The 70632-nt window shown below is 43.7% G+C and overlaps 4 protein-coding genes across 4 annotated transcripts; 2 read left to right on the forward strand and 2 right to left on the reverse strand.

The window, feature by feature from the left end:
- Nucleotides 1-15440: 15440 nt before the first annotated feature.
- Nucleotides 15441-22107, forward strand: TMEM221 (transmembrane protein 221). The gene is made up of 3 exons (XM_015810694.1): nucleotides 15441-15727; nucleotides 20403-20488; nucleotides 21551-22107. Exons 1-3 carry the CDS (start codon nucleotides 15441-15443, stop codon nucleotides 22105-22107), a joined length of 930 nt encoding a protein of 309 aa, XP_015666180.1.
- Nucleotides 22108-24929: 2822 nt separating this feature from the next.
- On the reverse strand, nucleotides 24930-29041 carry BORCS8 (BLOC-1 related complex subunit 8). Its single transcript, XM_015810728.1, has 4 exons — nucleotides 28871-29041; nucleotides 27567-27679; nucleotides 25774-25838; nucleotides 24930-25618 (listed from the first exon to the last, which is right to left on the reverse strand). The coding sequence occupies exons 1-4, from the start codon at nucleotides 28905-28907 to the stop codon at nucleotides 25513-25515; spliced, it is 321 nt and encodes a 106-aa protein (XP_015666214.1). The 5' UTR covers nucleotides 28908-29041; the 3' UTR covers nucleotides 24930-25512.
- Nucleotides 29042-31029: 1988 nt separating this feature from the next.
- Nucleotides 31030-43864, forward strand: RFXANK (regulatory factor X associated ankyrin containing protein). The gene is made up of 8 exons (XM_029283094.1): nucleotides 31030-31162; nucleotides 32675-32755; nucleotides 34297-34362; nucleotides 36366-36466; nucleotides 36562-36687; nucleotides 39196-39262; nucleotides 41634-41714; nucleotides 43769-43864. The coding sequence occupies exons 1-8, from the start codon at nucleotides 31030-31032 to the stop codon at nucleotides 43846-43848; spliced, it is 735 nt and encodes a 244-aa protein (XP_029138927.1). The 3' UTR covers nucleotides 43849-43864.
- A 2609-nt stretch (nucleotides 43865-46473) lies between these two features.
- On the reverse strand, nucleotides 46474-58323 carry NR2C2AP (nuclear receptor 2C2 associated protein). The gene is made up of 6 exons (XM_015810730.2): nucleotides 58167-58323; nucleotides 54507-54647; nucleotides 52140-52230; nucleotides 51396-51501; nucleotides 48320-48387; nucleotides 46474-46926 (listed from the first exon to the last, which is right to left on the reverse strand). The coding sequence occupies exons 2-6, from the start codon at nucleotides 54545-54547 to the stop codon at nucleotides 46810-46812; spliced, it is 423 nt and encodes a 140-aa protein (XP_015666216.1). The 5' UTR covers nucleotides 54548-54647; nucleotides 58167-58323; the 3' UTR covers nucleotides 46474-46809.
- Nucleotides 58324-70632: the final 12309 nt, after the last annotated feature.

Genomic DNA, 70632 nt, shown 5'->3' on the forward strand with positions numbered 1-70632 from the left:
TGTTTAACTAGGAATGATTTGGCCAAAATCTGGGAAACTAAGAACGATACTTATATAATTGAATAATAATAATAATTGGAGGTCATCTAGTCCAACCCCCACTCAGGCAGGAAACCCATTTCAGACAAATGGCTGTCTAGTCTCTTCTTAAAAACTTTCAGTGTTGGAGCATTCACTTAGATTTTTGTGAAAATAATGAATTATGTGGTTGATCAATAGGTATGTTATTAATACAAGACTCTTAAATATACAGTGTTACTTGCACTCAGGAAATCTCACTGAATTTGGCACGAGACTAAAAAGAACCAAGATTGTGCTGTCTATTGCTCAAAATCACTTCGTGTATATATATATATATAAATCATAAACTTTCTTTAATGAACAAGTAGTTAACTTGTATTATACCATTATTCCACACTGCAATTAGTGGAGCTGGGATCATTGTTTATTTGCTTATTTATTAAATATACGCACCTCCTCCACATTGAGCAAATACTGTCACGTTATTAGGGATACTGGGAAAGACTCTGGTCTAAAACTAAATTGTTGAGGCAATCATGCAACTTTTAACTGTGTTTAGCAAAACGCCGGCCTTTTATATTTCTGCTTTTGTTGTATTGTAAGCCACACAGAGTCATTTCGAATAGTGAGATGGGCAGCATATACATTTCATAAATAAATAAACATCAAACTTCTCTTCCACCATTCCCAATTCTTTTTTTCTCTCCTCATATTCCTTTCCTACTGGACCAATACATTTACCAAGCACCAATTATCTTTTTTTTTTTTTTTTTGGGTAAATCCTGTAGCAGCGCCTTGTGGTCAGAAGCTAGCCTTTTGCTAGTGAATAAAAATAAACTTTCCGGCACCATTTTAAAGATCCACTCCTCGAGATTTGCAAGGTCCTGTCCAACAATAACTTCCCTATTTGCATCAGATGCTAAACAAGATTGTATTTGTCAAGACGCTGCTGAAACATAATATAATATTTGACGGGCGTTATATGGGAATATTTTTATTTTTTGACAGCATTCTCTAAGCTTACACTGTTATCCTTCTTTCCTCTGCTGTGCTGATATTTTTCCCTTACGCTGGTCAAAGACCGTTATCCAATTTTTGGATCCCTTCTTTTTTTCCAATGTGACGAACTTGTCGCTGACCAAAAACAGAGCAATCGACTTCTTTTTTTTTCACCTCTGCCGCTATTTACGAAAATTAGGGCGGGGGGCAAGCAATGATAGCGAGGGGAACCTCAAGCTTTCAAACCCCTTTCCCCCCCCCTCCAAAGCAAATTCTTTACAGATTAGCCTCCAGGATGGTTTACCTTTTCCACACCTGCGCTCAGGTGAGTTGCTGCTCGTGTTTCAGCACGAAACTCCCACCTTCAGCAGCAAACGCTCTGCCCAAACCCCGTCGCCAGTGCCGGGTAAACGTCCCTTTTTGCAAACAGCATTGCGTTAATTGCAAAATACTAAGCGAAACGAAACAAAAGTATATTATATTTTGCAAAGCGCACGAAAGCTCCCGCCTGGGCAATTGAGCGACGGATTCGCGTGAAACACTTCGGCCCGGACTGGAAAGGATACTCTTTTGCATAGCGGCACCTCCTACTTCTTCCTCATTGGCTCTGCCGTGCTGGGTAATTTGCATTAATGGAGAAATTAAGTTATAACATTTACGGACCGCCCCCAACCGGATGGCTTCTAGCGCCGCCCACAAAATGCTGTGTGGTTTTTGTTTTTTTTTTAAAAAAGCCAAAGCCGGTTGTAGTCGGTTTGAAGCTTGGAGTTTCGTTCACACGTGCGCGTGTTGGAGATGAGGTGTTTCCAAAAGCTCTTCTATTAAAAACAGCTCAAGAACAGTGCAATCTAAAGGTTAATATTTTATCTTGCATCGAATGTTGCTGTAAGAAGAAAATTGTGGTTACTCTAATTAGAGTATCCTAATCCCTTGTGTGTTATGGTGCTTATTTCATTAAATGCATGCAGCTTTATTAAATCCGTAGCAATTGAATTCTAGCATTAGCCAGTGGTCGAATTAGGTGTCATGAGTGGTTGTATACATTTTATCTGTGCAACAGCCCTGTGAGGTTGGTTTGGTTCACTGAATTAATCCAGTTGTGAGTTTGTGCATGCAAGGAGCTATAAACTGTCAAATCCCACTTCTAGCAGGTTGTGTGAAATGGGCCACCCTGAACTATCCCAAGTGGAGGAGCAACTGAACCCAGTCTTCTCTAGTGGTCTTCTGAATCTCTGTCCCAGAGATAATCGGTGGCCGTTCAGAGCCAACAACTCCGCACCAACTTATTCCAACTTATTTTTTTCCAACTTATTCCAAGACATTTTTTTCTAAAGACTTTATTGGGATTTCCATTAGAGTATAGGTATTTATTTGTTAGATTTATATATCGCATTCAGGAGCTCAAAGTGGCAAACAGTGATTCCTTCACCTATTTATGTATTTATTTTTATAATTAAGTCAAGGCGACAAAAATATCTAATACCCCTTCCTCTTCCTATTTTCCCCACAAACCTGTGAGGTGGGTTGGGCTGAGACAGAGTGACTGACCTAAAGTCACCCCATCAGTTTTATGTCTAAGGTAGGACTAGAACTCCCAGTCTCCTGGTAATTGGCCCAAAATCACCCAGTTGGCTTTTTTGCCCAAGGCAGAATTAGAACTCACGGTCTACTGGTTTCTAGCCTAGTGTCTTAATTATCGCACTAAACTGGCTCTATTTTTCCTTGTAACAACCCTGTGAAGTAAGGCAGACTAGTAGTGGTTGGCCCAAAGCTATGTTGGGGCCTTTATGAGACAACAGTGACACAGTAGGTTTACATTTGCACAACATGCTTAGTTTTAAGTTATTTTTTGTGATCGATTATATTGTCTGAACCTGAACCACCAGACTAATTCTGCTTTAGCACACAATACAAATGCAGGAAATAAATTAATTCACTAATCTGTATGTTGCCCGGATGACATCCTATATACTGTACATAGGGGGATGGAAGTGTTAACAAGAGAAAGAGAATAGAATAGAGCTGGAAGGGACCTTGGAGGTCTTCTAGTCTAGCCCCCTGCTCAAGCAGGAGAAGCTATACCATCTCAGACAGGTGATTCTCTAGTCTCTTCTTAAAAATCTCCAGCAATGGAGCACCCACGATTTCTGGTGGCAAGCTGTTCCACTGGTTGATTGTCCTCACTGTCAGGAAGTTTCTCCTTAATTCCAGGTTGCTTCTCTCCTTGACCAGTTTCCAATCATTGTTTCTCGTCCTTCCCTCTGGTGCTCTGGTGAACAACCTGCCTTGTGGCAGCCCCTCAGATACTGGAACAAGACTGAGAAATGCTAAATATGCTTAGATCTTAGGGGGAAATTTTAAAAAACGTTTAAAAACACAGCCTTGAAAATACAGGTAGTCCTCAGTTTTACAACCATTAGTTTACCGACTCTTCAAGTTATGATGGCACTGAAAAAACTGACTTATGACTAGTTCTCACCATTGAACTGTGGTGGCACAGTGGTTAGAATGCAGTACTGCATTCAGGAGTTCGATCTTCATTGGCTCAAGGTTGACTCAGCCTTCCATCCTTCCGAGGTCGGTAAAATGAGGACTCAGATTATTGGGGGAAATAGGCTGACCCTGTAAACTGCTTAGAGAAGGCTGTAAAGCACTGTGAAGCGGTATATAAGTAAGTACTATTGCTACAACTACTGCAGCATCCTTGCAGTCACAAAATGTGGGCCCCTGGTAACCAGCGTGGATTTATGATGGTGACCTACAAGGTCCCTTCCATTATCATCATCATCATCATCATCATCATCATCATGCATCTGCAATCTTCCTAGCAAACTTCCAACAAACAAAGTCAATGCGGGAAGCCAGATTCGCTTAATGACTATGTTATGCACTTAACAATCACAGTGATTTGCTTAATGAAAATGGCAAAAAAAGGTTGTAAAATCGGGCACAATTTACTGAATAACTGACAAGAGAAGTTCCAGTCCCAACTGTGGTCATAAGTCGAGGATTACCTGTAATAATAATTTAAAAGAACACGAACATGTACCAATATCATAAAATGTTGGGTATTTGTACGGGATGGGAACAGAATATCCTTGAAAGGGGCATTTTTTGATGAATGGCATGCTGAAAAAAGAAAATCCAATTCTAATTAACATCACCAATTTTAAAAAACTTTGTTCAGAGCACAAATTTCTGAGTTCAGCAATCTTATTGTGGTGTTTCCTCCTCCAATTGCGCTATATTTTATCCCATTTTTAATGTGAACTTGCTAAAGTCTTTTACATTATTTTAATTTGCCATCAGTTGTTTTAGTTATTTATCTTTTAATTCTTTATTTGTGGTAACCTATAGCAGGGTATAAATTCAAGGATTGCACCATCTATATAGCCCTTTAAACAGCCATAAAGACAAAGTAAAGTTCAACATACAGACTGGAATTTACAGTCTAGGACATACAACTACAAGTATGTATTTAAACATCTCGAGGTAAAATCAATGGAAGTAAAAAATGCTTGATTATAGATAGTGTTTTAGAAATGCTGAGTTTTCTCTTGGTGTTGTGTTCTATTGTTAATGACTCCCTCTGATTAAAAAACAATACCGCCCTAAGTTGCCAAGTTGAAAACCTGGCAACTTAATAATAATAATAGTAAAGTTGGAAGGAACCTTGAAGGTCATCTAGTCCAACCCCCTGCTCAGGCAGGAAACCTATACCATTTTGGACAAATGTGGGCTCCTGGGAGTTGAATACTGGGGGTTGAAATCTATATGTCTTAAAGTTTGAGAAACACTGCCCTAATCCAACAATACCAGCTGTTCCATTTGCAATACGGATAGTCCTTGACTTACAACTATAATGGAACCCAGAAATTTGGCCGTAAGTCATGACAGTCGTAAATTGGAACACCATCTGTGACCAGACTTGATTTTATGACTTTTTTTGTGATGGTCAATCAATCAATCAGCAAATATGGCAATCCTTAAGTAAATCCATGTATCCCTATCGGTGTTTTTGCTGGCAATCAGCCAAAAGGCCTGAAATTGGCCTAGATGTGTAAATTTCAGTCACGTGATCAGAGAACACTGCAACCAGCTGTAAAGGTTGCCAAGCACCCAAAATGAAGTCATGTGATCATGGAGTATGTATAATCATCTGAAGTCTGGAACCAAGTCGTAAGTAGCTTTTGAAAGGTCCGTCATAATTTCGAACAGTCGCTGAATGATCAGTTGATAAACAAGAACTACAAGTCATACTTGATTTACAACCACAATTGAGCCCAACATTTCCATGATAAGCAAGATAATTAAGTGAGTTTTGCCCTATGTTATGACCTTTCTTGCCCCAGTTGTTAAGTGAATCATTGCAGTTGTAAAGTTAGTAACCTGGTTGTTAAGTGAATCTGGCTTCCCCATTGACTTTGCTTATCAGAAGGTCGCAAAAGGTGATCACGTGATCCTGGGTCACTTCAACCGTCATCAATATGAGTCACTTGCCAAACGTCCCGATTTTGATTATATGACCGTGGGAATGTTGCAATGGTTGTAAGTGTGAAAGACAGTCATATTTCACTTTTTAGTGGCATTATAACTACAAATGAATGGTTTTAAGTCAAGGACTACCTTTAGTTGTGATTTCAACAGTTTGTTCCATTTAAATTAATAATTTCTACAATCAGCACATTTCTCCCCAGTGGTGCAATGCTTATCAATTAAAAATAAAAGGATTTTACTTCTTTCCCATAAAACTAGGAAAACAGGATAAAGGAAAAACAGGCTTCTGTTCAGCTTCTATTGGAAGAGGATCCATTTAGCTATAGTAGCTAATAAATTCCATGGGGTCACGAAGAGTTGGACACAATTTAGTGACTGAACAACAAAAGTTAATAAATACTGACAACTTTAATAAAGAATGTAAGAAAGGGGTTTTATGCAATGTGCAAATATATACACTCACACCCAGTCAGGTTGGATGGCGACTGTTGGTGGACAGCCATTTTCAAGTCCCTCCAGAGATGGTCAATGGGGTTCCAGTCAGTGGCTGGGCCACTCTAGGACATTCACATAGTTGTCCCTAAGCCACTCCTATGTTGCCTTGGCTGTATGCTTAGGATTGTTGTCATGTTGGAAAATGAACCTTCAGCCCAGTCTGAGGCCCTGAGTGCTGTGGAACAGGTTTTCATTGAGGATATCCCTGTACTTTGCTCCACTCAGTCTTCCCTCAACCCTGACCAGTCTCCCTATCCCTGCTGCTGAAAAACACCCCCACAGCATGTTGCTAGCACCACGTTTCACTGTTGGGATGATATCGGGCAGGTGATGAATGGTGCCTGGTTTCTTCCAGACATAATATTTGGAATTGAGGCCAAACAGTTCAATCTTGGTTTCATTAGACTAGAGAATCTTGCTCCTCACAGTATGAGAATCCTTCAGGTGCATTTTTGCAAACTCCAAGGTGGCTTCCATGTGTTTTGCACTGAGGAGAGGCTTCCGTCTAGCCCAGGGGTCTTCAAACTTGGCCCTTTTATGGCTTGTGGACTTCAACTCCCAGAATTCCTCAGCCAGCGTGCCTGGCTGAGGAATTCTGGGAGTTGAAGTCCACAAGCCATAAAAGGGCCAAGTCTGAAGACCCCTGGGCTAGCCACTTGCTATAAAGCCCAGATCGGTGGAGGGGTGCAGTGATCTCTAGAGCTCAATCAGAGTAACCATCAGGTTCTTGGTCACCTCTCTTACTAAGGCTCTTCTCCCCCAATTGCTCAGTTTGACCAGGCGACCAGCTCTTGGAAGAGTCCTGGCTGAATACTTATGCCAATGTGATATTTCCGTTTTTTTTTCCTTTTTAATAAATTTACAGACATTTCTAAAATTCTGATTTCACTTTGTCATTATGGGGTACTGAGTGTAGATTAATGAGAGGGGAAAAAATGAATTCTAACAAGTATAGAATCAGGCTGCAACATAACAAAATTGACAAAAGTGAACATACTTTCTGAATGCACTGTACATGTGTAGGTTCCGCTTTTGATCCCAGATACGCACAGCCGCCTGCTCTCCCCAATAGATTCCTGAGTGGCTGACGGATCCACTATCCTTGGAGAACAAGACAGCCAGATTCCCTGGAGAAAAATGTGTGTTTACGAGAGCTGGAAAGGAAACTGATGCAACCACCAGCCTCAGGTTACATGTGAGCTGATGGCAAAGCACCAGAAGGGCTATATCAGAGTCTAGCAGAGGTCAGGCCCCTCCCCTCTCTTGACCCAGGTAGGCTAAGAGGTCCTAGGCCAGGGGTAGGCAACCTTGGCTCTTTTATGACTCGTGGACTTCAACTCCCAGAATTCCTGAGCCAGCATGGCTCAGCTTGGAAACTCTTCCTTTCCCCTCAGCATGGCTGGCTCAGGAATTCTGGGAGTTGAAATCCACGAGTCATAAAAGAGCCAAGGTTGCCTACCTCGGGCCTAGGCTGCTTCTCCTGTTCCTACATTCAGCAAAATCTAGAATAAGAGTTCCTGGTGTAGGATTAAAAACCTTAGTAATGCCAGGCATTTGTTCTGATTATGGAACCGAGTTGTTTTTATGGGTGACCTCGAATATAAAAATACAAATCTCATTTTCCAAATCTCTTGCTGGGGAAAACCAGGAGTTTAAATTTGGACTGGATCTGGAGAAACCCAAGTTTAAATCCTCGAAAAAGCTCACTGAGCCTTTAATCTAAATAGTCATTGGCTCTATGTATAAAAGCTTTGCATGATGTATGGAACCATAAACCATAAACTTTCACCAGGACTGTAGAATCGCTTTTTAAAGTTGTTAAATTTCTATTTGTGTTATCAGTGATAGCATCCACCCACTCTGCTTCTGTTGCCTTTATTAATTCATTAATCCATCCATCCAGACATCCATCCAGACATCCATTTTATATGGCCAGCCTTCTCAAACAAGTGACTTGGGGTGGTTATAAACAATAGGGCAATGATGGCGAACCTTTTAGAGACCAAGTGCCCAAACTGTAACCCAAAACCCACTTATTTATCACAAAGTGCCAGGGCTGCATCAGCATTGTGGTGCCCTCCGGGGGGGGCGGGACCCACTGGGTGGACATGGCTGCAGTGGTCACGGCAGACTGGGTGAGTGTGGCCGGGGCCAGGGCAGCGGGGGCCAGTTCCTTGCCAATGCCGCTTGCTCGCTCACTTCCTGCCCTGTCGCTTTCAAACACCACGTGCTCGCTACTCTGGCAAACTCTGGTGGGGCAACGGCGTGCATGCCCACAGAGAGAGCTTTGAGTGCCACCTCTGGAACGCGTGCCATAGGTTCGCCACCACTGCAATAGGGTGTGACATGATAGCAGTCTTCCAATATCTCAGGGGCTGCCCCAAAGAAGAGGGAGTCAAGCTATTCTCCAAAGCGCCTGAAGGCAGGACAAGAAGCAACGGATGGAAACCAATCAAGGAGAGAAGCAGCCTAGAACTAAGGAGAAACTTCCTGACAGTTAGAACAATTAACCAGTGGAACAACCTGCCTCCAGAAGTGGTGAATGCACCAACACTGGAAGTTTTTAAGAAGAGACTGGACAGCCATTTGTCTGAAATGGTATAGGGTTTCCTGCCTGAGCAGGAGGTTGGATTAGATGACCTACAAGGTCCCTTCCAACTGGATGACCTCAAAGGTCCCTCCTCCTCCTCCTCCTCCTCCTCCTCTTCCTCCTCCTCCTCCCCCTCATTATTATTATTAGTATTAGTATTATTATTATTATTAATAATAATAATAATTTAAAAGAATGATTTTTAAAAATCTAACAAAGAAAAATAATCCAACCCAAAATGCAAAATAAATAGTTATCCAGCAGCCGAGATAAAAATAGACACAAAAAGCACACTAGAAATATAATACAAATATTTCAATAAAACTAATTCACAGAGGGAAGACGATCAACAGGACGGGATGAGTGACAGGAAAGGCTTTCTTTCTGAGTCCCACAAGCTGACACTCTTTAATGGACAGATCCGGTAACATCCCTCTTCTGTTGGATCTGATGAGACGGGCAGACGTGATCCAAGAGAGATGGCTCTGGCTCCATGCTTTTTTCAAGTGTCTTCTCCTTTTCCAAGCATTAGAGTCTTCTCCAGCTACTGTGTGCTATCGCATTACAGCTCGACTTACAACGTTTCATCTAGTGACTGTTCGAAGTTACATCGGCACTGAACAAAATGACTTATGTCTGTTTTCACACTTATGACCGTTGTAGCATCTCCATGATCATGTGATCAAAAGGTCGCAGTGTCCCGGGGACATGTGATCACCTTTTGTGACCTTCTGACAAGCAGAGTCAATGGGGAAGCCAGATTCAATTCACTTACTAATTTAACAACTGCAGTGATTCACTTAACAACTATGGCAGGAAAGGTTGTACAAATGGGGCAAAACTCAACAACTGTCTTGCTTAACAATTTGTGGTCGTAAGTCTATATAGGTAGTCCTTGACTTACGACCATAACAGGGGCAGAATTTATGTTGCTGTTAAACGAGGCAATTATTGAGTCACACCCCATTTGATGAACTTTTTTACCTTGGATGTTAAGCAAATCATTGCAATTGGTAAGTGAATCGAGTGGTTGTTAAGTGAATCCAGCTCCCTTCTTGACTTTCCTTGTCAGAAGACAACTAGGAAAGTCGCAAATAGCATCATCACCTGACCCCATATGCTGGTTGGTAAGGGCCCAAATTTTGATCATGTGACTGTGGGGATCAAAAGTACAAGAACTGGTTTTAAGTCACTTTTTTCAGAGCTGTCTAACTTTGAACAGTCCCTTAAATCAGGGGTCCCCAACCCTCGGTCTGTGGACCAGTACCAGGCCGTGGCATGCCAGCAACTGGTCCGCACAAACAAGCAAAGCCCCATTCGTGGGATGCAAGCAGCACACAAAACTGTGCACCCTCCGGTCAGCGGAAAAACCTCTTTCTATGGAACCGGTCCCTGATGCCCAAAAGGTTGGGGACCTCTGCCTTAAGGAATGGTTGTAAACCAAGGACTACCTGTTTTTGTATATTTGTATATCCAAATGATCTAAGCCAGTAGTGGCGAACCTATGGCACGGGTGCCAGAGGCGGCACTCGGAGCCCTCTCTGTGGGCACACGCACCGTCTCCCCAGTCCCGCCTCCTCCCACGGCCCCCTCACCAGCAGCCCGCCGGAGGAGAGTCGCCCCTGGGCGCAGCCCACACGAAGCAGCGCAGCCAAGGACATGGTAGCTGGGCAGCGGAGACAAGACTCTGCCCTTGCACCCCGTCACGCGCAGATGATGCTACGGGGCACGGGCGGAGGGCGTAGCCGCCATGGTGCTACTGGGCTGCCTGGGTGATCTGTGGCGGGCCATGGAGGTGGTGGGTGGCCCAGTGGGTAGGGCGGAGCAGGGATGGGGGTGGGGGGCGGTTTTGGGGTACTCGGTCTCTAAAAGGTTCGCCATCACTGATCTAAGCAGTAGCTTTACGATTACCCAGTTCCAGCAAGCATCCTGAATTGGCTTCCTCTAGTGGTGAATGGCATGTGGCACAACATATTGTAAAAACCCTGCCAATTACTCCCCTGACTGGTACTGTAGATGTACAAATCCCAAGAGGCAGATTGGTATAAAGAGCCCAGACAGAATCATGTGCCAAAGACAACTGTATTTTTTCAGAATTAGCTTCTCAATTTCCCTGGGGCGGAAGAAACCCAGCATATACCACCAACGCAAGAGACGGAATGGGCATCCCTGGGCATTTTCATATTGACTGAAGGGTCTGGTTTCCTTCCTGTGCTGGAAGAGGGTGTTGGAAAGAGCGCAAAGCATGATCTGGGATCAACAAGATAGTGAAATACTCAAGCCCGAGGATATCCACATTCAAAAAGAGGACGCAGACTGGTGTATTTTGGCCTGGCCGGACTGTTGCAGATTTAGGAAAACGGTAATATAATTAAAGCAGAAATGCAGGACGGTAATCTCACCCCAGTGGGAAAAAGAATTTCTGAATCAACTTGGTGCCTACTCTCTGTTCCCTTCCCAGGGACCGAATATAGGAATTCCCAGTGCTTGATTTTTAAGCCAAATACTTCCCATTTCATCACTACCTGAGTGATCAGGAACTCCAACTATAAATACGGGATTAACTGTCCGTTTCTAAATTGAATGGATGTTTTCTTGCTAGTTATCTCTACGAAGTATTGAAGAAAAACATAAATGCTGATTACAAAACTGTCATGTGCAAAATTGTAAACTTCCTCTCCTATTGCACACCTATCCAGTTGTTAAGAACTGTAGCAGCGGGTGTCTTTTAAAAGATGCACCAGATGTCTATAGAGATTCTCAATCATCCAGGTCATCATTGTCCCAAAGGTGCTTTTCTGAAAGGCAAATGGATGTTCTTGGGTTTTTTTTCTCTTGAAAACATTTTGCTTCTCATCTAAGAAGCTTCTACAGCTCAGTTCAAGAAAAAAAAAAAAGCAAGAAAGTCCCGTGGCCTTTTGGAAAAGCCCCTTTGAGATGCACCCAAAAAAATTGGGGGGGAAAAATGGGACTTTGATGTTATATTTTGACAGCAGCAAGATTACTTTAGGCTCAAAAATGGAAGGACACTTTGATTCCCACAATGGACAAATGGCTGCAAAAGTTGATGGAGTTAGCAGAGATGGCTAAATTGATTCCTCTGATTAAAGAAAATAACACAATTTTGTTTCTACTTGGAAACTGTTTTTGGACTTTGTGCTTGAGGTGTAAACAAAATGAAACTTTGATTTTGAGTTTTCTGATGATTAGGAAGGTTTGTTGTTACAGATTTGACTAGTGTATATTATTATATAAAAGTAAAAAGTTGAGATGTTATGCTATTCTACTGCACCAAAAGGAGTTGGAAGTCAATTCTTTTTTTCTTTTTCCCTTCTGCCCTACACTTTCCCCTTGCCTTGTTTTCCCCTTTTCTTTTGTGTTGTTGCATTTTATATTACATTTTGATAAACTAGTAAAATCTTGAAAATAAAAAAAAAGAGTTGAACCAGATCCCCTGGTCTTTCTGGCGTGCAAGAAAGATTTGTGTCCTGCATCACTGTTAGATGAGAAAATGCAGGAATTGCATTTGATCCCAGCAGTCCCAGCATCTAGAAAACTGCTAAGGATCCATTACTTTCCCTCAATTTTTTTTGCCTCTTTTGATTGACTAATTAAGTGAAATTGTTTTTGACTCCTAGCAACCACATAGGTTTTCTCCCTGCCAATCTATCCTAATTCTGATCTTTCGGGACTTCTAATGTTGCACTCATCACCTCCATAACTTAATCCATCTCCCTTGCTTCTGGTCGTCCTTTTTTCCTCTTTCCATCCACCTTTCCTAGTCTCAAAACCCTCCCTAGAAACCTGGGCCTTCACATAACTTGTCCAAACTAGGATAATTTGAATTAGGTCATTTGCTCCATATCAGCTCTGGGTTGATATGCTCTATGTCAGTGATGGCGAACCTTTTAGAGACCGAGTGCCCAAACTGCAACCCAAAACCCACTTATGTATCGTCGGGTGCCGGGTGGGCATGGCCCATTGGGTGGGTGTGGCCCATTGGGTGGGCGTAACTGCGGTGATAACGGCAGACTGGGTGGGGCTAAAAAGTTCAATCAATCAATTCCAACTTTGCGAGATCTTTTTTTTTTCCCCACGAGAAGTTGAAATTGACTGATTGATTGAACCTTTTTTTTTTTTGCACATGGCGGCGGAGGCCTAAAGTAAAAACGTTTTATAAAACCCAGCTGAAGGCTTAGGACTGGGGCGACGGTGCGTGTGCCCACAGAGAGGGCTCTGAATGCCGCCTCCTGCACCCGTGCCATAGGTTCGCCACCACGGCTCTATGTTCTACTTGTTTGTTTCCTTGGCTGACGATGGTATTCTCAGGAGTCTTCTCCAACACTAAAGTTCAAAGGCATAAATAGTCTTAGTATTCATTTTAATCTGTTTGATTTATGGAAAGCCCTTCATTTACGACCCCCAACTGGGACCAAATTTCTAATGCAAAGCAAAGCAGTTGGCAAGTGAAGTGCACCTGATTTTAATCATCTTTTTGTGCCACAGCTGTTAAGTGAATCACTGCAGTTGTTAATCCTGCGGTCCTTAAGCAAATCCAACTTCCCTCACACACACACCCCCATTGATTTTGTTTGTCAGAAGCTGCTGAGAAGGTCGCAAATGATGATCAGGTGACCCCTGGGCACTGCAACCATCATAAGTACATGTTGGTTGCTAAATGCCTGAATTTTAATCATGTGATCATGATACTCTGGGGATGTCACAATAGTCATAAATGTGAGGACTGGTCGTAAGTCACTTTCTTCGGTGCTGTTGCAACTTTGAACGGTCTCTGAACAAACGGTTGTAGGTCAAGGACTACCTATAAACTTGTCAAATGAAGGGCTCAACATGACCGTCACAGAATGAGTGCGGTCTTCAGCTGCCGCTTTGGTTCTGAAAGCGCTGGGTTTCCGGTTCTCTAGGTCAGCAGTATCTATATTTATCCGTTTTTCTTTCTACTTTTCTGCTAGAAATTTGATAAAGAAAGCAAACATGGACAATGTAATTTTGTCTGCTTTGTTGCACAGAAATGAGGGCTGGGCCCATGGGGAGAAACGTGAAAATAACTTGATTTAAGTGTGTGTGTGTGATAAAATAAGAGGAGAAAGGCACCAGAATGAAGGCTGTGGCTTTGTGTACAAAGAAGCACTAGTAAAATGAAGTTCTTTGGGGTGGGGTGGGGGGGTTGGGTCATAAAGAGAGAATGAATAAGATTCATATTGCAGACTCGAAAGGAAGAATGAGTTGGTCGAGACCGAGAAAACTGTGGTCAGATGAATTTACCGAGTTCCTCAGAAGAAGAGAGGTGAGAAGAACAACAGGAAATGTATGGAAGCAAGGAGAAAAAGATCAGCAGAGAGTAAATTATGGTGGTATAAACTTAATTTAGCTAGATTTATCATTCCCCTGATTTGCTATTGCTGTACTTTGCGTAACTATGAAAGCGTTCTAAGAAAGAAATGAATAAAACACTAGCCAAAAAATGAGAATTGTGTTTGTGTGTGTGTGTGGTGTGTGCAGTATATCAGCAGGCCCTTTGAAGTAATTTATGACAATTATTTCTCATCCTCAGCAACATTAAGATGTATGGACATGCCTGGGGAATTCTGGGAGTTGAAGTCCACACATCAAGGAGTTGCTGTGCTTGAGGAAACACTGGCCAGGTTGTGCTTGACTTATGACAGGTCATGATGCACCTCCTGAGTTATTTATGACTTGGATTCAGAGTTATGATGGCTGCGGCCTCACTACTGTCACGTGATCTGTTTTGGGGCACCTGGAAACCAGCCCATGTTTACATCCATTTGCAGAGTCCCACTGGATGGGACCACAATATATAACTTTTTTTTTTTTTGCCAGCCACTGGCATTTACTTCTGATTTCCAGCAAAATATGCCCACTGATTTTGCTTACCAACCACATTTGCTTAATGACCACTGCAAGAGATTGTAAAACCAGGCAAGGTCACTTGGTGATCTGCTCTGTATAAACAGAGGCATAGAATCAAAATTACGTGAAGTACCACTTTATAAAGCCTTAGTAAGGCCACACCTGCAATACTGCATCCAGTTTTGGTCACATTACAAAAAAGATGTTGAGACTTTGGAAAAGGCCTGGAAACTAAAATGTAAAGGCCTGGAGACTAAAACATATGAAGAATGGTTGCAGGATTTGGGTATGGCTAGTCTAGAGAAAAGACAGACGGGGCAGAGACCTTATAGCAGTATTCCAGTATTTGAGAGGCTGCCCCAAAGAGAAGGGGGTCAATTTATTCTCCAAAGCACCAGAGGGCAAGACAAGAAACAATGGATGGAAACCAATCAAGGAGAGAAGCAACCTGGAATTAAGGAGAAACTTCCTAATAGTGGGAACAATTAACCAGTGGAACAGCTGGCCTCCAGACGTTTTGGGTGCTTCATCACTGGAGATTTTTAAGAAGAGACTGGACAGCCATCTGTCTGAAACGGTACAGGGTCTCCTGCTTGAGCAGGGGGTTGGACTAGATGACCTCCAAGCTCTAGTCTGATTCTAATTCTAATGTGTCTGCGCTGCATTTGAGCGCGGCAACGGAGTTTGGCCAAGCCGGGTTGAGCGCGGAGGATGAAGAAACCACGATAGGATCCAGACTCAATTGGAAGGGCGGCGGTCCGAGGCCTGGGCGGTCAGTGGCGAGAAGGACCCCCGCAGCCCTCTTCTCCCCGCGCAGCCGCTCACTTCGGCCGCGCCCCCTTCCCTCTCCAAAGCGACGCCTCGACACCAACTTTGGGGAAAGTTTTTCGGGCGACTTTCCGCCGCGGCCCCGTCGTTCCTCCTCGGCCCGTCCCGTCCCGCTCTCATGCTCTCCCAGTACGGGCACCGCGCCTTGGGCGCGCTGATGCTCTTGGGCACCGCCTCGGGCTTGGTGGCCGTGCTGGCCTCGATGCTGCTCTTCCAGATCCAAGGAGGCGCCGTCGGCAACCGCGACCTGACCGAGCGGCTCCGGGCGCTGCTGCGGCCCATCTCGGCCGGCCTGGCCTCGCTCGGCTTGGTGCTCAGCCTGAGCTGCCTGCTGCTCAGCCTCCTGCACGGCTACTGCGGCGCCGAGCGATGCGCGGCCTCCGGGGGCGGGCTGGGCAGCGAGAGGTGCGTATGCGGGGGAGTCTCTCTTCTCCGAAGGGCCCCGAAGCGACGCAAGGTCCCCTCGCCGCGATCGGGGGTGGCGGAGGCTTTTCCTGAGGGTGGCATGTTCAGAATTGGGTTTCAAGGGGGGTGGGAAGAGGGGGGAGGCACTTAGTTGGCGCAGAGCATGTAACTTGGGTTAACTTCTGCTAAGCCACGATGCGTTGACCTCTGCTTTGCTGAAGAAGCCACCCCCCCCCCCAAGCTGGGCTACCATATCACATCAAGCGTTAAACTACGATTTAACGCTCAGCTCCATCCAGTCAACCCGACCCAAGTCCAGAAATTAAGGCATTTCAGGGTCGTAAAAAGAAGAGTGTGGTTCAGCATCATACAGGTGGTCCTTGACTGACCACAACAGCCCCAAATTTCCATGGCTAAGCAAGAAAGACGGTTGTTAAGTGAGTTTTGTCCCAGTTTACGACCTTTCTTGACACAGTTGTTAAGGGACTCGCTGCAGTTGTTAAGTTAGCAACATGGTTGTTAAGTGAACCTGGCTTCTCCACTGACTTCGGTCGTCAGGTCACAAAAGGTGATCACACGACCCTGGGACACTACAGTCAATAATAATAATAATAATAATAATAATAATAATAATAATAATAATAATAATAATAATAATAATAATAATAATAATAATATAAAGTTGGAAGGGACCTTGGAGGTCATCTAGTCCAACCCCCTGCTCAGGCAGGAAACCCTATACCATTTCAGACAAATGGCTATCCAGTCTCTTCTTAAAAACTTCCAGTTGCCAAGCATCTGAATTTTGATCACATGACCACAGGGATGCTGCAACTATTATGTGAAAAATGGTTAAGTCACTTTTTTCAGTGCTTTTGTCACTTTGAATGGTCACTAAGTGAACGGTTGTAAGTCGAGGACTACCTATATCCTGCTTTTCAGTCATGCTGCTGGCTGGGGAATTCTGGGAATTGAAGTCCACATACCTTACGGTTGCTAAGCTTGAGAAACACTCTCTAAAGTCAGAAGTAGCCTATCCTTGAATACTGTGCAATATTATGGAGGCAGATAGAAAGGGCAGCCCTGCTTCTGAGCCTCTTAGAGGCTACTGCTACCAGAATAAATAAGATTTTCCAGGTTTCCGTGTGGAGCAGAAGGTGAGATTAGGTAGCCCACAAATCCTTTTTTATAAACCAGCTTAATTGTGTTCTTAATGCTTCTGGTAAGTGCTATTATTCATGATAGTAAGAAGAGAACCTCTGCATCCAGGTGTAATATACCTTTAGATACTATATGCTGTCAGTCAAGAGACACTAACTATCTTTGAATTCTACTTGATCAGATCTAACAAATGACTGGGAGTCACCCAGAGTTGGTTATAAGATGGGTGGCTATATAAATGTGTTAAATAAATAAATACATAACAAAGAGAAAGAACACAAGGGTGAAGTCAAGATTTGGGGGCATCAATTTGTCCAATAATAGAGAATATATGTAGTTTATGATTGGCCTGTGAGTTGACTTGGTCATTTTCTTGCAGATGTTTCTTTACCTGCCTAGATACTTCTCAATCTTAGCAGCTTTAAAATATGCAGACTCCAATTCCCAGAATTCTGCAGTGAACAAGCTGGTTGGGGAATTCTGGGAATTGAAGTCACCGCATCTTAAAATGGCTGAAGTTGAGAAACACCATTATAGGGCAGAGGTCTCCAGCCTTTTGGGCCCCAGGGACCGGTTATGTGGAAAGAGGTTTTTCCGTGGACCGGAGAGGGTGTGGTTTTGTGTGCTGCCTGCATCCCACGGATGGGGCTTTGCTTGTTTGTGTGGCCCGGTTGCGGGCATGCCACGGCCCCATACCGGTCTCCGGACCGGGGGTTGGAGACCCCTGCTATAGGGAATCAATCCAAAGGTGACCAAATTAAGCAGGTATCTGTTGCCTTTTGGGCTTGATATAATTTTAAGTCTTTCTTTTGGTTTTGATTTTGATTGAACTAAACCACACGATGGTTGGGTTCACATCATACATTGAACCAGGGTTAAAAAAAACAGAGCAGATGTATTCACATTAAATCCTGTACCTAAATAAAGAAACCTGAGTAGGGCTTATTATAATAGTCTGATTCACAAAACACGCTGAACTACAATCCAAGTTTGGCTTGTCCAACATGTGCAAACCCACGCAGGCTCTGGGATGCTTGTAGCTAATATTTACATATTTCCAAGGCCGACAAAAATTCATTAAAACTGCAACAGAATCATAGGGGGATAATTTTTGTATAAGTCTCCCATTCTAGAGTTTTGCTCCAGGATCACATCAGCCTTGAGGGATTGCTCACATTATTGTGCAAAGTGCAATACACACCAACCACATGCGTGTGCCAGCCTTTATAAAGTGAAATTCCATTTTAATGAGCAAGTTTGGAACCCAGCCTACTGGCACTTACTCTATTCATTATGCTTTCATCTCAGCTCCTCTATTTTTCCTGAGTTGCTGTGGTGATTCTGAATTAACGCTTCAAATGTTCTTTCTGGATTCCATCTCATACCTTATCTCCCTTCCCTTCCACTCTCTTCTCTCTCTGTCCCATAATCTACATTAAATTCCTTTCCTTTCCTTCTCCCTCCTTCCCGTTTTCCCTTTCCTTTCCCTCTTCCCTTCCCTTTCCCCTCCCCTTCTCTTTCTGTTTCCTTTCCCTCTCCTTCCTTCCCATTTTCCCTTTCCCTCTTCCCTTCTTCCTTTCTTTCCCTTCCCTTTCTCCATTTCCTTCCCCTTTCCTTTCCTTTCCTTCCCTTCCCTTCCCTTTCCCTTCTTTCCTTCTATGCCTGCCAAGGAGAGCAGTGGGGTGGAATTCCTTCTCCAATTGACAAAGCAAGACTCAATACTTGAAGACACCAAAAGGCAGGCTGTGATTCCATTCCCCCCTTCCCTCCCTCTTGGCCTAAGGCTCCCTGTGAAGATGAAGTTTCAACCCTGGTAACCAGCTGCTCCTTTCCCCCCCCCCCAAAAAAGCTTCACATTCTTACTCCCCGGTAACTGCTTGAATTCCTGCATGTTAAAGAGAACTGCAATAACTCCAACAGAACACCAGCTCCGGCCCAAGTAAGAATTTAAAAGAGCAGTTTCATTAAAAGAAATGGGTCAGATATTAATCAAAAGCCATCAGTCTTTCGGTTTGAGCTGACCCCCCCTTCCCAAAACAGAGGGGCTATTTCACCCATGGATACGGTGGATGGCTGGGTTCCTTTGGCAGCTTCAGCGCAAAGTTGCTTTTTGCACTGTTCACAATTTTTCCGAGGACAATCAAATCTACAGTACAAGGAGTCTTTGACTTATGACAATTGGGACCGGGACTTCTGTTGCTAAGAGAAGTGGCTGTTGAGTTGAGTTGCATCCAATTCGACAATTTGTTTTGCTATGGTCGTTAACCAAATCATGTTTGTTAAGTGAATCACGCGGTTGTGAAGCAAATCTGGCTTTCTCCTTTGACTCTGCTTGTCAGAAGCCGTCTAGGAAGGTCGTAAAGGGTGACCACATGACCCTGGGATGCTGCAACCATCGTAAATATACACCAGTGGCCAAGGGCTGAAAGTTTGATCACATGACCATAGGTTTCCTGCGACGGTTGTTAAATGTGAAAAATGGTTAAGTCACTTTTTTCACTGCTGTTGTTAACTTTGAACGGTCCCTAATGAAAGTAAGTATGTTGAGGACTCTCTGTATTTTAGGACAATATGTAAGTAATAATAATAATAATAATAATAATAATAATAATAATAATAATAATAATAATAATAATAATAATAATATAATAGGACAATATGTAAGTAATAATAGTAGTAGTAGTAGTAGTAGTAATAATAATAATAATAATAATAATAATAATAATAATAATAGCAGCGCCTTGGGTGCAATCCCAAAACAACTGGAGCACCACTTGAACACCATTGGCATTGACAAATTCGCCATTAGTCAATTGCAAAAGGCGGCCTTATTAGAAACTGCTTCCATCCTGCGATGATCTCTGAAATACCATCAAACATCCACATCTGCCTATCCCAGGTCCTGGGTAAGGACTCGATAGGTAGACAAAAATGCCAAATCCAGTCTGAACATCTGGCTGACTGTGCGACGAATAATAATAATAATAATAATAATAATAATAATAATAATAATAATAATAATAATAATGTTGGAAGGGACCTTGGAGGTCATCTAGTCCAACCCCCTGCTCAGGCAGGAAACCCTATACCATTTCAGACAAATGGCTGACAAGGCTCTTCTTAAAAACTTCCAGTATTGGAGCATTCACCGCTTCTGGAGGCAGGTTGTTCCACTGGTTAATTGTTCTCACTGTCAGGAAGTTTCTCCTTAGTTCTAGGTTGCTTCTCTCCTTAATCAGTTTCCATCCGTTGTTTCTTGTTCTGCCTTCAGGCGCTTTGGAAAATAGCTTGATTCCCTCTTCTTTGGGGCAGCCCCTGAGATATTGGAAGACTGCTATCATGTCCTCCCTCGTCCTTCTCTTTATTAAACTAGAGTCAACAGACATACCCAATTCCAGCAACCGTTCCTTATATTCATCAACATTATAATAGGTTTGCACGTGAGATGTTTGGAGCAGGGATCTGTCTACTTGGCAGACAAAAATAATAAAAATATATTGCTCTTATGTCACAGAGGTGACTGGTTCCTGCTGGAGAGCCGAAAAGTGAGACATGTAGCTGTGGGTGTGTTTTGCTGCGCTGTTTTAGCCTATCTAGCAGGTGAGTAGTTTCTCCCTTCCCTTTCTGGTTTCCCTTGCCTGTCCCTTCCTAGAAGAAATGTTCAAAAACTGGTTTGAAAGTTATGTTTGGTGTAAGGAAATAAAATTTCCCATCCATATAACTTCTGGAGTATCGAGAACCATGCTTTAAAAACAAGTTAGGCACAAAGGAAAGGCACGGAGAGAAGTTACAAAAGCATCCAATTCTATTTTATTTTCTATTTATCTGTGGTCTATGTTTTCATTCAAATTGTATTTTTTAGAGCTTATTTTATTATAAACGGCACAGAGACGTCTGGCTATTGGGTGGTTTAATTTAAAATACATAAATTGCAAGGAAGCATACAGGTAGTCCTTGACGTAGGACCACAGTTCAGTCCAAAATTGATGTTGCTAAGTGAAACCTTTGTTAAATGAGTTTTGCCCCATTTTATGAACTTTCTTGCCACAGCTGTTAAGAGAATTTGCTACAGTTGTTAAGTTAGTAACATGGTTGTTAAGTGAATTGTCTTCCCCATTTGTCAGGTCACAAAAGCTGATCACATGATCCTAGGACCCTGCAGCCCTCATAAATATGAACCAGTTGCCAAGTGTCCGAATTCTGATCATGTGACCATGGGGATGCTGCAATGGTAGTAAGTGTGAAAAACGGTCATAAGTCACTGTTTTCAATGCTGTTGTAACTTTGAATGGCACTAAATGAACCGTTGTAAGTTGAGGACTACCTATATAGGCCAAGCCTTCTTCAGTATGCCAATTGCTGGGAGAATTGTGAGTCAGTGTGTTGAGGGAATCCAATTCTTAGCATCTTGCATGAATACATGGGTTACAAACTTGGTTGATCGTTCTGGGACAGGGGTAGGCAACCTTGGCTCTTTTATGACTCGTGGACTTCAACTCCCAGAATTCCTGAGCCAGCATAGCTCAGCTTGGAAACCTCTCCCTTTCCCCTCAGCATGGCTGGCTCAGGAATTCTGGGAGTTGAAGTCCACGAGTCATAAAAGAGCCAAGGTTGCCTACCCCTGTTCTGGGAGAACCCAATTCTTTTGTAGGCTGTTTTAAGCTTTGGTCCTTGTTAAAAATTTCATTTTCCCTCTCTGCTGCTCTCCAGCCCTCTCGATCTACGTGATGACGGCATTTGAGAGAGAAACGGGAATTACCTGTGCTTGTATCTTCTCCTCTGGGATCATCGTCTTGATCATTACGGTGATCCACGTGCTCGTCCGGGCTTCCAAAGCCACGCAACATAGCCCAGGAGAATTGTCACACAATCTTTACGAGAACGGCTCGGCCCAGAGCAGCAAAACACCAGCCGTTCATCCTAGTGATGCTCCAAAGGTGGCCTCTTCACAGTCACATCTGGAAATCCACCCAGAGGTTTCATACTTATCCTACGTGGAGCAGAAGTCCCATCAGACCACCCCAGCGAGCAGCACCAATGTCACCTCCGTGGACAGTGTTGTACCAACTCTGGAGAAAGAGAGCTATAGCATCCCCAGAACGCACCGGACACTTTCGGCAGAATCCGGCCTTCTGCTGAGCCACGGGGTGAGGCAGGAAATGAGGAAAGTCCTGTCTCGCAAACCGAAGGGATCAGGCAAAGGTTCAACCTTGGTGTGAAATCTCAGAAAGCGTGACGATCCCGATCCCCACAGAGATCTTCAATCTCCAGACGACCCTTGCCTGGAAGGAACACTTACCATATTGCTTGATTGCTTCACACGCTCTCTCATTCACTCATAAGAAGTGGGGAACAACCGTATTTAGATTCCTTTAAAAGGAGATTAGGGTCAGCCCCATGGGTTTATGACAATTCGCCACGGCCAACTTGCCACAGCCAACTCACACTGCGGGACAATTCGCCATCGGCAACAACTTGCTGAAGGACGAGAGTTTTACACTAATATCAAAGAAATAGTGGAACAGAATAATTAAAGAACAGATGCAAAAAAGAGGTACCCAACAAAACGTGAATGGCAGAAATGAAAATATTTTTGTATTTATTTTAAATAATTAAATTGAATTGTTCAGTTGTCTTGCGGCGAGTTGTCCCGCAGCAAGTTGGCTATGGCGAATTGTCCCATTCCACAGCCCCACTAGATGGAACTCCACAGGAGGACCAGAACTCCACTTTATTGAGACAGGCTATAACAGGGGTAGTCAACCTTGGCTCTTTTATGACTCGTGGACTTCAACTCCCAGAATTCCTGAGCCAGCATGGCTCAGCTTGGAAACCTCTCCCTTTCCCCTCAGCATGGCTGGCTCAGGAATTCTGGGAGTTGAAGTCCACGAGTCATAAAAGAGCCAAGGTTGCCTATCCCTGGGCTATAATAACAAAATATTGCAAGCCCGATTTTGCTGTGCAAATAGTCCTCGACTTACAACAGTTCATTTAGTGACCATTCAAAGTTACAACTGCACTGGAAAAAGTGAGTCAGGACCATTTTTCACACTTACGACCGTTGCAGCATCCCCATGATCACTTGATCAAAATTCAGATGCTCGGCAATTGACTCTCATTTATGACGGTTGCAGTGTCCTGGGGTCATGCGATGACTTCGGTGACCAAAGTCAATGGGGAAGCCCGATTCACTTAACAACCCTATGACTCACTGATAAACTGCAGTGCTTCACTTAATAACCGTGGCAAGAAAGGTCGTAAAATGGGTCAAAGCTCACTTAACAAATGTCTCACTTAGCAACAGAAATTTTGAGCTCCGTTATGGTTGTAAGTTGAGGACTACCTGTATTTCCCCTCCTTGGATCAGGGAGGTGATTGTTTGAGCCATTTCCGAATATTATCTTGATACCCAGGACTTAAAGAAATATTTTTGACTTCTTTACCTAGATAATGATTCTTGCATATTTCTATCAGTCACCTCCCTTACTCTCAGCAATTAGAAAAATCCATATATTACAGATTGTGTGAGGATGTCTACATAGACAAGGGGTAGGCAACCTTGGCTTTTTTATGACTCGTGGACTTCAACTCCCAGAATTCCTGAGGCAGCATGGCTCAGCTTGGAAACCTCTCCCTTTCCCCTCAGCATGGCTGGCTCAGGAATTCTGGGAGTTGAAGTCCACAAGTCATAAAAGAGCCGAGGTTGCCTACCCCTGACATAGACCGTCCACGTTTGAAGGCCCAAAGCAGCATTTTTTACTAGGGAAGAATTGTGGTGAAAGGGCGATTGCTTTTAAACCCTGATGCAGCAGGCAGGAATCTAAAGGGCTGGTTAAGTGTAAGAAAGGATATTCTACTAACCAACCCCTTACCCTAATGCAGGGGTAGGCAACCTTGGCTCTTTTATGAGTCGTGGACTTCAACTCCCAGAATTCTTGAGCCAGCCATGCTGGCTCAGGAATTCTGGGAGTTGAAGTCCACGACTCATAAAAGAGCCAAGGTTGCCTACCCCTGCCCTAATGCATGTTGGCTGAGGAATTCTGGGAGTTGAAGTCCACAAGTCATAAAAGGGCCAAGTTTGAAGACCCCTGCCCTAATGCATGCTGCAAACCAGCATCAAGAAAGACTGCTACTAAATATGGAGGCTTCCTTTAATGATCCTATTACCTCCAATTTTGTTCTACTAATATTAGATGCCATCCATTATTAGATACTGTACTACATTTAAATTGTTCCTAGGTGCTACCATAAAGAGGGAATTTGTCTGGACTCACACTAGTAAAGGAAGGTTGGTTGTATAGGTCAGGGTTCCCCAACCCCTGTCCGCGACCTGGGGCTGGGCTACAGCCTGTTCAGAACCGGGCCACGGAAGTGATGGGTGAATGTGCATGCATGAAGCTGCATTTGTGAAAATGGCACACGTGAAATCATACTCTCTCTCCCCCCCCCCCCCGCTGCTTCCACCAGTCCATCGAGCTGTAAAGGTTGGAGACCACTGTTATATAGGTCATCTTTGACTTATGACTGTAATTGAGCCCAGAATTATGGTTATATATTGAGGCATCACATGGCCAGACCTGATTTTTCAACATTTTTGTAGTGGTGGTGTTAAGTGAATCCATTTTACCCAATGGGCTTTTTTTGGGGGGCCAAAAACTGGAAGTACTGGAAATCAGCAAAATTTGAAAAAAAAACAAAACATGGTCACATGACCATGGGATGCTGCAAAGGGCTGTAAAAGTGAGCGGGTTGTCAAGTGTACAGAATACGATCACATCACCGCAGGGGTCTATGGGTGTGAGGCGGCCATAATTTCAAAACTGGGTTACAAATAGTTTTGGGGAGCCCATTGTAGCTTTGAACTTGAGGACTATCTGTACTGAATTGAAGGCTAGGTAGACTTTCTGATTATAGTGAAGACCGGAACAGCAACATCAGATCAAGTTTGTGAATCCAACATCCACAGTTTGTGTGCCATTCAGAAAGTGACAGTGATTAAGGTTCGCAAGAGCCAAAATCCGTAACAAGACCTCACTTCAAGTCATGAATTACACGCCTTTTAGTGATTTAGTTAGAACCATTACCATACGTTCATATAAGCCAGAAATGAAATGTAGGCATGTCCAAGGAGAAACATGGGCCGGCATACGCAAATGACACTCGGAATTTCAACAGAATTTTCCACTTGTTCCAGTGCAACAAGACAGAAAATTCACATCTCTCCATCCTCATAAAGGTGTGATCAGCTTGCCATCAATCATGAGCTACATGGACCAACAGTTTGGCTTGATATAATGGGATTCTTAATGTATTCTCTTCCCTCTCCTCTTCCTGTCTCACCCCAGCACTTGTACAAGCACATGACACAGCAAGAAAAATCTTGCCTGCAGTGTTTCTTCCTTGGAAATGCTAAGTATTGCTAACATATGTTCTTTGCTTAGAGTAATTTTTTAAATTAACTGTAATTATTGATGTTAAAAAAAATGATTAAACCTGGAGACAGGTTAATATAAACGTGTCTTGGTCACATCGACGTGTAGAGTGGCTTCCCCTTGGCATCTGAAGCTTCTTTCCATAAATAGAGAGGATGACCATGAAGTTTTCCCAGACCCGGATCTCCAGAGCTACCTCCGTGCAGAATTCAACCGATCTTTTACGGCAATGGCGTGTCTAAGGAGCCCTTCAATGTTCTTGAAATACATGCTACTGTCCTTCATATTCTTGATGGCACTGGAGAGGAAGGAAAGCACCTGGTTAGAATTACAAGAGTTGGGGAAAGAGGGGATCAAGAGTGTCCCAGCCTCAGAAATCCAGGAACAGGGATAGAGAGAAGAGTATATCGCAGGGGTTAGAATGGTAAAAAACAAGTTTTTAAGGGCAGTCACCTGCAGGCATATTCTACGGTATAAATGGCTCCTTGACTCTGTTCTTCCCAGCTCTGCATGTCAGCCTGCAAAGAGAAAGGACAGCTGATCTTTTGCTCGGTAGAAGCACAAGAGACCTGGTGGTCAGAATGCAGTACTGCAGGCTAATTCTGCTCACTGCCAAAAGTTCAATCCTGACCAGCTCAAGGTTGACTCAGCCTTCCATCCTTCCGAGGTTGGTAAAATGAGGTCCCAGATTATTGGGGGAAATAGACTGACTCTGTAAACTTCTGTAAAGCACTATGGAGCAGTATATAAGTCTAAGTGCTATTGTTATTGCTATAAAACGTTCCTGCACTTTCTGCCACCCTTCTTGCAAAATGAAAAAAAAAGGGATTTACCTTTGTTTACTTTTCCCTTAAACTTTTGACTCCGGTTTTTACAGAATGCATATATATATTTTCACACTACAAGTAATCCTCGACTTACAATTATTTGTTTAGAGACCACTCAAAGTTTCAACAGCACCTAAAAAAATTATTTATGACCAGTTGTTGCACTTACAACCTTAACAACATTCCCAAGATCATGTGATCAGAATTCAGACGATTGGCAACCAGCATATATTTACAACGGTTGCAACACCTTGGGATAATGTGGTCACCATTTGCGACTTTTCCAGCCGGCTTCCAACAAGCAAAGTCAATGGGGGAAGCTGGACTGATTTGCTTAACAACTGTGGGGAAAAGGTGATAAAATCAGGTGTGACTCATTTAAAAACCACCTTGCTTAGCAACCGAAATTCTGATCCCAATTATGGTTGAGAACTACCTGTATATCTTTTAAGGTGAACCACATTATGGAAAGCATGGAAGAAGAGCAGATATGATGGCTTTGGTCAAGCAAGGGATTCACTTTTTTTTTTAGAGTCACTTTTTCTCATATCCTATCTAGATACTATCCATTTTCCACATTAGTTCACACAACCCCTTTCCCATTGCTTTGAAGGATGTGAGAATAATTTCTCCCATCACTGTTTAGTTAATGCTGAATAAGAGAATTAATAATGCAGTTAAGTAACAAGGACAGATTCAAAAGAGAGCAAAGGGAAACCAAGAGGTCAAGGAGAAGAAGTGAAGACAGAGCTTTCTCTAATATAATTATCCAGAAGGGAATTATCCCCTTCCAGTGGTGGGATTCAACCGGTTCGCACCACTTTGGTAGAAGCGGTAGCTAATTTTTTATTGCCCAGGCCCAGAATGGACTTCCGAAAGTGGCATCCACACAGAGAACTGGTTGTTCACATATTTGAATCCCATCACTCTCTCCTTCCCAATATGCAGCTTCTTAAGGTATTTTTGACTTTCTCCCAAACATGGCCTTGAAACTGGACAGAGTCGATATAGAAAACCAGTTGCACCCCAAACAATTCTGACGTGATCCACAACTACTTGACCAATAGGTTGTGAAAGGGTGATTTGTTACTTCTCAATCTGGCTTAATTTATATCCTCAGGCCTTAAAGACCAGTACTTCTTCATTACAAAAAATGCTCTGGAGACTTCAATTAGCAGATGTGCATTAACATACCCACCTCTCATAGCTGCCTCTACGTTAGTCTGATTCTTTGTACACTGAAAATTAACATATCATGAAAAAATGTCCATTATTTCTGCCTACGAGGAATTAAAAAATATGGAGGAATAGTTAAAAATCTGAGCCTTTAAGTCCTGTTTGTAACAGAATAGGTTTATTAGACTATTTTTAAGAATAACACTATATCCATTCTCATTTACAGTTCAGATCACAGCTTACTTTATGTTCAGCCAGTTCTGGGAGAGAGCGCCTGACATGCTCTTGAAGCCGATACAACGCAACAGAAGGTTCATTGGCCAGGACATACATGCTTTCTGTAAATTTGTCTGTCACTATAAGAAAAGAAAGCATATTTTTTTCTCACAGCTTTGCTTCCACAGCAGGAGGGAAAAAAGGGTTCATTCAGATAATACATGTCATGATTTCAGGCCACCAGTGCAAGAAAGGGATGTCTAGGCTTGGATAAAATTCGTAAGTATAAAAACTAACCAGAAGCAAGAAAAAAAGTCAGGGTGGGATGGCAGTCTAAAATCTGCAACTGCTTCAGAATGATAGATGAACATTGGGGCAAAAGGAGAGAAATGAAATTGGAAAACTGAATAAGAATCCAAGAGGGTGATGGTGGATGTGAATCTTTCATACTTCAGTTGTTGTTATGGTTCATCGCACAGCCAACCAGATGTGGACTGGATTTAGCATTTTTATTCATCTATTTAAGTCCTTCCCAAGGACCTGGGATAAGCAGATGTTGATTTTGATGGTGTTAGAGTTATCATTGCATCATGTAAGCTGTATTATTACATTTTTAATAAAGGGGAATATTTGTAGCTCAGGGTTGACATGAGGGGTCCTTGGTGCTCTCTGAGCTTGCTTGTTTTCTTGCAGACCTTTCATTACCCAAACTAGGTGATATCAAAAGTGCTAGACTGATGATGTTACCTAGTTTGGGTAATGAAACGTCTGCAAGAAAACAAGCAAGCTCAGAGAGCACCAAGGACCCCTTATTACATTTTTATCCTGACAACTTCTTGGCAACAATACAACATTAGCTTGCCATTGCCATTCTCCACTCTCAAGTCAGCCTACTTTTCTGGAATTATTTAGTGGTCTCCTATCCATACATTAACCAGCTGCAACTGCAGTTAGCTTGTTTGAGACCAGCCCAGGTTGGGTGAGAACGCCTGCAGTGTCAGACCAGAACAATAAAAATGAAATCTCTCATTCAATGCAACAGAACCGCCCTGTCCTATTTTTAGCTTGGGAGAAGATGCCTGGTCTATACTGAAACAGAGCTATTTTCTTCAATATTAAAATAAAAATGGTTGGAATTCCACCCGAAAGGTGGAAATTGTCCACGCATGGATCCCACAGGCCAACTCCAGATCTGTGACCAGTTTTATTTTTGCTACAATAACACCCAAATCTCAACCCAGAGGCGCGGGGAGAGAATAAGCTCCCCTTTCTCCATTCTTCCCCGGACTTATTTTAGTGTAACATAACCCGGAAGTAGCCGTCATTGTTACCCTTTTTCACTTTCAGCTGCATTTCAGCCTCCTCCATGATACCGAACCGAGCCCGACCCAGCGTGAGAAAAAGCGGACTGCAGAGCCGGGGCGGAACTCCAGCCGAACAGCAACTTCCGGAAAGCTGGGTGTATCGTCAGAAACGTACCTGTGTGGAAACACCGCCTGAGGAGAAAGGTTCTTGCTGTTTTTTCTTTTTTTAAATCAAAACGGTGCGGAATGTATACCGTTTCTTTCATCCGTCAGGATTTATTCATTTATTGATGCCCGGATTTCCCGTGCGGACGTTCAGGCCTAAAAGGATGACAAGGCTTATGAGGGAGCATTTCCCTTTCAAAATGAATGGATGTCATCAGTCCCTAAGTACTTAATGAAAATATTCTTTTTTTCTGTTGTGTTCCCTGAAGCTTTCTCACTAACATGGTCCGTGGATCCTGGAAATAAATCCCGCTGCGGTCGGTGGAATTGTGTGTTGTGATTGTGTAATTCACAAAACCAAGCACAAAAGCCCAGTGCGTTTTGTTTTGTCTTAATTAGGAAAACAGAAAAATATACAATCCCCTGAATGCAGAGCGATCTTCTTCCAGGAATCATGGAATATTCTTCTAAAGATTTAATTTTTTTAATGTTTGGTTTGTTTCTTGTGCTTTCAGTTTTTGTATTTATTGTTTTTATGCCACATTGGTTTTAGTGCTGTGGTTCTTATATGCTGGGTTTCTTATATGCTGCCTGGAGCATTTAGGCCGTTTGCTCATGATAAGCATGGAAAATTGAAGATTTGTTTAGGTTTCGTTCTGTCTTAGCATGACTTAGAAACCCAGCTTGTTTGGTAGTTTGACATTAGATTAGCCACATCCAGAAAATGATTAAAAGCAGCAGCCAAGTTAAACATGTTGTGTGAATGCAGCCTTTATAGAGACAGTAATTGAACTGTTTTGCAAGGCAAGGAATAGACCTTGAAAGAAGAACATGGGCCAGTACGATCACTTTTGTTTAAAATTTGTTAACTGTTTAAATAATTTTGAAAAAGGATTAAAGTGTGTCAGATGGTTTTAGGGTGTTAGTTTTAGTTGAGTTTCCTAAGTGAAGAGAAAGACACAGAGAAAGAGGAAGATGGAAGGAAGGAAGGAAGGAAGGAAGGAAGGAAGGGAAAAAAAAGAAAGGGCATGGAAAAGAAAGGAAGGAAAGGAGATGAACTATATAACTATATACACAGAGGAAAAAATGCAGTATATGTCCATCATTGTTTTGAGATCATTTTTACTTTCCTTAGCTATTCTTAGCCAAGGGAATCAAGCCAGCCCCGGATATCTTACATTTATTTTTAATAGCTGCATCGCAATCTGAAATCTAAGAATTAATTTTTGCTTGATGAATGAGAGTCGAGAGCACATTACTTTGGTCTGGGCTTAGAAAGAAAGGCGGGCCCTTTAAGGCTAAACAGTCAGGACGAAAGCAGCTCCGCCCCCTCCTGACACATGGTCGGATAGATGGTGCAAATTGGTCGCGTGGGTGGTGCAAATTCCGTCGGTTCATTCATAAAATTCCGTAAACTCTTAAAGGGCCCACCAGCCAGGTGCTTTTTGAAAATAACCAGCGCTTCAGATGCATTGTGGGAAGAGAAAGTTATTTTCATTTTGCATCAGAGGGACGAATGGGCTTAAAGGCTGTTTGTTAACGTTATTTCCCATCGAAGCTGGGACTGCGGAGATCATGCTTTGATTATTCGGTAATCCATCCTTCTAAACCGGGTTCAAGAAGTCCCCCCAAGAAAAGAAGGGTGAGTTGAGAATGGCGTCTGCAAACCAAGTTCTCCTGCTTAGGTAAATTGCTCCTGTTTGGAATTCCTTCACTGCTTTCTCTTTGGCAATTGCTAATCGGTAGCTGGTCTCTGTGTGATGCCTTCCTCCATCCATTAGGTCAGTGTTTCTCAACCTTGGCAACTTTAAGAGGGCTGGACTTCAGCTCCCAGAATTCCCCAGCCAGCCCTCTTAAAGTTGCCAAGATTGAGAAATATTGCATTAGCTAATTGCATTTCTATCCTGCTGGGCATGCTGCCCCCACCATGCGTCAGAGCCTTCCAATCTCATTCAGTGTATCACTTCACTTTCAGAGTGTCAACAACCCTGCAGACCCAATAACAATACTGCAATACTAAAATGATTCAAGCCACCATCCAGAGGGATCCTGAAGGTTCAGCTACTGACAGAAAAGATGATGACGATGATGACGATGACACAATAATAAACCTGCAATTGTTTCCATATTCAGAAGCTGGGGATGATTTAAATGGTACGTTCACAAGGCTCAAGTCTGAATGGGGGGAGTTCTGGGGGGGGAGATTATGGGGGGAGTTCTGGGGGGGATATTACATATGATGGGATATCTGCGGCAGAATTCAGCTTCTAAAAATCTCTGCTTTTTTCAGAAGAAAAATGGAAGTTTTTCATTCTTCTGATACAGGTAGTCCTCGACTTAAGGACCACAACTGAGCCCAAAATTCCTGTCGCTGAGTGAAACAGTTGTTAAGTGAATTTTGCCCCATTTTATAGTTGTTAAGTGAATCGCTGCAGTTAGTAACACGGTTGCTAAGAGAATCTGGCTTCCCAATTGACTTTGCTTGTCAGAATGTCGCAAAAGGGGATCACATGATTCTGAGACACTGCAACCATCATAAATATGAGCCAGTTGGCAAACAGCCAAATTTTGATCACGTGACGATGGTGTCAGGGTAATGATTTAAAAGCTAACCAGCTGATGTAAGATGTAATGATGGGAATGACTCAGCAGGGTCTGTGTCTATTTAAGAGCAAGCAGGGTCTGTGTCTATTTAAGAGCTTTGTATAAAAGGGAAGGCTCCGCAGATGTGTGCTCTCTCTTCCATTTTCTTGCTGTAACTGCTGTGTGTTTGATCCTGCTGTATACCACATGTATGTATATTGTTCCGGATATTGTAGATAGTGTAAGATAGCCACCATTTAATATAGACCACTGTTTACTGTGTTTATTCCTGAATTATCTCAGCGCAATAAGACTGTCCATGCTCTGACAGATGGGGATGCTGCAACGGTTATAAGTGTGAAAAACAGTCATAGGTCACTTTGTTCAGTGCTGTTGTAACATCAAACAGTCACTAAATGAATGGTTGTTAAGTCGAGGAGTATCTGTATCCAAGTTAAGTTAGGAATTATGAATATGCTGAGTAGTGCAATGTTGTGTCTTTAATTTAAACTGCAATCCTCTGCTCACTGAAAAATAAACCTCATTTAATTCAATAGGATACAGTTTATAATTCTTGAGAGTGGTTGAGTGCCTTGCATAAATGTAATGAGAAAAGATGCAGATTTCACCTGGATGGAAAGTTTCTGTGCTCTGCCTTCGGCCAAAAGATCACAGAACAGTTCATTTGTTGAATCTTCTCCGACCCATGGAATAAATGTGTCCAGTTTGAATTCTCCAAAAGATTGGTGGACATATCTGGATAAAAGCTAGTTCTTAACAAAAATGGCATTAATTTAATACCTTTTCTTTCTCCTACAGTTCGTTGCCTTAGAGCAGCAGTCCGGTCAAAAAAAGTCAAGATGGCTGCCACAATAGCATGACTGCCACATAAACAAAGCTTCAATTGCTCTGTGGTAGCCATTTTGACTTTTTTGACCTGTGGATACTCCTGCCTTAGAGTGTATCTTGGGTGAACTCAGCTGGGGTCCTAAAGCAAGGCTACAACATAGCAAGCCCCATGTGAATCTTGCTAATTGTGGACAAGTCAATAAACTGAAGATTCTCTTATTTCTCAAAATGCAGATGGGATCCTGAAGCGTTCCAGTACCCTGACAAACCGTCAACGTGGCAATGAAGTCTCTGCTTTGCCAGCTACTTTGGATAGTGAGTTTTTTTTGTGTCATAAAAGAAAAGCCTTTTAGGTCATGTGATTCCAGCTGTCAAAATTAAGCACAGAGAGAGGAAAACCTGTTGGAGTAGAAGACCAAAAGGCAAAAGGCATTCAAATATTATTTTAAATATTTTATCTGAGAAATTGTATTTATTTATTACAAACTTTATAGCTTCGTAGTTGTTCATAAACCTCAGGGCAGTTCACAGTTTGTGCAAGTACTTATATATAAAGCTACACAGCTCATTAACATGAAGCTCCAAAATCATAGAACGCAAGGGTTGGAAGGGATCTTGGAGATCATCTAGTCCAACCCCTTGTCAGTGCAGGATTCACTGCAGTTACTAACTCACAGGTGTCAAACTCGCTGCGTCATGTGACGTGTCATGACGTATCGTGACTTTTTTTGCATTACCGGATCAGGTGGGCGCAGCCTCTGTATCAGGGGTTCTCAACCTTGGCAACTTTAAGACTTGTGGACTTCAATTCCCAGAATTCCTCAGCCAGCAAAGCTGGCGGAGGAATTCTGGGAGTTGAAGTCCACAAGTCTTAAAGTTGCCAAGGTTGAGAACCCCTGCTCTATATGATGTAACAGGCCCATGAGCTGGCAGTTTGACACCCCTGCTCTAACTGAAGAAATTCAAAAATTAAAGAGTGACATTTAAAACATTTTTTTTTCATTTTAAGTTGCAGTTTTCATGCCGTTGTACACTACTATATTTGTTTCTATTAAAAAAATAGTTCCTTGGAAGAAAGAAAAAAAACTTTTTTTCCCTTGTTCTGAAAATCTGCTAGGCTTTTGCCAGCATCTGATTCATTGAATTGATTAACCAGTTCAAATATGGATGAATCAAGATGGGCCAACTCAGTTGTTTGTTTGTTTTTTTGAACATTCACTTTAATGGTTCAAATCAGGTCTGATTTAGAGATTAAGGTCACATCAATTTATGTGGATTGATTTGCATGTTGCAAAAGAAATGGAGCTAATTTGTACTCCTTTAATAAAATACATGCTGTACAAGGCACTGGATGAAAAATTCAGTTTCCTTATAATCTAGCTTTAATGTTCATTGTTCTTTAAGTCAAGTTTCTGTCCCATGGGTTTGATGAGATAATGTGTGTTTTGATAAAGGGATGAATAAGATTTCTACAAGTTTAAAAATATAACACTTAGCTCTTTCCTCACCACTGAAATCAGTATAAAATTGCACAATATGATTTTTTTTCAGATTAGCAACTCCATACCTCAATAAATCTGAAAAGGGCTAGATCAGGGGTCTTCAAACTTGGCCCTTTTATGACTTGTGGACTTCAACTCCCAGAATTCCTCAGCCAGCGTGCCTGGCTGAGGAATTCTGGGAGTTGAAGTCCACAAGTCATAAAAGGGCCAAGTTTGAAGACCCCTGTGCTAGATTGTTAAAAAGATATTCAAAGTCGCATTATATGGAACAGTTCACTCATATGTATTAATTTATTAACATTTTAAACCACCCTTAAGCTGTCTTGATCATTGTCTTCTCTTTTGATTTCCCAGCTCTGTCCATTCACCAGCTTGCAGCTCAGGGTGAACTGATTTTGTTAAAGGAAAGCCTCCGAAAAGGTGAGCCGTGAAATTTCTCTGTTTCTCACTCTTCTGCTAGACTCTAGAGAGTCTTAGTTTGAGCAACTTTAAGAATTGTGGACTTCAATTCCCAGAATTCCCCAGCCAGCCATGCTGGCTGAGGAATTCTGGGAGTTGAAGTCCACACCTCTTAACGTTGCTCTGTTTGCAAAAAGCTATGCTAGAGCAGTGTTTCTTAAACTTTCTATCAGGACCCCTTTTCACTTTTAAAAATTATGGAGTTTTTATTTGTCCAAATTACATTTGCCATATTCAAAATTAAAAACGCATTTGCCGCTGCTACAGTCTCATGCTTGATTGATGGGATTTTAATGTTTTATTATTTTTCAACATAGGCTGGCAAATAATTTTGACTTTGAGGACTTCTGAGAGAGTCTTGGGGGAACCTCCAGCAGTTCTAGGGCCATACTTTAAGAAGCACCGTTCTAGAGGAATACAGCCTGGAGATTGTTCACTCAGTAATAGTTTTATGTTCAAAATATTTCAGCAGTGATCAGAATGACAGATGTCTTCAAAACATCCTTCCACCTTTGACTCCTGTCTACTGGGTGACCTAATGTAACCTACCTCACAGGATTGTTGTTAGAGGCAGGTGGAATGGATCCATTGTCCTGATTTTTACTGAAGGAAGGATGGCAATGAGACCAGATTGGGGCTCTGTAGTTGTTTGGAGTTAGAGGTTTGACTGGAATTTTCAGAGTTCACAAAATGGTGACTCTTGAGAGGCTTGCCCATTTCTAAAATGGCTGTCATGGTGGACACAATCAGTCACAGTCTTGATCAGGATGTAAAAGTAGCCCAGTGGAATATTAGCTACCCTTTCAGTGGCATTTGTGTGTGGGTCACTGATTCATTCCTAGAAATAAAAGTGATGCTATGGCTGGTTCCTTGCTCTGCACTCTGCCAGCCTCTTCTGCAGGTAGTCCTTGACTTACAGCCATTCGTTTAGCGACCATTCAAAGTTACAATGACATTGAAAAAAGTGACAAACCACCGGTCCTCACATTTACAACCATTGCAGCATCTTCATGGTCACGTGATCAAAATGCCTCCAGAAGCGGTGAATGCTCCAACACTGGAAGTTTTTAAGAAGAGACTGGACAGCCATTTGTCTGAGATGGTATAGGCCAGGGGTAGGCAAACTTGGCTCTTTTATGACTCGTGGACTTCAACTCCCAGAATTCCTGAGCCAGCCATGCTGAGGGGACAGGGAGAGGTTTCCAAGCTGAGCCATGCTGGCTCAGGAATTCTGGGAGTTGAAGTCCATGAGTCATAAAAGAGCCAAGGTTGCCTACCCCTGGTATAGGGTTTCCTGCCTGAGCAGGGGGTTGGACTAGATGACCTCCAAGGACCCTTCCAATTTTTTCGTTATCATTAGTTGTTGTTGTTGTTGTTGTTGTTGTTGTTGTTGTTGTTGTTATTATTATTATTATTATTATTATTATTATTATTATTATTATTATTATTATTATTTTGGCACTTTGGCAACCGGCTTGTATTTAGAACAGTTACAGTGTCCCGGGGTCATGTGACCACCATTCGCAACCTTCCCAGCTGGCTTCAGACAAGCAAAGTCAATGGGGAAAGCTGGATTTGCCTCATGATCTTGTGGTTCACTTAACAACTGCAGTGATTTATTTAACCACCATGGCCAAATAAAGTTGTAAAATTGGGGGGTGACTCACTTACCAACCGCCTTGCGTAAACAACAGAAATTCCGGCCTCGGGTTTGGTCTAAGACTAGTCAAGGACTACCTGTATATTATTAATTTTTAATGAAAAGAATATTTAAAACCGGAGCGGAAGGAAGCGTGATGGGCACCAAGGGAGGATTAAAAAGGGGGCTGCTTCCCCCATTAAGGATCGCATGGGGCGGTCCAAGGGTCTTTAAACCCCGTCAAGTTGCTCCTCCAAAACCTTTATGGAGGGAGGTCCTTTTGATTTCAATCAAGCCCTACTGCCCTACTTCATCCTTCTTACAGGTGAGAACCTGCTGAACAAGCCCGACGAGCGAGGATTCACCCCTCTGATGTGGGCCTCGGCTTTCGGAGAGATTGAAACCGTCCGCAGCATGCTAGACTGGGTACGAAAGCTTGCCCGGAGACAACGGCTTTAGAAAGCCAACATTTCTGGCAGCAGTTGTGAGCGATCTCTAAACCTTTCTCTTACTCTCTGTAGGGCGCAGATCCCCATCTCCTTGCTAAGGAGCGAGAGAGTGCCTTGTCCCTCGCCAGCACAGGGGGATACACAGGCATTGTCACCTTGCTGTTGGAGAAGGCTGTGGACATCAACACCTATGATTGGGTAACTGTGACACTGAGGGAGGAGAGCTGAAGGGGTTCAGTAAGATAGAATGATTGACGGGGTCAAAAGCCACAGAGAGATCCTATAGCAGTGGTGGCGAACCTATGGCACGCGTGCCAGAGGCGGCACTCAGAGCCTTCTCTGTGGGCACGCGTGCCATGCCCCGGAGATGGAAACTGTCCCTCTTCAACCAGCTGCCTGCTAACTCGCCGAGGTCCCATGTGGCTGGATGCATCCCAGCATGACTGGTTTTCCTCCCCCCCATCCCATCCCTCCTGGCCTCGCATGCTCTCCTTTTCCTGGGCACGACCCACTGCATCGCCTCCTCAGCTGTCAGCCGGCCGTCCAGCTCAGAGGCGGCTTCTCTGAACTTCTGGCGGCGGGCTGCGTAGCCCCAGAGTGTGCCAGTCAAGGGGGCGACAGGCTGTGGCTGCTGATGGACACAGTCGGCCCCCATGCGCTCGCTGGCCTCTGTGTGCAGGGACCGATAGTGCCAGGCAGCAGCCGCCCCGGCCCCTGCCTCACCTTGCCCTGCGACAATGGCACCCGCGCCCTGCCTCGCCTCGCCTTGCCTCCCCTAACCCTGCAGGACGAGACTCCTGCCCACCGCCCCACCTGCCAGAGACCCCCTGGATCTCCCCCAACCCTGCCCGGCCCCCACAGGTGACCCCCACGAGCAACATCGAGGTGACCACGCCCACCACAGCCACGCCCACCCAGTCTGCCATGACCACTACAGCCACGCCCACCCAGTGGGCCACGCCCACCTGACCCAGTGATAAATAAGTGGGTTTTGGGTTGCAGTTTGGGCACTCGGTCTCTAAAAGGTTCACCATCACTGTCCTATAGGATCAGCTTTGCTTGATCCAACCATTTATGGTTTTGGTACTTTCTCCAGGTTTGAACCTGGATGGAAGAACATTGAGATGATCTGCTTCCTCTCTTTGGTTCTTTATAATTGCAAGCCCACCATCTTTTCAACAAGCTTCTCTAAAACGGGGAGATTGGAGACAGGATGGTGGTGATCTAAATAGCCACCTCTGTCTCTTTCTCTTGGGGGATTAAGTGGGCAACAGTTTGGACACCGTCCCAAAGTATGAATGCGTTTGGGGTCAACATAACGTAATTGATGGAGGTTTGGTAAATTAACTCAGAATTGCCGTGATGTGATTTTGGATTAAAACTGCCCTTTTCTAGCCCCAATCAAGACAGGTTCTTTAAATGGACCTGATCAGGTGTGTTCTATGAACCCAACCTGCTTTTTCCAACCCCTAAACTCCAAAAGGGCTGAACATTCAGTCTCTCCTATATACTTCTTTTGTTGATTATTTTGGTTATAGTTGACCTTTTCCCCAAAAGGCATAACATCATCACCATCACTACAATCCTGCAAGATAAAACTAAGAAGCTATAACTGAAGTCAGATTTGTGGCTGAAAGGGGTTATGAATACAACTCAACTTTAAAATTTGAATCTTGCCTTTTTCAGCCCTAATATTTTCTGTAGAGGCTGGACTCCAGGCCCCACTGTTCCATTAAGCCATGCTGGCTGGGGATTATGGGAGCTGTTCTAGAACCCCTGGTTAGAGAAGCTAAGGGCAGGTGCACTCTGCCCCCTTGATAAAAAGGCATTTAGAAAAGAGAGAGACCTGCGATTTACACCTTAGAGTTGTGTTGCTCAACCTTGGGAATTTTAAGAAGCACCAGAAAGCAAGACAAGAAGTAATGGATGGAAACTAAATCAAGGAGAGAAGCAGCCTAGAACTAAGGAGAAATTTCCTAATGGTGAGAACAATTAACCAGTGGAATCGCTTGTATTCAAAAGTTGTGAGTGCTGCATCACTGGAGGCTTCTAAGAAGAGATTAGACAGCCATTTCTCTGAAATGGTATAAGACAGGGGTCTTCAAACTTGGCCCTTTTATGGCCTGTGGACTTCAACTTCCAGAATTCCTCAGCCAGCATGCCTGGCTGAGGAATTCTGGGAGTTGAAGTCCACAAGTCATAAAAGGGCCAAGTTTGAAGACCCCTGGTATAAGATCTCCTGCTTGAGCAGGGAGGTGGACTAGAAGACCTCCAAGATCCTTTTCAACCCTGTTATTCTATGATTTTAAGATGTGTGGACTTCAGTTTCCAGAATGGCTGGCTGGAGAATTCTGGGAATTGAAGTCCACTCATCTTAAAATTCCCAAGGTTGAGAAACACTCCCCTTAGAGTTTTGGAGATGAGATGATGGACTGGGGGATGGGAGAACAACTACCTTGGCTGCAAGAGGGGAGTTCTCTTAACCCTAATAACTCCAGATCTCTTTCTTTTCCTAACCAGCATGATTAAAAGTTCCATTAGATGGTTTGAACGTTGACCTCACTGAAATGTGAGGTCAAGGGTGAGGACTGGTGAGCTAGAAACTTCCCTGAGGCAAAAGTTACACCAATCTTCTCACAACCACTCCCCCTCCAAATAAAAAAAATCAAGACAACGGTGGGTTAACTTTATCAACCATCTTTACAGAATGGTGGGACTCCGCTGCTTTACGCTGTACGGGGCAACCACGCGAAGTGCGTTGAGGCCTTGCTAGGTAAGTCAAACATACCTGTTACGCTTGATCTTCTAATGCTCCATGCCGGAATATATTTTTTTTCAATAGAGGGTTTAAAAAAAGGCAGACTTTGGGTGGCTTTTAAATTATTTTGAGGTTTAAGTGGTTTGCTTTTCATGTATGCTACAGATTATAAAACACTGACTGAATTCCATCCAAAATGGTAGGTCCCTGGCGTTTCGGTTTGGGGCAATCGCTCCATCAAAATTTTATGACCCGGTCAGGAGGAATTCTGGCAGATAATAATAGTAATAATAGGCGCCTTGGTGCAATCCCAAAAACATCTGGAGCACCACCTGAGCGCCACTGGCATTGACAAAATCACCACGAGTCGATTGCAAAAAGCAGCTTGACATGGAACAGCTTCCATCCGGTGATGATGCCTTTAGCACCATCAAAGAACATCTGCCTATCTCAGATTCTTAGGAAGGACTTGAGTGGAAATAAAATGTCAAATCCAGCCTAAACATCTGGCTGACTATGCAACCATCCATTATAATAATACAGGTAGTCCTTGACTTACAACAGTTCATTTAGTGACCGTTCGTAGTTACAAGATGGACAGTGATTAATATTTATACGTATTTATATGTAAGGGTGCAGGTATATACATATGTATATAGCATGTTTGTATGTGTGTTATGTACCTGTATGTGTACACTTTTGAGAGCAGGCAACAGAATTTCATTTTTAATGTGTGCCAGTGTGCCCACAGTAAAAAATGACAATAAAGGTTATCCTTGGAATACTGCATCCAGTTTTGGTCACCACGATGTAAAAAAGATGTTGAGACTCTAGAAAGAGGGCAGAGAAGAGCAACAAAGATGATTAGGGGACTGGAGGCTCAAACATATAAGGAACGGCTGCTGGAATTGGGTATGTCCAGTTTAATGAAGAGAAGGACGAGGGGGGACATGATAGCAGTGTTCCAATATCTCAGGGGCTGCCACAAAGAAGAGGGAGTCAAGCTATTCTCCAAAGCACCTGAAGGCAGGACAAGAAGCAACGGATGGAAACTAATCAAGGAGAGAAACAACCTAGAACTAAGGAGAAACTTCCTGACAGTGAGAACAATTAACCAGTGGAACAACGTGCCTCCAGAAGCGGTGAATGCTCCAACACTGGAAGTTTTTAAGAAGAGACTGGACAGCCATTTGTCCAAAATGGCATAGGGTTTCCTGCCTGAGCAGGGGGTTGGACTAGATGATCTCCAAGGTCCCTTCCAACTTTACTATTATTATCTTATCCTATCCTACAAGGGCACTGAAAAAAGTGAATTACGACTGTTTTTCACACTTATGACCGTTGCAGCATCCCCACGGTCATGTGATCAAAATTCAGACGCTCGGCGACTGACTCATATTTATGACAGTTGCAGTGTCCCGGGGTCATGTGATCCCCTTTTGTGACCTGACAAACAAAGTCAATGGGGGAAGCTTAACAACCGTGTTAACTAACTGAACAACTGTAGTTATTCGCTTAACAACTGCGACAAGAAAGGTTGTAAATGAGACCAAATTCACTTAACCAAATTCACTTCTTGCTGAGCAACAGAAATTTTGGGCTCAATTGTGGTCATAAGTCAAGGACTACCTGTATCTGGGATCCTGCAAGTCACCCTTCCCTGCCATAATGGAAGCGGATTTCGGTCCATTTAAGTCTCAGCTGCAATGTAAATTCTTCCCAGTTTGGCTGCCGTGAAATCCACCATCTATGACAGAATGTCAAACACAAGGCCCGGGGGCCGGATGTGGCCTGCGAGGTGGTTTCATGTGGCCCACGAAGCCATCCTGGAAACAGTGAGGGAACGGCCCCCGCTGCCTTGGCCCTAGCCCAGGCCGGCCGGGAGCCAATGTACAATTTTGTGGTGGCCATCTATGCTGAAATGCATTCAATCTTAGCTCCACAAGGCTGTCTAGAAACAGCGAGGAACCAGCCCCTGCTGCGTCAGCCCTGCCCACTGGGTGCATGCGGGGGAGGTATCACCCTTTGTGAGGAATGAAGAAATGGACCATCGCCTGGAAGAGGTCCTGGTCCCACCCTCTTCTGCCAGAGACCCTCAGATCTGTCCCACTCCTGCCCAGGCCCCCACAGGCACCCTTGACGCAAACGATGTAGAGCTGGCCATGCCTACCCAATAGGCCACACCCACTCCATCCATGCCCACCCAGTAGGCCACACCCACCCAGGCCACACCCCGCCCCCTCTGAGGGGCAACCGCAATGCTGATGCAGCCCTAAATGAAATTGAGTTTGACACCCCTGATCTATGATGTAGTTATTCATTGTAATTATTTGCTACGATGACATGGGGACTCGTAACCCACCCAGTTTTTGCTGTGTGTTTTCAGCCCGCGGTGCAGACCTTACCACTGAGGCTGATTCTGGCTATACTCCAATGGACCTTGCGGTGGCTTTGGGTCACAAAAAAGGCAAGTGGTGGCGGGGGGAAGAGGGAATTCTTTCATAGCAGCCCCACCTTCCCAGACAGAGGCAAAGCAAGCCAGAGTGTGTCAGCAGATTTATTGTATAGCACAGAGGTCTTCAAACTTGACCCTTTTATGACTTGTGGACTTCAACTCCCAGAATTCCTCAGCCAGGCACACATGCCTGGCTGAGGAATTCTGGGAGCTGAAGTCCACAAGTCATAAAAGGGCCGAGTTTGAAGACCCCTGGTACAGCACGCTCACATCACATTTTGATAAAAACACAAGAGATAAAACTACAAAATAAGGAATATAAAATTTAAAAGAATTACAAATGTATGTCTAGATAACATTTTTTTGTTTCTTTTGGCACAGCCAGGAAATCAGCAAAGTCTCTATTACAGGCTCTGTTTTGGCACTCCATCCCTGCATGTTGGATAGTTTGTTTTTCGACCCCGCAGTTACAATTTGGTGATGGTATTTTGCCCCACTTATACAGGGTGCCTGCGCATCTACCATGGCCAGTGTGAATTCGGCTCAGTGTTGACCATGTTCACTTCCAACTCTTGTTATTCTATTAACAGAATAACAACAGGGCTAGGTTCTTGACAGAGTCAGTCAGCTATGAAACATTTCTAGTAATTATAATAACAGAGTTGGAAGGGACCTTGGAGGTCATCTAGTCCAACCCCTTGCTCAGGCAGGAAACCCTATACCATTTGAGACAAGTGGCTGTCCAGTCTCTTCTTAAAAACTTCCAGTGTTGGAGCATTCACAGCTTCTGGAGGCAGGTTGTTCCACTGATTAATTGTTCTAACTGTCAGGAAGTTTCTCCTTAGTTCTAGGTTGGCTCTAAGTGTGAATGCAAGCAGTTCCCTTTGTAAGAGGCTTGGTTCTAGCAAGGATGCCCTCCTGGGGATATCTCAGTTGTTGAGGGAGCCTGGAAGTGGGTATTATTACTTATCCAGTTTCCCCATATTGTGGAATGTTGTGCATTCAATTATAGATATAACTAATTCTTGACTTACGATTGGTCACTTAGTGACCATTCAAAGTTATGACCAAGTCACATGATTGCGTCTTGGGTACTCAGCAACTGGTCTGCTTTTATGGCGGTTTGCAATGTCCCATGGTTATACTGCTTATAAGCGCTATGTGCTTAATGCTCAAAGCATTGTGAGAGACCCCACACACCCACTTCATGGTCTGTTTCTGTTGCTCCCCTCTGGGAGGAGGTTTCGAAGTATTTATAGCAGAACTACTAGATTCTGCAACAGCTTTGCTCCTTAGGCCATCCGTCTTGTAAATTCGCAGGGTTGTTTTTTCTCGCCACACGTATGTATACATTCGAATTAGACTGATGTTTCTGTGGGTCGTATATGTGGGTATATGCATAATGGTTATCCTTTGAGATCTAAATGGAATGAAATTTCATTTTAACGTATGCTGATTAGTGTACCTTTAAAGGGACAATAAAGTTCTATTCTTCTCATGATTTATGGGTTGTTTTTTTTGCTGGAAATTTGTTTTACTTTCTATTTCTGGGCAAAAATGCCCATTGGGAAAATGTATTAATTAGCGGCACTGTTTGCATAATGACTACAGCTGAAAAAAGGCTGTAAAATTGGACAATCCTCCATGACATATGGCAATAATTCCAGGCTCAATTATGGTCGTAAGTCAAGGATTATTATCTGTAGTGCCAGCCTGCAAGGAGTAGGCATCAACTGAAGCCCTGTTACCTGACTCAAATCCAGTGAAAAGCTTCATTTGGTTTCGGATCAGAGTGCGATACAACATGTTATATGGATATGCTTTCTGTCGCTCTCCTTCTAAGCTAGTTCTCAAGTTTTGTGGATATTATGTCCTGTTACAGCAGGGGTCTTCAAACTTGGCCCTTTTATGACTTGTGGACTTCAACTCCCAGAATTCCTCAGCCAGCGTGCCTGGCTGAGGAATTCTGGGAGTTGAAGTCCATGAGTCATAAAAGGGCCAAGTTTGAAGGCCCCTGATATGAATAATATTTTTCCAAACAATAAAAATTCTTCTTTGCTTTCCAGTCCAGCAAGTGATTGAAAAACACATCCTCAAGTTATTGCGGAACAAGGAAAGAGAGGAAAAGGACCTCGAATCAGAATGACGAGCGTCTCTTGTTTTTTTTCTCCCGAATCAAGGAAGTGGATGGAAGGGTCTTTGAGACAGGCACCTTCTATGCCAGCCTGCAGAGATGGTGCAGAACCGGGCATTTTCAGACAACAGGGTACAGAAAGAAGCACCTGAGTTTTTTCCAAAAGAAACTCTGCCTTCTTGAACAGTGGCTTACAGGATCCCCCGACGTCGAACCTACTTCCTTCTCAAGGAATTGCTAATTTACCTCTCCTGCAGATTTATGGAAATTTCTCCTGAATGTCAAACCATAAATTGGGGGAGGGAAACTGTATTGAGCAGACCTTCCTTTAAGTCAGGAGTCCCCAAACTTGGCAACTTTTAAGACTTGTGGCCTTCAACTTCCAGAATTCCTCAGCCAGCGTAGTTAAGCTGAGGAATTCTGCGAGTTGAAGTCCACAAGTCTTAAAAGTTGCCAAGTTTGGAGACCCCCCTGCTTTAAGTTGTAAAAAGTTTTTATTTGGCTCTGCAAAATGTGCCGTTTCCTCAGTTGCTGGGGGTGAATTAGGGTTGGGTCAAAGGAAGCTGACCAAAAAACTTTCACAAGACTGAAGAGAATATTTTTGTTTAACAGAAATATATATATATATATATGTATATGTAACAGGCTTGTTCGGTGATTTTCATTTTCAAATCAGTTGCTTCTGGTCTGTTTTTTTACGTTTTACTCCTGCTCTTTCTCATTTTCAAGAGGGCCTCTGATTTAGGCTTACATGTACAGGCAGTCCTCAAATTGCGACAATTGGGACCAGACTTTCAGCTGCTAAGCAAGGGGGCTATTCAATGAGTCATACCTGATTTTATCGCCTTTTTTGCCATGATTAAGCGAATCACATGGTTGTTAAGTGAACCACATGGTTGTTAAGGAGCCCAGATTTCCTTGACTTTGCTTGTTGGAAGCCGACAGGAATAATTACATGATGTGAGAAGCTGCAACCATCGTAAAGACATGCTGGTCGACCATGCATCGGTTGTAAGTGTGAGGACCGGTCTTAAGCCACTAATTTTAATGCTGTTGTAACTCTGAATGGTTGCTAAATGAATGGCTGTAAGTCAAGGATTACCTGTAGAGTCAGCATGCTTATGACCGAGTGAAGCTCGCCACTTCACTGCCAGAGCAAGATCTGTTTGTGCTGGTCCGGACCAAACACACCAAAACACCCAGGAAAAGTGATGAACAAAATAACAAAAGTTGGAAGGGACCTTGGAGGTCTTCTAGCCCAACCCCCTGCTCAAGCAGGAGACCCTATAACAGGGGTAGGCAACCTTGGCTCTTTTATGACTTGTGGACTTCAACTCCCAGAATTCCTGAGCCAGCCATGCTGAGGGGAAAGAGAGAGGTTTCCAAGCTGAGCCATGCTGGCTCAGGAATTCTGGGAGTTGAAGTCCACGAGTCATAAAAGAGCCAAGGTTGCCTACCCCTGCCCTATACTATTTCAGACAAGAGACTGTCCAGTCTCTTCTTGAAAACCTTCAGTGATGGAACACCCACAATGTCTGGAGGCAAGCCATTCCACTGTTTTGACGGTTAGGAAATTTCTTCTGAGTTCTAGATTGCTTCTCTCCTTGATTAGTTTCCATCCGTTGTCTTGCCTTCCGTTGCTCTGGAAAATAGGTTAACCCCCCCCCCCTTCTTTGAGGCAGTCCCTCAAATATAGGAACCCTGCTATCATCTCGTCCAGTCCTTTTCACTAGACTAAACAAACCCAATTCTTGCCACCGTTCTTCCTGTGTTTAGCCTCCAACCTCCATCGGTGTTGCTCTTCTCTGCACTCTTTCCAGAGTCTCTACATCTTTTGGGTGACCAAAACTGGACGCGTTATTCCAAACGTGGTCTTACTGAGGCTTTATAAATTGCATGTTTTATTATTGCCTTTAAAAACAAGTGTCCAGGCATCGGGCAGAACGTGAGCATAAGGCACGTGCTTTGCTCTCTCCTCTGTGTGGGCAGCCCTGGCGCCTTGGGTGGAGGTGGCAGCTCCAGACTCATCTTCAGAGGCTGACAGCAGCTGCTTGCAGATGCTCAGGCGGTGGTTCCTCTGGAGCAGGCTAATTATTGGTGTCAGAATTTGAGCTCGGCATGACACCGCACCCTACACTTTGGGTGCAGACTTTTGGGGGGATCCTGGCCGAGAAGGGTGTAGCTCAGAGACAAATCATGAGTTTTGCAAGCTGCAGAACACAAGTTTAATTCTTGGCCTGCGTGTGTGTTTTATAAAAGACTGCTTAGCAGGGATGGTTAGAAAGGAGTAAAGTAGTCCTTGACCTACCACAATTGGGCCCGGGACCTCCATCCTTAAATGAATCCTGCCTGATTTTGCAGACATTTTTGCTGTGGTCATCAAGCGAATCCAGCTTCCCCATTGAGATACATACCTACAGTACATTCATTTATTAATTGGATTAATTAATTGGATTTACGTGCTGCCCATCTTGTCAGAAGTCCCTCGAGAGGTCGCAAATGGCAATCAAGTGACCCAAAAAATGCTGCAACCATTGTAAATAGATGTGGTTTGCTGAACATCTGAATTCTGAACATGTGACTGTAAGGACATTGTGACAGTCATGTGCAAGGACCCGTTGTAAATCATTTTTTTTTTCAGTGATACTGTAACTGAGTAAATTGTAAGTCAAGGACTACAGTATCTGTACTAGCCCATATGTTCAAATTAGAACTAGAGGTCCTTTCCTTTCGGCATGGAAAATGTAGTTTTTCTTTAATGAAACCTCTAATTGCACATCTAAGAGAAAAACTCTTTTCTTTCCAGCTGTGCAAAGTGCTCCTGAAATAGGAGAAAAATGGGGAAGAAGTTCATTTGCTATCGAAGCACCCAACAGAAAGCAGCCAAGTCTAGTTCACACCATCTTACGAAATCCCAGACTGGTGTTTAGTTTGCCATTTCGACAAATCCTTCAGCTTTTGCTTCCTCCTCTATCAAAGCTTTTGCCCAAGGAGGTCGAGATGGTAGACGATAATTCGCCCAAAGAAATCCGAGCTGTTTTGAAAAGTAATTTTCAGTTTATCCAGTGGTTCTGCCTTGAACGGGAAGCTGTAGAGGAAGCAGGAGTTAAGGAACGGAAGATGCGAATAGAAATAGAATAGAAATACAGTCCCTCCCCCAAAAAACATAACCGGGGATGAAGATCCTTTACGGAGGGGTTACGTGATGTACCTAAAATTATTTCTCATTACAGCAATGCATCTATAATGTGAACAGCAATAGCAATAGCACAATAGACAGCTTCATAGTGCTTGACAGCCCTCTCTAAGTGCTTTACAGAGTCAGCATATGTTCCCCCAAGAATCTGGGTCCTCATTTTACCGACCTCAGAAGGATGGAAGGCTGAGTCAACATTGAGCCAGTGAGAATCAAACTGCTGGCAGTTGGCAGAATTAGCCAGCAATACTGCCTTCTAACCACTGCACTGACACACACACAAACATATATATATAGGCCAGTGATGGTGAACCTTTTAGAGACCGAGTGCCCCAAAATTGGCCCTGCCCCCACTCCACCCCCTGCCCCGCCCCCACCCCGCCTGCCTGCAGGGCCATTCACTGCCTGCAGGACCTGCCGCAAATCACCCAGGCAGCCCAGCAGCACCAGGGCGGCCACGCCCTCTGCCCGCGCCCCGCCGCATCAACGGTGCACGATGGGGCGTGAGGGCAGAGTCTTGTCTATGCTGCCTGGCTGCCATGTCCTTGGCTGCGCTGCTTCGTGTGGGCCACACTCGGGGGGCGACTCTCCTCCAGGGGGGCTGCTGGTGAGGAGGGGGTTGCGGGGGCAGGCAAGGCTGGGGCAACAGCATGTGTGTGCCCACAGAGAGGGCTCCGAGTGCGGCCTCTGGCACCCGTGCCATAGGTTCACCACCACTGATATAGGCAATTGTTAAGTGAATTGCATCCAACTTTATGATCTTTTTTGCCATGGTTGTTAAGCAGATCATTGCAGTCGTTAAGTAAATCATGCAATCATTAAGCAAACCTGGCTTCCTGTATTGACTTCGCTTGTCGGAAGCCAGCTGGGAAGATTGCAAACGGTGATCACATGACCTCAGGACACTGGAACCATATAAATACACGCTGGTTGCCAAGGGCTTGGATTTTGATCCTGTGACTGGGGAGGCTGCAGGGGTTCGGTCAGAATCGAACTCCTGGCAGTGAGCAGAGTCAACCTGCAATACTGCATTCTAACCGCAGGGTAGCAAAGGCTTGATCTACTGAAGCATTGATCCCCAAGGCAGGGAGGAACATTCACAAGCATTTCAAGCAACAATGGGGAAGCTATTGTGGATAGAAAAGGTTGTGGGAATGCAAGGAGGAACAAAATAGGAAACAGAGAGGCAATTGCACCAGAAAACCCTGCAGGGCTGTGTATGACCCCTGGATCCACACATATTGTAATTTCGCTTCTTGGAGTTCTGAATTAGTCGATAAAGGATATCTGGAGAGAGTTGCTATCTTCAGGGTAGAATTCAGCTAGGGTGGAGAGATCTTCTGCTTTCCGGCCACCTTTGGAAATTTGAATGCAGAAAAACAAGATGCGCCGTTGTGAAAATATTTGGGAACTGTTTTTCGCTGGTATTATCAGGCACCCCTCACTTCATTAATGAAAATAATTTGGAAAGGAAAAGTACTGAGGAAAAGACAGTACGGGTAGTCCTTGACTTACAACTGGTTGTTTAGCGACCGTTCAGAGTTATGACAGACCTCCCCGGAGTTACTTACGACCAGGGCTTTTTTTCTCATAGAATGCCCAGAACGGAGGTCCGGCACCTTTTTTGGATGAAACCTCATAGGGTAGGCAAGGCGTGTTCTATGACATGTGTCAGTTCCGGCACCTTTTATTTTATTTTTACAAAAAAAGCACTGCTTACGACACAGTTCAGCTGACTCTCCATAATGTGGCCAGATGTTGATGTTTACAACCAGCCAGCATTTATAGCCATTTGCAGCATCCCACAGTCATCTGACCAGATTTATTTTCTGGCTTTGTTAAAAACTGGCATTTACTTCAGTTTTTTTGTCAAAATTGGCTAATTGGTTCGCTTGATAAATGGGGCACATACTTAATAACCGCTGCAAAAAAACAACAACAAAATCTGAAATCAGATCGGTCACAGGGACGACTTGATTTATGACTGTCAGACTTACAACCATGATGCTCCATTATGGTCATTGAGGACTATCTATATTGCAAGACTTCTTCTAGCCACTGCCTGATTCCAGCCAATCACCCTATTCCTGCTAGATGTAGTAAGCTATGATGGGCAAGCCAACTAGTCTATGTCATTGGTGTTTAAAAAATCAAATTCACCCAAAGAAATCTGATGAAGCCATGGATGTTTCTACAGACTGGACTAGCAGAACTGCAGAGTTTAAGCCATCACCAGTTTAATAGATATCAGGAAGAGTGCAGAGAAGAGCAACAAAGATGATTAGGGGACTGGAGGCTAAAACATATGAGGAACGGTTGCAGGAATTGGGTATGTCTAGTTTAATGAAGAGAAGGACGAGGGGGGACATGATAGCAGTGTTCCAATATCTCAGGGGCTGCCACAAAGAAGAGGGAGTCAAGCTATTTTCCAAAGTGCCTGAAGGCAGGACAAGAAGCAACGGGTGGAAACTAAGCAAGGAGAGAAGCAACCTAGAACTAAGGAGAAACTTCCTGACAGTTAGAACAATTAACTAGTGGAACAACCTGCCTCCAGAAGCGGTGAATGCTCCAACACTGGAAGTTTTTAAGAAGAGACTGGACAGCCATTTGTCCGAAATGGTGTAGGGTTCCTGCCTGAGCAGGGGGTTGGACTCGATGACCTCCAAGGTCCCTTCTAACTTTATTATTATTTTTATTATTAATATTATTATTATTAATAATATTAATATTATTATTACTACTACTACTACTATTTTGATTATGATGATGATGATGTCAGGGGTCCCCAACCCCCTGTCCATGGACCGGTACTGGGCTGCAGCAAGCCAGCAACTGGTCTGCACAAACAAGTAAAGCCCCATCTGCGGGATGCAGGCAGCACACAAAACCACGCACTCTCCGGTCCGTGGAAGAACCTCTCTCCACGGAACCGGTCCCTGGTGCCCAAAAGGTTGGGGACCTCTGGTCTAAGTGAACATATCACAGCAAGACACCAAGGGATCTCTCTGGTCTCTTACCTGGCCAATATCTTAAGGCCTTGAACCATTCCAAAAAAACTTCATGGGCAACTATGAGAAGACAGAATGGTGGGGGAGTGGGAAAATTCCTTATATTTTTCCCTTCAATGCGCCACAAAGTAAATTCAACAGAGCTCTTGTCAGTCCAAACTTTGTTTTTCTTCCCTTGGGTACTATTTATCTTATGTTCCCATCATAATCAGTAACAAGAGGCCAAACAAGCTTTGTGTGAAGGGAGAGACAGTCAGGAGTTAGAGAGAAGTACAAAATGAGGCATCCTTTAGGCCAGGGGCAGGCAACCTTGGCTCTTTTATGACTCATGGACTTCAACTCCCAGAATTCCTGAGCCAGCATGGCTCAGCTTGGAAACCTCTCCCTTTCCCCTCAGCATGGCTGGCTCAGGAATTCTTGGAGTTGAAGTCCACGAGTCATAAAAGAGCCAAGATTGCCTACCCCTGCTTTAGGCTTTTTAAGCACTGATTTGCTAATTTCCAACACTGGTCAGGTTTCTGCCCGAAATCTGATCATAAAAGCCTATTTTGCTGTTCTCTCAGCATCTAATAATAAAAAATATAATTTTTATACGTGAAGCACTTATAGCCAGCTTGTTAGTATGAAGTTTATTTTATACAGATTTCCACAAGTGGTTTAAAAAAACAACAACTCCGACCTGTATGCATCCTATTAATATACTAAATAAAATACTATTTTACTACAATACAGAAATACTAAATAAAAAACAAAATTAAACATTATATACAAGGTAAACATTTTCCTTGTCCAGTTTCCAATTCTAGGGGGCAGTGCTCATCTGTTTCTTAGCCAAAGGGGGGGGGACAATGTTGTCCAAAGATGCTTCTGTAGTCATGTGGCTGGCGTGACTATAGGCCGAGGCGCACGGAGTGCTGTTACCTTCCCACAGAAGTGGTACCTATTTATCTACTCACATTTGCATGCTTTCTGACTGCTAGGAGCTGAGGCAAATACTGGGAGCTCACCCCGTTGCGCAACGCTCAGGTCTCAAACCCAGGCCATCAATCTTTAACCCGGGGTAGGCAACCGTGGCTCTTTTATGACTCGTGAACTTCAACTCCCAGAATTCCTGAGCCAGCATGGCTCAGCTTGGAAACCTCTCCCTTTCCCCTCAGCATGGCTGGCTCAGGAATTCTGGGAGTTGAAGTCCACGAGTCATAAAAGAGCCAAGGTTGCCTACCCCTGCTTTAACCACTGAGCCACACGTTAAATGCATTTAAATATGTAAAATACACACACACACACACCTCTGTCTCTCAAATAGAAGAAGACTGGGCAAGGACATGCATTTTTAACTGTGGTGATTTTTTTACCTTGCAGAATGCATTTTCGGCTTGCAAATCCACCCTGAAACTGAATCTGAATTTGAGACGCCTGGATGGTCTGAGGAAATTCCAACGTCAGCCACTGGATGGCACCCTAATACAGCAAAAAAAAAAACCCAGGACATCATCAATTTAAGAGAAATTCAAACAAATAGAAAAATATAAAAGGGCAGATAGTATAAAAAGCTTTCTGTCCGAGTTCTCTCTCTCACACACACACATACACAGAGACAAAAAAAAGGCAGCTGCAACAGCCTAATGCAGAGGTCCCCAACCTTGGCCACTTTATGATTTGTGGACTTCAACTCCCAGAATTCCTCAGCCAGCCATGTTGGCTGAGGAATTCTGGGAGTTGAAGTCCACAAGTGATAAAGTGGCCAAGGTGGGACCCCCTGGCCTAATGGCTGTTTTTCAACCATGGCAACCTTTAAGATGTGTGGACTCCAACTCCCAGAATTCCCCAGCTTTTTTCACCCCAGCAATTCCCCAATTTGGGCCTGTCACTCTCTCCCACACCAGCCCAGGGTTGTTGTTGTGGAGAAAAATAGGCGGTGAGAGGAATATTAGATATCTTCACCGCCCTGAGATACTTATACAAAATAATAAAGGTGGGATAAAAATAAAATCTAATAGATAAACGTTGGCCTAGTTCGCAAATGAGTTGTAAGGTTCACAAGAAGCTTGTGTGAATGCTCCAGGCAACATTGTAGGATGTTACTTATAAGAGTTCACCTGGTCTGAGTTCCAACACGTTTCCTCATTTCCGTCAAACATGTACTTCTTTCCAAATTGCTTCACCTCTCGGTTGAGGACGGAGCTCACCCTAAGGGTGCAGAAAACAAAAGCCAGGGTGGAGAAGAGTTTCTTTTCCAGATTTCAACGCAAAGCTAACTGGTAGCACAGAAATTTTGCACTTTTAATTACAGAATAATAGAACTGGAAGGGGCCTTGAAGGTCTTCTAGTCCAGGGCTTTTCAACCTTTTCACCCATTGTACCACTTTTAGGATATGGCAATATCCGAGCACCACCAGTCGCAAGGGGTCAAAAACTTGATGACCAAAAAAAGGAAAAAAGTGATAAAGTACAGGTAGTCCTCGACTTACAACAGTTCGCTTAGTGACTGTTCGAAGTTACAATGGCACTGAAAAAAGTGCCCCCCAAGCCACAGCCGAGCAAGACACCTGCCTGCCTGCGCTCTTCCTCCTGACCGAGGTTTTCATTGTTGTGAGCATTTCTGTTGAGGATGGGCAACGGGGGTGGGGTGGGGGATATTTGGTTTTTATTCCCCCCCGTCTGCTGGGTGGTTGCAGCAGGTTTTGGTCACTTCACATGACCTGAGACACTGTGACCGTCATAAATATGAATCAGTTGCCAAGCATCTGAATGTAAATCACAAGACCCTGGAGATGCTGCAACATTCCAGCTGATCAGTGCTTCTTCTGGGTTTAGCAGAAGTGCCAGGATCAGTGCTGCTTTCCAGCTGATTGGTGCTTCTTCAGGGCTCAGCAGAAGCACCAGGATCAGCACCGAGCTCCAGCTGGAGCCTGGCGCCGATCCTGGTGCTTCCACTGAGCCCTGACAACCCTGCAGCTCCAGCCATCTCTCGCTCAGGCTTGTGCGGTGCTGCCACCGGTTCAGCTCATTCCCCTCCCCCGCTACTTTTCTAGGATGGTCGCGTACCACCTGCCAGGTGCCAATGTACCACAGGTGGTACCCATACCACTGGTTGAAAAGCCCTGGTCTAGTCCAACTCCTGCTTGAGTAGGCGATCCTATAGTACCATTTCAGACAAACGGTTGTCCAATCTCTTCTTGGAAAACCTCCAGGGATGGAGCACCCACAACTTTTGGGGGCAAGTCCTTCCACTGGTTAATGGTTCTCACCGATAGGAAATTTCTCCGTACGGATAGTCCTTGACTTACAACAGTTCATTTAGTGACCGTTTGAAGTTACAACAACACTGAAAAAAGGGACTTATGACCATTTTTCACACTTAGGACGGCTGCAAAATAGTCACGGGATCAGATGCTTGGCAACTGGTTCTTATTTACGACGGTTGCAGTGTGATCCCCTTTTGCGACCTTCTGGCAGGCAAAGTCAATGGGGAAGCCAGACTGACTTAACAACTGTGTTACTAACTTAACAAGGGCAGGAATTTACAAAGCCCTAGTACAGAGGTAGGCAACCTTGGCTCTTTTATGACTAGTGGACTTCAACTCCCAGAATTCCTGAGCCAGCATGGCTCAACATGGAAACCTCCCTGTCCCCTCAGCATGGCTAGCTCAGGAATTCTGGGAGTTGAAGTCCATGAGTCATAAAAGAGCCAAGGTTGACTACCCCTGCCCTAGTAAGACCACACCTGGAATACTGCAGCCAATTTTGGTCACCATATCACAAAAAAGATGTTGAGAGTTTGGAAAAAATTCAGAGAAGAGCAACTAAGACGATCAAAGGCCTGGAAACCAAAACATACGAAGAACGGCTGCGGGACTTGGGTTTGGCTAGTCTAAAGAAAAGAAGAAATAGGGCAGACATTGATAGCAGCGTTCCAGTATTTGAGGGGCTGCCACAAAGAAAAGGGGGTCACATTATTCACCAGAGCATCAGAGTGAAGGACGAGAAACAATGGTTGGAAGCTGATCAAAGAGAGAAGCAACCTGGAATTAAGGAGAAACTTCCTGACAGTGAGGACAATCAACCAGTGGAACAGCTTACCCCCAGAAATCGTGGGCGTTCCATCACTGGAGGTTTTTAAGAAAAAACTAGACAATCACCTGTCTTGAGATGGTGTAGGTTCTCCTGCTTGAGCAGGGGGCTGGACTAGAAGACCTCCAGGGTCCCTTTGAGTTCTATTCTATTCTATTCTATTCTATTCTATTCTATTCTATTCTATTCTATTCTATTCTATTCTATAGGCAAGAAAGGTTGTAAAATGGAGCAAAACTCACTTAACAACTGTCTCACTTAGCAACAGAATTTTTGGGCTCAATTGTGGTCGTAAGTCGAGGACTACCTGTAATTCTTGGTTGCATCTCTCTCTAAAATTCCATCCGTCGTTCTTAGTCCTTTCGAAAACGAAGATCCAAAGTTGCACTCACCTGCTTATAGTTTCAGAGCAAATCAAGGAAGACACGGCCATGACTTTTTCTTCCGGTCAGATAAAAAAAATAACAGAAGTGACTCGATGCCGAATGGAACACTGAGGGTGCACATGCATGTGTTCTTCCAAGGACTGTAGTCTATTTTATTAAAGAAGAATCAGAACAGAATGAATTTGGAACCAGTCTTATCAGATCATTCTTAGAACTAACACACATTTAGATATTCAACACTGTAGATCAGTGTTTCTCAACCTTAACAGCTTGAAGATGAGTGGACTTCAACTCCCAGAAATCCCCAGCCAGCACAGCTGGCTGGGGATTTCTGGGAGTTGAAGTCCATTCATCTTCAAAGTTGCCAAAGTTGAGAAACATTGCTCTAGACCAGGGGTCCCCAACCTATGAGCTGCGGACCACTAGCGGGCCGCAGAAATCGCTGGCTGGTGTGTGCATGCATGTGCGTGCATTCCCCCCACTCACACTTACGCCCGGGGCCGTTTGTGCATGCATGCGGGTGTGAATGGGGCTGCTAGCGCCGGGCGAGTGTGCACAGCCCATTTGCGCATGCATGAACGGAGCCGCTAGAGCCGCACCAGAATGTGTGGGCCTGTTTGCGTGTGCACACATGCACGCACCAATTTGGAAGCTGCTCTCCTTCCCTCCGGGCTGTGAGCCCGGAAACGCTGGGGACCCCTGCTGTAGACTACTTATAGCCTCTCTCTATTCTGGCCTTCCAAATTAAGTCCAAATCCTGCCTGCTGGATTTGATTGGACATACTAAGAAGTAACAAACACCCATTCCACATTTGAACTATGGTTTATCATTTATTGACGTTTAGCTTTGTTAGCTGCTCAGAGTTGCTGTAGTGGGACAGCCATCCATCTAAATCAGAGATCTCCAATCTTTCCGGGCTTGCGGCCTGGAGGGAAGGAGAGCAGCTTCCAAGTTAGTTCGCACACGCACGCAGATGGGGCTGTGCGCACCGGCACGGCCCTAGCAGCCCCGTTCATGCATGTGCAAATGGGCCGCGCACACCTGCTCAGTGTTAGTGGCCCCGTTTGCGCATATGCAACAGGCTGCGCACACCCCTCTGATGCTAGCAGCCCCATTCGCGCCCATGCATATGTGCAAACATGGCCGCAGGCGCTAGCACAAGTGGGGGGTGCGCACGCACGTACCGGCCAGCCATTTCTGCAGCCCGCTGGCCAAGAGGCCCGGTAGTGGGCCACAGCCCATAGGTTGGGGACCCCTGACCTAAATGGATCAAAGTAAACAAATAAACAAATAAAATTGCATTTCTATGGAGAACCACAATTAAGTGAACAATAGTTTTAAGGCAGAAACTGGACTTGTACTAGGAATGTACGGTCATGGAATAATTATTGGAACCGTAATTGAAATATGTTGACTCCTTTTAAGTCTTTAACAATAAACCCTCAGTGAGTTTAAACCTAAAATTGGATGTGGCCCTGTGATTTAAGCAGGTTTTAGTGTTACATCCAGTTTGGATAATTGTCATTTTATACTTTAAAGTATTGACTGTAATATTAGATCAGACATCTTCAAACCTGGCCCTTTTATGACTTGTGGACGTCAACTCCCAGAATTCCTCAGCCAGCGTGCCTGGCTGAGGAATTCTGGGAGTTGACGTCCACAAGTCATAAAAGGGCCACGTTTGAAGGCCCCTGTATTAAATCAATGTGGCCTAGTAGTTAAGGCACCAGGTTAGAAACTGGGAGATGGTGAGTTCTAGTCTCATTTCAGGCATGAAAGCTGGCTGGGTGATCCTGGGCCAATTACCAGGAGACAGTGAGTTCTAGTCTCGCTTTAGGCATGAAAGCTGGCTGGGTAGACCAGTCTCTCTGTCTCAGCCCAATCCACCTCACAGGGTTGATGTGGTAGGCACAATGGGGTAGGCACAATGTAGGCACAATGGTAAATGGTAGGCACAATGTAGGCTGCCTTGAGTTTTTTTAAAAAATAATAAAAGCAGGACATAAGTGGGTAAATAAGTAAATAAACAAAAGCCATTAAAGAGCAATATAAAGAGTGATCCATGCTGGGCTCTGTGAAGGCGGAACTATTCAACATATAGTGCAAATAGACCTAATAACAATAAAAACAATTGAATTTTATTTGTAGAATTATATGAGGTTTTTATTTTTACTGCTGGCCTCCCCATTTTATCTCAGTTCTAATTTTTTTTAAAATCATCCTACTCAAACATTATTTTGCAGCACAACATGTCGTAGTAAGTTGTTAAAGCTAATCAAGGATATTTTAATTAAAGTAATTCCAAAAAAAAGAGTCAAACTCTAGAGATGTAGCATGCGGTTATAGCTTATTGAATTAAATCACAAGTAACTGGATTTATACAGCCTGGTAAGCTCTAAACCACGATTTACAAAGCTGCAGCAGCTGTTTTTATATGATACGCTAATGCTAAAATAAAACTAACCACATTGTGGATTACCAGTAGTAGGATATCTGGGCCTAGCCAATAATGCAGGCTGTTCATTTTAGTATAGTTTTTGTCCTCCACATATCTGAACTTCAGTTCCCAAAATTCCCCAACTAGCACAACCAAGTCTCTGCTAAGGATTCTGGGAACTGAAGTCCACACATCTGCCTAGGCAAGGGGTAGGCAACCTTGGCTCTTTTATGACTCGTGGACTTCAACTCCCAGAATTCCGGAGCCAGCATAAAAGAATCATAAAAGAGCCAAGGTTGCCTACCCCTGGCCTAGAATAACTAGGTAGATAGGCTTTAAAAAAAAATCTGTGTGATTTATGAAGCCACCCACTTATTATATTTAGTCTTAAGCCAGGGTTTAAAAACATTATTTTTAATTAGGCTTTAAACTGAATTAATATTTTAATTAAACCATTAACACCTTAATGGCAAAAGATCTAAAGCAGTGTTTCTCAACGGTGACAATTTTAAGGCATGTGGACTTCAACTCCCAGAATTCCACAGCCAGCAATGCTGGCTGTGGAATTCTGGGAGTTGAAGTCCACATGCCTTAAAATTGTCAAGGTTGAGAAACACTGATCTAAAGGTTAGGCTTTAACATTAGTATGAACAGAGTCACAATCTTTACCAGGATTTTACCCCCAGGAAATCTTTTTTCCCCCTGCAGAGTTGTGTCTGTCAGGGGGCCAGTTTTAATTTATTTAAATCGTTTCTAAGCTATCTTTGAAGATAAAAATCATCCTAGTATTCAGAGATATGCCAGCTTCTCACAACACAATATATAGATCTTTTCCTGTTTATTGTGTGCGAGCTCTAACCAGGAATTTAGTCCCCAAATCAATGTTTTTCAAGCTTGACAATTTTAAGTGGTGTGGACTTCAACTCCCAGAATTCAACAGGGCCGGCTGGGGAATTCTGGGAATTGATGTCCACTCCTCTTAAAGTTGCTAAGCTTGAAAAACACTGATCTAGATCCAACCTTTCCCCTCCTTTCCAGCATGGAGATTTAAGCAACAGTTCTTTTGACTAAGCCAGGGGTCTTCAAACTTGGCCCTTTTACGACTTGTGGACTCCAACGGCTGAGGAATTCTGGGAGTTGAAGTCCACAAGTCATAAAAGGGCCAAGTTTGAAGACCTCTGGCCTAAGCAATTGCATGCACAAAAAGCAACCGGCTTTTCATACTGACCTCCAAACTTTGCAGAGAGGAGCAGACACCGAAAATGACATCGATACAGCCCGTTTCTTAGAAATATTTCTTATTCTCTCCCATCCAGGCAGGAGAACAAGATAGAGAATCAGGAACAGAAGCAAAGAGCAGGAGAAACTCGCCTCGTGCCATCTACGCTTCCGGTTTCCTGAAGCCCTGGAAACTCTTAAAGAGACACGACGGAAAAGATCTGAAAAAATATATACATATAAAATCCAAAATTGTAGGTTGCGTCACCTGTCGTTCTCCACTAGGTGGCGGTAGCCGCGCAGCGGTGAGAAAATCAGGACGGTATTTAAAGCGGAGTTACGCAGCAATAACAACGATGCAAAATTGCAGAATAAATTTCCAGGAGGCTTAAGGGCAAGCTTGTTAGGCGGTGAGATTCTTTTTTGCAAACTGAGAAAAATTACAGTAACAGTAATAATATAATAGAGTTAGAAGGGACCTTGGAGGTCTTCTAGTCCAACCCCCTGCTCAAGCAGGACACCTATAGTATACCTTTCTGGACAAACGGCTTTAGCTTTGCGATGGCTGGTGCGGGTGAAATTAGAGCCTCCATAGACAGGCAGTTTACCCCTGAGTACAGGTAGTCCTCGACTTACAGTCACTTTTGGCCCTTTTATGACTTGAGTCCAAAATTGCAAGGCAGTTGTTAAGTGAAAACAATGATTTATGATTGGTCCTCGCAGTTATAACTGCCACAGCCCTTAACAACTGCCCTGCTTAGCAACAAAAATTCTAATCCCAATTGTGGTTGAAAGTCAAGGACTAACTATAATTTGAATCTGGTCATCTCTGCCTTGGATGAGAAGTCTGGGCCGATTTGTTCAGTGATCCATCACAGGGGTCTCCAAACTTAGCAACTTTAAGACTTGTGGACTTCAATTCGCAACTTCTTCAGCCAGCATGAAGAAATCTGGGAGTTAAAGTCCACAAATCTTAAAATTGTCAAGTCTGGAGACCCCCTGATCTGTCAGTTTGTTTTCTTGTCTGTCCATGATCTTCTCCAAAACACCAAACTTCAAAAGTCTCAATTCCTATCCTGCTTCTTCAAAGTCCAAAATTTAATAATGTGGGAAGTCAGCCCCCAAGAGAAGGAAATATTAAAAGGGCAAAAATATATATTTCCTCATAGGATCTTAAAAGAGGCAGAAAAGCATGCCCAGTTTTTCTGTCTCCCTCCACCAAGCAGAAACCAGCTCTATAGAAATGCAGATGTAAATCCAGGAAGGTTGGAGCTAGAAGCTTAGGAAGACAAAGACACCTAAAATCTACATACCCCACCCAAAGTCTAAGACAGGACATATTAGGATTAACTCACAGATGCCAAAGGGACACAGGTCGGAATACATGACACAGTAACAAAATGAAATTCAATGGTGAAAAAAGTAAGGTTCTACATTTAGGCAAGAAAAACCAAATGTACAGGTATAGTATAGGGGGTACCTTGCTCAATAGTAGTAACTGCAAGAGGGAACTCCGAGTCCTAGTGGACAATCACTTAAATAGGAGCCAGCAGTGTGATGCAGCTGCCAAAAAAGCCAACACAGTGCTAGGCTGCATTAACAGAGGGATAGAATCAAGATCACGTGAAGTATTAATACCACTTTACAATGCCTTGGTAAGGCCACACTTGGAATACTGCATCCAGTTTTGGTCACCACGATGTAAAAAAGATGTTGAGACTATAGAAAGAGTACAGAGAAGAGCAACAAAGATGATTAGGAGACTGGAGGCTAAACCATATAAGGAAAGGTTGCTGGAATTGGGTATGTCTAGTTTAATGAAGAGAAGGACGAGGGGGGACATGATAGCAGTGTTCCAATATCTCAGGGGCTGCCACAAAGAAGAGGGAGTCAAGCTATTTTCCAAGGCGCCTGAAGGCAGAACAAGAAGCAATGGGTGGAAACTAACCAAAAAGAGAAGCAACCTAGAACTAAGGAGAAACTTCCTGACAATTAGAACAATTAACTAGTGGAACCACCTGCCTCCAGAAGCAGTGAATTCTCCAACACTGGAAGTTTTTAAGAAGAGACTGGACAGCCATTTGTCTGAAATGGTATAGGGTTTCCTGCCTGAGCAGGGGGTTGGACTAGATGACCTCCAAGGTCCCTTCCAACTTTATCATCATCATCATCATCATCATCATCATCATCATCATCATCATCATCATCATCATCATCATCATTATTATTATTATTATTATTATTATTATTATTATTATTATATTCTACTTGAATAAATTTTTATCCATCCGGAAACTGTCTTAGGTCCCTTTTTAGCAGCCCCATCCAACGTACTTCTGACTCATATCTGGTTTGCATATCACTCCTGTTCCAAAATTGTTTGAAAAGCACCATCCTCAGATCAGGGATCCTCCCGTTCGTACACCTGCATATTTAATTGCTGCTTCCTTCATGGAGAAATTGCATTTGCAAATTGCACGCTGTGAATTTTGCAGCACATTTTACCCAAGGCAGGAGGGGCTGTTTTGAACGTTGTTTCTGTCTGCAGGTTTGAGAAGCGTTTCCTCCACCTCTTCAGCCGAGCAATTAAGAAAAAGGAGCACAAAAAAGAGGCTACGGAACTGAACCTTGGGCCACCCCCCTCCCCACTCCGTTCCTACTCCCCGTTTTAATGAGGAATTGCTGAAGAGCCCTCTTGGATACTGTTTTCAAACCAACTCTGGATCTCCTTAATTGTCATGCCATGCAACCCCGCTTGCAAATTGAACTCTGTCGTATCTGAAAAGAGCCACATTAGTCCATTCTCTGCTCAAGTGCTTCTCATTTGAGAATTCACAACACGAACGCAGGGTGGTTCTTTTCTATTTTTTAAAAAATATGTCCTTCTGGACTGAATAGTCCCCTTGTGTCTCCACTTAGGAATGGCTCCTCCGTAGCTCAGGAAATTAGCTTTGTGACTTTGCTATCCCAGATTGACCTAGAGCAGTGATGGCGAACCTTTTAGAGACCGAGTGCCCAAACTGCAACTCAAAACCCACTTATGCATCATCGGGTGTCGGGTGGGTGTGGCCCATTGGGTGGGTGTGGCCCATTGGGTGGGCGTGGCTGCGGTGGTAACGGCAGGCTGGGTGGGACTAAAAAGTTCAATCAATCAATTCCAACTTTACAAGATCTTTTTTTTCCCACGAGATGTTGAAATTGACTGATTGATTGAACCTTTTTTTTTTTTTTGGCACACAGCGGTGGAGGCCTAAAGCGAAAAGCTTTTATAAAAGCCAGCTGAAGGCCTAGGACTGGGGCGACGGTGCGCGTGCCCACAGAGAGGGCTCTGAGTGCCGCCTCTGGCATCCATGCCATAGGTTCGCCAACACTGACCTAGAGGGAAGAGAATGTGAATCTCACGATTTGGGCAGGTTCCAAGTTAATAATAATAATAATAATAATAATAATAATAATAATAATAATAATAACAACAACAACAACAACAATAATAATAATAATAAAGTTGATTAATTTCCATCCGTTGAACTTCTATCCGAGTTCAGGGAGAGTACAGAGAAGAGCAACAAAGATGATTAGGGGACTGGAGGCTAAAACATATAAGGAACGGTTGCTGGAATTGGGTATGTCTAGTTTAACAAAGAGAAGGACGAGGGGGGACATGATAGCAGTGTTCCAATATCTCAGGGGCTGCCACAAAGAAGAGGGAGTCAAGCTATTCTCCAAAGCACCTGAAGGCAGCACAAGAAGCAACAGATGGAAACTAACCAAGGAGAGAAGCAACCTAGAACTAAGGAGAAATTTCCTGACAGTGAGAACAATTAACCAGTGGAACAACCTGCCTCCAGAAGCTGTGAATGCTCCAACACTGGAAGTTTTTAAGAAGAGACTGGACAGCCATTTGTCTGAAATGGTATAGGGTTTCCTGCCTGAGCAGGGGGTTGGACTAGATGACCTCCAAGGTCCCTTCCAACTCTGTTATTCTAAAGAACAGGCAAGGAGGCCCTGCTTCTTGTGACATGACACAGCTTCCCTGCAGAGATGTATTTATCTTTATTTTTCGAGCAAATTTATACACGTCTATTAACATGCATTAATACCTTAAGTTTATATTTATTGAGCAAATTTGCATATTACTAATATGTATTAATACCGTAAATGTATATTTATTCAGCAAATTTGCATATTTGTATTAAGATGCATTAATATCTTAAATTTATATTCATTTAGCAATCTTTATATATTTATACAGAGATCAGGATTGGCTCCCTCTTTGTGGGTCTCTTAGAAACTTTTGAAGACTGACTGTTTCAGAGGCCTTTCCCTTGACTGATGCTGCCATCTTATTTATCCATATTTTATTTATCTTTTTTAAAATAATCTCAAATAAGGTTGTCTTTTGTATGACTTACAGGGCTGTTGCACAGGTAATCCCCAACATTCTTATAATGCAGTGGTGGCGAACCTATGGCACGGGTGCCAGAGGCGGCACGCAGAGCCCTCTCTGTGGGCACGCGCGCCGTCGCCCCAGTCCTAGGCCTTCAGCTGGGTTTTATAAAACCTTTTCGCTTTAGGCCTCCGCCGCCGTGTGCAAAAAAAAAAGGTTCAATCATCAGTTCAAACTTCTCGCGGGAAAAAAAAAGATCTTGCAAAGTTGGAATTGATTGATTGAACTTTTTAGTCCCACCCAGTCTGCCGTTACCACCGCAGCCACGCCCACCCAATGGGCCACGCCCAGCCAGTGGGCCACACCCACCCAATGGGCCACACCCACCCGGCACCCAACAATGCATAAGTGGGTTTTGGGTTGCAGTTTGGGCACTTGGTCTCTAAAAGGTTCGCCATCACCGTTATAATGGAACCTGCCTGTTACAGTCATAGGTCCCAATAGTTGGAAAGTGGCTTATCAAATTACCAGGCCCAATTCCACAAACCCTTTTTTGTGGACATCAAAAAGCAAATCTACTGTTTGCAATGGGGCGTTTTTGCCGGAAAACAGAAGTAAATGCTGCGTTTTGGGGAAAAAAACAGTCCTAAATTGTGGTCAAGGGATCGCAGGACTCTGCAAACATCCTGGGGAGCACCTAAAATTTGATCACATGACCATGGGGGGGTTGCGGCCTTTGAAACCAGGTCTTAAGTAGCCACGGAGAGGTCTGTCATAACTTCAAATGGTTGCTAAGCAATCAGTCGTAAGTCAAGGACTACCTGTTCAGGTGTAGGTACAGGTAGTATTCAACCTACAACCACAACTGAGTCCAACATTTCTGTCGTTAAGCAAGCCAGCTTTGCTCCATTTACGACTATTTTTGCCATAGTCGTTAAGTGAATCACTGCACTTGTTAAATGAATCACGAGGTCATTAAGCAAGTCTGGCTTGCCCCATTCACTTTGCTTGTCGGAAGGTTGGAGAAGGGAAGGCTGGGAAGGTTACCAATGGTGATCACATGACCTGGGGGGGGCGTGTGGTTGTTATAAATACAGGCCGGTTGCCGTGCCCAAATTCTGATCATGTGTCCCTGGGAACGCTGCAACGGTTGTAAGTGTAAAAAAATAGTCATAAGTCACTTTCTTCAGTGCCGTTGTAACTTCGAATAGCCACTAAACCAATGGTTGTAAGTTGAGGACTACCTGTAACGTGTTCTTTATGATGGGGGTGGCAGAGAAATAGGTTCAATTAAAAAAAATTAAATGCTAAGCTGAAAAGCAACACATCTGACTTCCTTCACTGTTGGGTTTTCTTCTTGGGCAGTGTAGGGTCTCAAGCTTGGGTGAGGGTTGGACTAGATGACCTCCAAGGTCCCTTCCAACTCTGTTATTCTATTCTATTCTATTCTATCTAAATTCTATTCTATTCTATTCCATTCTATTCTATTCTATTCTATTCTACTCTACTCTACTCTACTCTACTCTACTCTACTCTACTCTACTCTACTCTATTCTATTCTATTCTATTCTATTCTATCTAAATTCCATTCTATTCTATTCTATTCTATTCTATTCTATTCTATTCTATCTAAATTCCATTCTACTCTACTCTACTCTACTCTACTCTACTCTACTCTACTCTACTCTACTCTACTCTACTCTACTCTATTCTAATCTAAATTCCATTCTGTTCTATTCTTTCCAAATTCTATTCTATTCTATTCTATTCTATTTTATTCTATTCTATTCTATTCTTTCTAAATTCCATTCTATTCTATTCTTTCCAAATTCTATTCTTTCCAAATTCTATTCTATTCTATTCTATTCTATTCTATTCTATTCTATTCTATTCTATTCTATTCCATTCCATTCCATTCCATTCCATTCCATTCCATTCTATTCTATTCTATTCTATTCTATTCTATTCTATTCTATTCTTCTTGTGATGCTCAGTGCTGACAACTTGAAACAGAAAGGATGACGAACAAAGAAAGAAAAACTGAATGTTGATGAGAAGAAGATGCAAAAGGATGCCACAACCGCTCCTTGAAGAGTTACCAGGAAAAAAAAATGCCTCCCCAAATATGTGTCCATGTAATCTAGAAGTTCGATGTAGTGTTTAAGGCACCACCTTAGAAACCAGAAGGCTGTGAGTTCTAGTCCCGCCTTAGATATGAAATCCAGCTGAGTGACTTTCGGCCAATCCTCAGGAGACTATGAGTTCTATCCCGCCTTAAGCATGAAAACCGGTTGGACGATTGTGGGTCAATCACCAGGAGACCATGAGTTCTAGTCCCGTCTTAAGCATGAAAGCAGGTTGGATGATTGTGGGTCAATCCCCAGGAGGCTGAGAGTTCTAGTCCTGCCTTAGGCATGAATGCCAATGGGGTGACTTTGGGCCAGTCACCAGGAGAGTGTGAGTTCTAGTCCTGCCTTAGGCACAAAGCCAGCTGATTGACTTTGGGCCATTCCCTTTCTCTCTGTCCCCAGTCCTAGGAAGGAGGCAACGGAAAACCACTCTGGAAAAACCTTGCCAAGTATACTGTAGAGATTGACCCAAACAGTTGCCAGGAGCCAACACTGACTCAAAGACACAAACCCCCACACACACCTGCACACAAATCCAGAATGATCCTGCCAGTCACCAGTGAAGCATGCTCAATTCTTGGCTCAACTAAACTGACACAACTCAACGCTGACGGAAAAAAAACCCACCCAATTTCCATGGAGCGACTGCATTTTCAGAGCGTCTGCACGTGACGGGTATATGGCCAAAGGGTGACTGACAGAACATGTCTGACTCTCACACCTTCCTTTGCAATGCCCGGAGATCTTACTGCCAACTTCAAGTAGCCCTCACATCACAGTGGCAAATGTTTCAGCAGGTCCTTTCTGAAAAACAAGAATTAAAAAAACATATATAAAAGAGAAAGAAGATTCAGTGTATTTTAGAACATGGGGTAATTTTTATCAATGGTTAGAAAAACGAGTTAGAGAGAAAGGAATGTGACATGTAACACTGAATATATACTAGTAAGAAGACTATTGAGCGATTAATTAACATATTGTTTATGATCATTATTATTCGTTGTTGTTTTTTAAATACATGAACCCAGACAACATGCTGGGTTTTGCTAAATACTAAGAACGTTATTTTAAAAAATCCTAACCCTAACCCTATATATAAAGAAGTAAAAAAAAATATGTTAGGAGTCAAAAAGGGCAAATTTACCGATTTTATTTTATTTTTCTGCAGTGACATGGAACAAGGGACCAAACACCCTGACCCTCTTCTTTCTATCACGGCCAAGGCCCCTGCATTCTTTCTTTCTTTCTCCACTGAAAATATGGGGAAATACTTTTTATTTCCTCCGAGCTGCAAAAAGCTTGCCCCTGGCACAGAGTCTTCTTGATCCGCACGAAACGTTTTGTGTACCCTTCATTTGCATTCTTCTTTTGCACTCTGTGTTGATATGGAACATAATCAATTTGCAAAACTCTAAAAAGATTAAGGAGAGTTCACGAAAAACGCTCTATTTACACATTCCCATCCCTTCTGGGCTGGGGAGGAGGCCTAATAAGGACGATGCTGAATAGATGCCATTCGAGAACCGTATTAGAATTAGGAATACAAGCTTAGAGGAAGTCCTCGACTTACAATCATCCCTTTAGTGACCATTTGAAGCTACAACAATACTGAAAAAACTTAGTTATGACTGGTCTTCAAGCTTACAACTGTCTCAGCATCCCCAAGTCCCTTCCAACTTTATCATTATTATTATTATTACTCTTGTGCAATAATGATGATGATGATGATGTTGGAAGGTACCTTGGAGGTCATCTAGTCCAACCCCCTGCTCAGGCAGGAAACCCTATACCATTTCAGACAAATGGCTGTCCAGTCTCTTCTTAAAAACTTCCAGTGTTGGAGCATTCCCCACTTCTGGAGGCAGGTTGTTTCACTGGTTAATTTTTCTCACTGTCAGAAAATTTCTCCTTAGTTCTAGGTTGCTTCTCTCCTTGATCAGTTTCCACCCATTGCTTCTTGTCCTGCCTTCAGGCGCTTTGGGGAATAGCTTGACTCCCTCTTCTTTGTGGCAGCCCCTGAGATATTGGAACACTGCTATCATGTCCCCTCTCGTCCTTCTCTTCATTAAACTAGACATACCCAATTCCTTCTCCTGCCTCTATCCAGTTGAGAAAGGAATGTGTCTCCCTTATCAGGGAGACAGTTACAGAGAAACGAAAGCTAGAGAAGATCTTGAGATGCCTGCCAACTGTGCCAGTTACCCGAACATCATGCCACCTGTGGATTGGCTGGATTTCAAATGGACATTATGACTTTAGCGGGAGGAGAAATATTGCCGGTTTAACTATACTGTTTAAGCAGGATTTTCCCCAGATCTTGCCTTGATTTCCCTACTGTCACTAACCCCTAATAAAAAGTTTCCTTTTGAGGGAACTTTGGTCACTTAAAACTTGGAAATTGTAAATATTAAATGTTAAATCTAAATATTAATGGGAAACTAAAAATTGGGCAAAACTAATTAGGACATTGATTGTCTATAACAGTGATGGCGAACCTTTTAGGGACCGAGTGCCCAAACTGCAACCCAAAACCCACTTATTTATTGCCAGGTGCCAGGTGGGCGTGGCTCACTGGATGGGCGTGGCTGTGGTGATCATGGCAGATTGGGTGGGTGTGGCCAAGGTGGGCATGATCACCTCAATGTTGCTCGTGGGGAGGGATGCCTGTGGGGGCTGGGCAGGGTTGGGGGAGATCCAGGGGGTCTCTGGCAGGTGGGGCAGTGGGCAGGAGGCTCATCCTGCGGGGTGAGGCGAGGCAAGGCGAGGCAGGTCGGGGGTGCCATTGTCACAGGGCAAGGCGAGGCAGGGGCCGGGGCGGTTGCTGCCTGACACCATCGGCCCCTGCACACAGAGGCCAGCGAGCGCATGGGTGTTGGGATGCATGCAGCCATGTGGGACCTTGGCGAGTTAGTGGGCGGCTGGTTGAAGAGGGATGGTTGCCATCTCCGGGGCATGGCGCACGTGCCCACAGAGAGGGCTCTGAGTGCCGTCTCTGGCACGCGTGTCAGAGGTTCGCCACCACTGGTCTATAAAGACTGAATGTTAAAATAACCAGGATATGTATAAGCTAAAAATTATTGATAAATGTAAGAATGCTATTTTTATTTAATTGATATAATAAGAATTGCATTAGTTTAAACATGAGACAGTAAATACTATAGGGAAAAGAGAGGAAATACTTAATATGGTACTAAAGATACTTGTATGTCATTGAATTTTCGATTAACTCAGCCGCCACGTTGCTTTTTAAATACTTAAATGTAAAATTAGAAAATCAATCAAACAGTAAAAAAAAAGTTTCCTTTTGAGACAATGCCTGCTTCAAGAGTTCTGCTTTCTTGGTTGGTTAGTTGAGATGGTTCCTTATATAAGGCAAGATCTAGGGAAAATCCCGCTGAAACGGTATAGTTAAACTGGCAATATTCCTCCACCCTCCAAAGTCATAATGTTGTAAGGTCCTTACAACTGTCTCAGCATCCCCATGGTCATGTGATCCAAATTTGACCTCTTGGCCACTGACATATATTTACGTCCCATAATCACCATCACCTTGCTCAATAGTAGTAACTGTGAGAGGGACCTCAGAGTCCTAGTGGACAATCATTTAAATATGAGCCAGCCGTGTGCTGCAGCTGCCAAAAAGGCCAACACAGTGCTAGGCTGCATTAACAGAGGGATAGAATCAAGATCACATGAAGTGTTAATACCACTTTACAATGCCTTGGTAAGGCCACACTTGGAATATGGCATCCAGTTTTGGTCACCACGATGTAAAAAAGATGCTGAGACTCTAGAAAGAGTACAGAGAAGAGCAACAAAGATGATTAGGGGACTGGAGGCTAAAAAATACAAGGAATGGCTGCTGGAATTGGGTATGTCTAGTTTAATGAAGAGAAGGACGAGGGGGGACATGATAGCAGTGTTCCAATATCTCAGGGGCTGCCACAAAGAAGAGGGAGTCAAGCTATTCTCCAAAGCGCCTGAAGGCAGGACAAGAAGCAACAGATGGAAACTAATCTAGGAGAGAAGCAACCTAGAACTAAGGAGAAACTTCCTGATAGTTAGAACAATTAACCAGTGGAACAACCTGCCTCCAGAAGCGGTGAATGCTCGTTGTGACCTTCAAAAATTCTTCTCTGACCTGTCGGTAAACAGACTTTACCATATCCCAAAGGACGGACTCGTCCCCCAACCTGATCTACTGGAGGTTCCAGGGAAGGTTGAAATAATAATAATAATAATAATAATAATAATAATTTATTATTATTATTATTATTATTATTATTATTATTATTATTATTATTATTATATCTGCAACCTTTTCAGCCAGCTTCCAACAGGCGTAGTCAAATGGGGAAGCTGGATTTGCTTAGCAACCCTTTGACTCACTTAACAACTGCAGTGATTCATTTAACAACCATAGCAAAACAAGGTTGTTTTGTTGGGTGCAACTCACTCAACCACCACTTTGCTTAGCAAACGAAACCCTTATGACCTATGACCCTAATGGGCTGGCTCCATTCCAGTCGTATGTCAAGGACTATCTGAGCTAAAAGGCAAAGTTCTTTCACCAAAAGAAGAAATAAGAAAGAGTTCCTGTTGGGATAATCTGGCTGTCAACGCTGCTAACATCGAATGTTCTTGCTTTGACAACATATGGAGATGCAGCCATTTTCCTGTATTTTATGCTTTAGTCTTAGAGTGAGAATTAGATGATACTGGGGGCTTGGGAGTTTAGTTAGACATAACAATACTGTATAAGGGTGGGAACCAAGGTTTTTTGTAATAAGAGATGATAAGACATGGCGGGTTGAAGAACTGGTGGGAAAGCCAGCATTTCAAACTAATTGGAGAATGTGATTTATGACCGTTAGTTAGAGGAGGGAATTGTGCTTTGATACTATGTGCTTAGGGGAGGGGAAGTCAGATTTTGGCTTGGACTATGTACGTGCAGACGTGTTGCTGCTTGAATAAAATTCTTTAAGGCAGACATGTCAAATACAAGGCCCGGGGGCCAGATGCGGCCCGTAAAGTGGTTTCATGTGGCCCGCGAAGCCATCCTGGAAACCGTGAGGGAATGGCCCCCGCTGCCTGGGCCCTGGCCCAGGCCAGCCTGGGGCCAATGTACAATTTTGTGGTGGCCATCTTGACACTTGCCTTGGTGGACCATGCCTTGGCACTTGCCCCGGTCCTACCCCCTTCTGCCAGAGACCCTCAGATCTGTCCCACTCCTGCCCAGGCCCCCATAGGCACCCTTGACGCAAATGATGTAGAACTGGCCACGCCCACCCAGTAGGCCACATCCACTCCGTCCACACCCACCCAGTAGGCTGCACCCACTCTGGCCACCCCCCCACCCCCCCCCCGGGCAACCGCAATGCTTATGCGGCCCTCAGTGAAATTGAGTTTGATACCCCTGCTTTAAGGTAAACAATGCCTCGAAGTTCTTTGAAGAGTTTCATCTATCACAGTGATGGCGAACCTTTTAGAGATGGAGTGCCCAAATGGCAATCCAAAACCCACTTATGCATCGTCGGGTGCCGGGTGAGCGTGGCCCATTGGGTGGGCATGTCCCATTGGGTGGGCGTGGCTACAGTGGTAACGGCAGACTGGGTGGGACTAAAAAGTTCAATCAATCAATTCCAACTTTGCAAGATCTTTTTTCCCCGCGAGAAGTTGAAATTGACTGATTGATTGAACCTTTTTTTTTCCCACACGGCAGCGGAGGCCTAAAGCGAAAAGGTTTTAGAAAACCCAGCTGAAGGCCCAGGACTGGGGCGACGACACGCGTGCCCACAGAAAGGGCTCTGAGTGCCGCCTCTGGCACCCGTGCCATAGGTTCGCCACCACTGATCTATCGGAACCATGACATTAAGCCAAAATCTGACACTGGCACTTTAAAGCCTCCATCAGAAAAATGTATGTCTGAACGAAAGAAAGCAGGGTAGCCTTGATTGCAA

This window comes from Protobothrops mucrosquamatus, unplaced genomic scaffold (assembly GCF_001527695.2).
Source record: "Protobothrops mucrosquamatus isolate PMUCROS unplaced genomic scaffold, P.Mucros_1.0 scaffold14, whole genome shotgun sequence".
NCBI classification, from domain to species: Eukaryota; Metazoa; Chordata; class Lepidosauria; order Squamata; family Viperidae; genus Protobothrops; species Protobothrops mucrosquamatus.

Excerpts from the sequence above, each read along its gene's own strand:
- TMEM221 (XM_015810694.1), top strand. The coding sequence starts at position 15,441 with ATGCTCTCCCAGTACGGGCACCGCGCCTTGGGCGCGCTGATGCTCTTG. Across the intron at positions 15,728-20,402 it reads GGCGGGCTGGGCAGCGAGAG|AGGTGACTGGTTCCTGCTGG; the intron begins GTGCGTATGCGG and ends CTTATGTCACAG. Across the intron at positions 20,489-21,550 it reads TGTTTTAGCCTATCTAGCAG|CTTTGGTCCTTGTTAAAAAT; the intron begins GTGAGTAGTTTC and ends GGCTGTTTTAAG.
- BORCS8 (XM_015810728.1), bottom strand. The coding sequence starts at position 28,907 with ATGGAGGAGGCTGAAATGCAGCTGAAAGTGAAAAAGG. Across the intron at positions 25,839-27,566 it reads CAGAACTGGCTGAACATAAA|GCTGACATGCAGAGCTGGGA; the intron begins GTAAGCTGTGAT and ends TTCTCTTTGCAG. Across the intron at positions 25,619-25,773 it reads ACCGTAGAATATGCCTGCAG|TGCCATCAAGAATATGAAGG; the intron begins GTGACTGCCCTT and ends CTTCCTCTCCAG.
- RFXANK (XM_029283094.1), top strand. The coding sequence starts at position 31,030 with ATGATTCAAGCCACCATCCAGAGGGATCCTGAAGGTTCAGCTACTGAC. Across the intron at positions 31,163-32,674 it reads AGCTGGGGATGATTTAAATG|ATGGGATCCTGAAGCGTTCC; the intron begins GTACGTTCACAA and ends CTCAAAATGCAG. Across the intron at positions 36,688-39,195 it reads ACATCAACACCTATGATTGG|AATGGTGGGACTCCGCTGCT; the intron begins GTAACTGTGACA and ends CCATCTTTACAG.
- NR2C2AP (XM_015810730.2), bottom strand. The coding sequence starts at position 54,547 with ATGGCCGTGTCTTCCTTGATTTGCTCTGAAACTATAAGCAG. Across the intron at positions 48,388-51,395 it reads CCGAAAATGCATTCTGCAAG|GTGGCCGGAAAGCAGAAGAT; the intron begins GTAAAAAAATCA and ends AAATTTCCAAAG. Across the intron at positions 46,927-48,319 it reads AAGATAGCAACTCTCTCCAG|AGCTTCCCGTTCAAGGCAGA; the intron begins ATATCCTTTATC and ends TGCTTCCTCTAC.